The sequence below is a fragment of the Ambystoma mexicanum genome, chromosome 8 (assembly GCF_040938575.1).
Source record: "Ambystoma mexicanum isolate Mex_15411 chromosome 8, UKY_AmexF1_1, whole genome shotgun sequence".
Taxonomy (NCBI): domain Eukaryota; kingdom Metazoa; phylum Chordata; class Amphibia; order Caudata; family Ambystomatidae; genus Ambystoma; species Ambystoma mexicanum.
In genome coordinates, this window is record NC_090929.1 from 552,500,778 (window position 1) to 552,572,866 (window position 72,089).

The following is a 72,089-nucleotide window of genomic DNA, read 5'->3' on the forward strand; positions in this document are numbered from 1 at the left end:
TTAATAACGCTCGCCCTCCTTTACTCCACCACAGGGTCCGATCCAAACGACGAGCTCCAGGACACCCCTACCAGCACACCTGCAAAGAGGGCCAAGACCGACGGCCAAAGACCCTCCACCTCAGCTGCACGATTCAAGACACGGCAGCAGCACATATCAAGTGGCAGCACACAGGAGGGAACATCAACAGGCACCCCAGCAGCCAGCATGCCCACAACAGCACCACCACAGGTCCCCCCAATGGATGCCACAGAAGGTACTGCCTCTGGTGGCAGCAGCACCATAGGTGACACCCCTTTAATGGCAGCATGCTCCGACACAGAAGACGGGGATGTCGAAGTCAGATCCATCCATGACCTGTCCCAATCCCCCTGTCTGTTCCATCCCGTACACCATGAGGATACCACGCAGGGGCACCCACAAGACGACGACTGGCCATCCCCCACAAGCCCTGTGGCAGGGCAACATGAGGCGAACAGCCCCTCTGTGACACCACCGCAAATGGCCATGGCCCAGCAGAGGCAACAGTCCCTCGACCAGTTAATCGTGCAACAGCAGCAACTGGCAAATGTAGGGGAGGACTGGCCGCGAGGCCCTCCTCACCTGCAGCCTTCTCCCCAGGTGAGGACTATGACTCGGTGGCCGTCCCCTCATGCCACCCGGGCCCAGGTGGAGGAGGGGTCACCCGCCGACGACATTGCCCACACATATCCGTTCCCTGCATATACCCAAATTCAGTTAGGCCTAGAAGCCATCTTGTTTAGCAAACATGGCGTGAGTTCAGCACACTGTAACGAGGCCCCCACCTTTGGAGGACCTTTCATGCATCTCTGCCGCCGCAGTAGCCCTGGTAGATCCGCTGCGAGCGCGTTCCCATGAGAAAGTCGGATATGAGCTAACCCGAGATGCTAACACTGTAACATTATTCTCATCCACAATGTAATATCGCACCCTGCATGACCTGGTCCGCGAGGCCGGGGTGACGGGAAAAAAGCTGAAGCATCACTATCTGAAGAAAGTAGAAAATAATTCAAGTATTGGTATTAACGAACTACCTCGGTTTAAACAGATCATGTAAACTGTGAATTAACCATAAAGATGTAACGTTACATGATACCACCCTAGGTCTGGACTAGTGCTGCTACAACCACAGAGAAAGATGTCGACCAAATGTATAGCCTTTACTTACTTATATATGTTTTCTTAATCACCTAAAGCAGCGAGCATCAATTTCTGTAGGCCATAACCTAGAACGACCTCGTGTAACGTTTAATGTACATAAAATAATCACATCATGTAGTAAATATAATGTTAGGTAACGAAAAGGTACTCGGACCGACTGTATTAAAGAAATGTGTAACGAAATGAAAATATATATGTGTGTTTAAATAACATCAAAATAAGGCGGAACGTTATAGAAAGTTCTGCATTTAAAAGTTAGCAACGCACGAGGAAAAAACCTTTGTGAGTATATGCAAGGCCATTCTCCCTCCCACCCTGCCAAGCCTGCCAGATAAGGAAGCTAAGGCCTGTGCCGCACTCCCTCACCTCCCCCAACCAAGCTGGAGCCGCTTCAGAGAGTCAGAGGCCCCGGTACCGCACCCAAGGCCACAGCCCACCACCTGCGTTATTTACAGCACGGTAATAAACCCACGTTTTGAATCCACTGATTTACCAGCACCCTCTCGTAAAGTCCACAACCCTCCCCCCTAGACCACCCCAAGAACGACCCCCATCACTGGGACAAGACACAGAGACCCATTTATACAATAACTTCTAACGCGACAGACAGGCATGTACCAGTCGGCTCAGGCCCCAAAACTCAGCCCCTCGACCTAAAATACCGGTCAATAGGACACAGGTAAATCTCACCCTAACCGACAATCACCGGACCTCTCAAGAGGTGCATTCCTCATGCGTTGCGTTTATTGTATAAGACAAACTGCCGAGCGATTTATTGATGAACTTAGATGTCGTTTCTTGAATAACTGCAGTGTGCATGGCCTAGGGCAAACGAGTCAGGAGAGGTATTCATCTTTGTCACAGGCTGCCCCAGCATACCAACACCGCTCGGATGACCTCAAGCTGGCCTGCCAGGCCCAACCCAACCCACGAGGCTGACCAGTGACGTCCTCACGCCAAGACCAACCACGCTGCAGCAACACCTATAGTTAGTCGACGCCACCCAATCCCAATTAACTTGTGCCCCCTATAGTGTGTAGGTTCTGATGACGTTTTTTGTATTAGAAATACGCCTGTCTTTGCTATTGTCAGACAGAGCGCTCTCGGAGGTTGCAGAGTTCTTTGCATGCCCTATTCTTTGGATAAACTCCCACTTACGCTCACCCGCACTCTGTCTTGGCCTTATTCCCACTACGGGAGAGTCCCTTATTGTCTCTCATTGCGGGGAGGATCGTGCTGAAATTGGGGGCGCTTCCTTTCAGTGGTGACCCCGATAGCGTGATATCTCCAAATTATTTTTCCTAACTCCTTTCTAACGACCCCCTTGTGGCACGAGAATCTCCGGTCGAGAAGGGATACGCACGGTGAGCCGGCTCCGGGAGGCCGCCCGCCAACGGCGACCGGCACAATAAGAAGTGCGCACTCAATGAGAAAGGGTACGGGATCCCGATTGGAAAAAAATCCCCTTTGAGTGCCGCTCGCCGGAGCCAGGGGCTGACCGTTGAGTTACCGGTGACACCGCCTGGACGGACCCAGTTTCGGAGACTATCGGTTCAAGACGGGCACGTGAGTACTGAGTGCGAGCGATCGTAAAGGGGAAGGGAGGGGAAACGGTGAAAAGGAGAACGGGGACAGGCAGAGGAGAAGAATAACGGGGGTCTACTAAAGACGGGTCTTGAAACTTTCTTTATCTTTTCTTTGCATATGGCCATTAGGAGTAAGAAATAAGTGAAGTGGTAGAAGTGACGGAAACCTAGCTCCGAAAGGGGGTGGAAGGCGGCGCCGCATAGTGCTATCTAAACTAGTACTGGGAATATATGAAGAAGTAAGAAATAAGTTATTGGTGTCTGGCAAAAGGAGACACCGGGAATATTTTTTAGTGATTGCTACTCTCTCTATTTCTTTTTTCCATTCCACGGGGCAGGGGAAGAAAGCGAAAAGGATATAAGATAAATATACTTGTAGAAGGACTATAAAATAGGGAGCACATTTTGAGGAGTAGGGACTAAGTAGTGGCACGTACAGACGTGAACATAGCAACCTTAGCAGAAAAATAGGGACAGCTGGCCAGGGAGGAAAGGGAGGAAATAAGAAGAAGTGTGAGTGGAAAGGCATTGTGATGGGTGCGCGCACCGTGTGAGTGTTGGAGACGATCGGTTGACCGCGAGGTGGCGCTAGAGAGTGTTGACCATAACTAGTACTTGATCAGTTGTAAGCGGAATCATATGAGAGTGTATGGGAATGGGAAGGAGATGAGCTATGGTGAGTGCGAAAGGATTTGCGCAGTGAACAAACTTGGGTGATAATATTTGAGACGTCCGCTCTTGTCTGTGCCATAAGGGTATACATACATAGATCTACACCTAACTAAACGTAAAGAAGGTGGACACGGCTGTGAGAGTGATTTAGAGGATGGGGGCCGAAACTCCCTTGTCACATATTTGTAAGAGCTTACCGGGATACGCTGAACGAATAAATAAATATCACGATCAATGGGTAACAGAATTGAAGGGGGAGGGTCTGCCCCAGATTTGGCCCGAGGGAGGGTCTTTTGACAAAAGCGTTCTTGATATGGTACGAACATGTATTAGCCTCAAGTATAAGGGGAAACAATGGCAAAATAGGAAGGAGATATTAGACCTCTGGAGATTGTTTGAGGAGGTACCCCCACCCAAAGCTCCGATGGATGTGGGGGCACTAAGGCAGACATAGAAACATCAACTGAGACACTTAGGGCACAAATGGAGAGTAGCACCGAGAGCCTGAGAGTCCAAATGGAGAGTAGCACCGAGAGCCTGAGAGTCCAAATGGAGAATAGCACCGAGAGCCTGAGAGTCCAAATGGAGAGAAGCACCGAAAGCCTCAGGGGGGAACTGCATGCGACGTCCAAAGACGTATGTGCCGAACTTGCCGCAGTGCGCCGTGTGCTCACTGAGCTCTCACAAACCCTTAGGGACATGCATGGACGTGAGCAGGCAGAGACATCATCCGTTGCAAGTTCCGTCCAGGGCAGCCCCCAACGTAGATCTGGGAGGAACCTGCGCTCCACAGGCAGGGCTGCCCCTGATACCCGCAGAGGGGGCTTGCAATAGCGACTGCCCACTGACAATGAGCATCTTTGGACACTGGTGTTCGGGGGGGAGGTAGGAGGGTGGAGGGGGTGTGTTGGGCTCACTTGGGTGGCGGGTCGATAGGGTGTTCAACATGATATCACATATGCCATAAACAATGCACGATCAAACAATGAGATGTGTGGACAATGATCTTTGTGTACTAGGCCATCATAGGCGTACAGTCCATATTGTGCATGTACCAGACACACACAGTGCCACAAGTCCTGTGTCCATGTATCAGCCACCAGGCGTGAGTGCTAGAAGCATGCATCTATGAGATGCTGACGAATTTCACGGCCCTCCTGTGCCTCGCAGACTCCTTGAGGTGCTGCCACATCCCCACCCTCATCATGACCATCTTCAGGTGCTTGCAGTTCTGCGTCAGGGGGCATGGGCACATTTCTACGTACGCACATGTTGTGTAGCATGACACATGCCATCACCATCTTTGCAACCTTCTCATGGCGGTACAGGAGTGCCCCGCCAGACCTGCTGAGGCACCGGAAACGGGTCTTCAGTAGGCCGAATGCCTGTTCAATGACTACACGGGTACGTGAGTGGGCATGGTTGTAGTCCTCCTCATGCTGGTCCCGTGGGTTCCGGACTGGTGTGAGGAGCCATCTCTTCAGTGGATATCCGGCATCACCTGTATGTGGACGATAAACGAATTATGTGGAATGCCATTGCTACGTACGCACCCCCCCCCTTCCTGCCAGGTCATTGCCGCATCACATACCCCACATCATCATGCATGAAATGAGACTCACCGAGTAGCCAGGATCTGTTCCCTGTGTGTCGCTCCATGTAGCGTGGTATTGTAGAGTTCCTCAAGACCATAGAATCATGGGTTGATCCAGGGAATCGGGCACAACAATGTGTAATGATCCTGTTGGAGTCACACACCATTTGTACATTCAGTGAATGAAATTGTTTTCGGTTGCGGTACTGGGCCTCCATGGCATGTGGGACGACCAATTCCACATGGGTGCAGTCGATGGCACCAATGCAACCCGGTATGCCGGCAAGTGCATGGAATCCCACTTTTGTGTTGGTTATTTCCTGCTCCGAGCGTGGTAGAGAGATGTAGTCGTCTGCGTGCTGCAGGAGGGCATCGAGCACTTGCAATAGTGTCCGTGAGAACAGTGGCTGAGAAATGCCATGCAACTGTCCGACTGTGTGCTGGTAGGTGCCTGTGGCCAGGAAGTGGAGTACAGACACCACCTTCAGTAGGGGTGGGATGGCGGTTGGGCTATCTATCATGCTGACAAGGTCAGCCTGTGTCATGTCCACAATGGCGGCTATGGTGTCCCGGTCCAAACGGTAGAGGGTGTGGATCTGCTCATCAGTGAGGTTGAACGGATGTGCTCGGAGGCGTGGGATTGCGGGCTGCCTGCGTGGTGGTAGTGGCTGTGCTGGCAGCCCTTGCTGGCCCTGCCTTGCCCTCCTCCTCCTCCTGCGTCTCCTCCGTGCGGCCGGTTGTAGTTGGTGTTCGTCTTCTTCTTGGAGTTGGAGTACTTGCAGTGCTATCAGGTCCCCCAGGGCCAACATCGCGAGTCCTGCCGGTAGCATTTCGGAGTGGGTGTGGTTGTGGGAGGAGACTGGGTGTGCAATTAATGTGTTTTCAGGCTGTATGGCCTCCACCTGTGGTGATTCATTCCACCTGTGCAAGCTGCTCTCCCCTTTGGGCAAGCACGTCCCGCACACAACGCTGCAATCCGAGGAATGGCATCTTGCTATTACAATCATGTATTAGTACCCGATGGCCGTGTAACATTGGTTGATATGTTCATTCGGCTATGGTCCCATTGTTTCACATGCATTCTTTGCAGTCGCGAACAGACTTGTGAAGGGTCAGTGGAACGTAGTACTCGAGTAACGGTGGACCCTCATGCATCACTGTACCGAGGTTCACCGACGGGCGGGGCCTCCCATTTGTGAGTGAAGGCAGTTGCCATTTTCACACACAGCCGCACTAGATGGATTAATTTGTGATTTCAAGCGGCCACAGATGCCTTTTCGACGTGATGTTGCAAATGAGGAATTCGAAGGGCGGCGCTTTCGGTCTTCAGCTAGCGGCGAGGAGATGCCCACAGGTCTGACTGCAAATATAACGTTCTATTGTTCAGTGTCCTTGGGACAGGGGCCATGGCGAGGATGCAATGATTGATATGAATAGTTTGGGATGCGCAATAGCGAAGTGGATGATGAGGCCAGACGTTCCCAAATACATGTTACTTCACAACACTGGAATTACGGGCTGGGGCACAGTGGATTATGCAGGCTGCATGACGCACAGACTCAATGGAATTCTCACATGTTATGTGAGTATGGAAACAGGCGTTATCATTACGGGATGAGGGAATGATGAATGGATGCATGGACAGATGATTTGATACGGTGTTTGCCATGTACAGGGCTTCTTGGAATCTGTCCGCCTCCCCTGCGCTATGTGATGCAGGGCTGCCATAGTGGGACCATCGTCTATCTGGCCTTGTTGAGCCCTCCCTGTCTCGACGCGCCTTCAGACACTTGTGTCCATGCACGTTACCAATCCCATCTGATGGATTCTGTTTTCACAGACGCATGCACAGGTACACTCGTTTGTGATGGTGTTTTCACCTCGATATGGATAGTTATGAGTCGCAAGTGGTTTTGGGGTGGTGATGATCCTTTGGAGTGGGATAGCATGCATATGGCTGTGGATCTAGTGTGATCATTGAAGTGAGTTGTTCGAATGTAGTTCTGATGGCCATTCTATTCTTTTTCTTTTCTTTTGGTTGACAGGTATCTCCTCCCCTTTTGCCACTGCCATCTGTATGCCACTCCTGCAGATGGGTTTTACTCCCGACACCTGCTGCTTCGTGTTAATCAGTGGAGCAGCATTACGATCTTATGGGACGATCGCCAATGGGCCACATGCCCTTACGCAGTACTAGTGGCTCGGAGCAACATTTCGGCCTTTCAGCTGGACTAGTGCCTCCCTATTGGGACGGCCCTGCGGTTCTAGGCGCTTCCATGTTGCCTTTTCGTACGAGAATGTAGCCCCTGTGTACCATGAAGGAACAGGGCGTCACACAAGAAGTAGCTGGTCATTTATTGCGGATGCAGCCCACAATGGTGAAATGTGTTTTGGAGTTCATGGCCTAATGGCTGTATGGGCTTGGTGAATTTGTTGTGCATTAAATTTCTATTCTGATATGGGCCGTGTAGCGTTCTTCTTTGCAAGTGATGTGGCATATTCCTATTTGGGGAGCGATGTATTGTGAGGAGATCTGCATTGGGTTCCAGCTTCGGAGTATAGTTGCGTGGTACTGTGCTGGGCGCGTTTGCCTACGAAGCCCAGTGAGGTCAGGGGTGAGGGCTGCCAATATGACTGTTTGAATGATGTCATGCTCAGGGGCGGGGGATTAGGTTTTGTGTAACAGATGCCGGTCAGCCAGGTGGATTGGTGGAATGATGTGATTATCGGAATATTGCTGGTCACAGGTGCCTGTGTTTGCGTGCGTTTCTTGGTGGGAGACTGAGGTCATGTCCATTGGTATAGCTTCTGTATTCGTGCCATCTGTGCCCTGCAGCTCCCATTGGCCCCTCTTGTGATTCTTTTGTTCGTTGGCATGCATGGGTGACTTGTACATTTCACTGGTTGCATTGTGACTTCGTTGCACCTACGGGGAGTTGTACTATGTGGCCAGGGAGCGGTGTACAGGCACTCAGTGGGGCCGTTTACGGTTGATTCGCGATGCCGTACTTCTCACCATGGCGGAATGGTACTTTCCGCCGTGCTTGATGGCGTTAAGTACATGTCCGCTAGGGTCGGAATTTGCGTACCCTTGCGCCATGGTGCTAATTACGGTTTGGCATGGCGCGCGCGCCCGTACTTGGTGCAGTTAGCGTTGGCGTTCACTACGGTGTCGCTAATGGCATCGTACTTTACGGTGACGGGTCATAATCGCACCGAGCGCTATTCGATGGCGGTATTGCATTTCCGCCATCGTTTTTCGATTTCCGCCAGGGTCGTAATGATTGTCTTCTAAGATGTGTGCTAGAGACTGAATCTTGCTAACATTCCATCTGAGACGATTTCTTGCAGTGTTTACTGTTGCTACCTCATGTAAGACTCGACTACTGGGGACATACTCAAAATTCCATGTTATCTGTGCAACCAGCAAACAGTGATCACTATTAGGGTGAGCACACTGCCAAGATGGTGAACATTTTGGAACAGTTTTGGACTCATGTAGATATAATCCAGAGTGCTGGTGCTGGACCCACGGTGCCAAGTATAATTTGATTGAACATCACCCGTAACAGAACCATTTAGCCTGTATAGATTGCGGTCAAACATAATGTTTGTCCATTTTTGGGCCGTCCGAGAGGGATCCGGTATATCTCGACAATCCAGGTTAAGATCTCCTGCAACAATGGTATGGGTGATGGAATGTCTGGAAGTTATGAGGTCTAAGATCTCATTCAGATCATCATAAAATACATCGTCACTAATAATAGAAATGTTGTGGTAGATGTTTACCAGTGCCAGTTCTTGGGAGTGTCCCAGGATAAGAACTAACTGAATCTGGGCACCTACTGAGGCCCAGGGGGTAATGGTAAAGCCACTGGCTCTGTGAACACCCAATAAAAGGCCCGAGGAAGGTCCAACACTGCTCGGAATGGCTGGAAGAAGCGAGATCTCATAACCATCCCAGACCGGACACGTAATGAGCCAAGTTTCCTGTAAGGCTATCAGGTGATAGAGGTTGGCGAATTTGGCAATGGAGGTGTGCAGGTGAGTATGCCCAATTGTGTTCCAACTTAAAAAGAAAATCAAGTCTTTGCACATACTGTTGATGGTTACTGATGATTGAAGGCTTCACTTTGTGCCTCATCGGTCTGCCTCTGCCCACTGAAATAGATGTTGGATTTGCGAATTAGATGTTGAATTTTTGGAGGCGCTTTCTCAGGTTCCTCTGCTATGTGAAAACCCATGCTGAACAATTGCATTCTGCATTGCCAGATAGAATCTCGAACTAGACCAGAAAGGATCCACAATCTAACAATTGAGCATTACAGTTCTGAAATGAATTCAATTTGCTCTATGTCATTGGATGCCAGATTTCTTAAATCAGCAATATCTCTAAATATGTTCAAAACACTTTGCTGATTCAAATCATAACTGGGGAACTTTCCACATCTACATTTTAAAATGAGAGTGAAAAATTGCCCACGTCGTAGATTTAGATGTCGTGAAAAAGCCAGAGTATTAGCTTTCTGTGGAGCCCATTGCAAAAAAGGAGTATCGTTATTAGTTCTGGCTTGAGTATGGTAATCTGCTTCCTGCTCCACTTGCCAAGCGGCAGTTGGTTTCTGAACGAATTGGTCATCAGAGACAACTGCAGCTGAGGCTAGGGAATTTTGTGCTTTTGCTAAGCTGGCAGTCAAATATTCATCAATTTTTTGTCTAAAAGTCTCAAGCTGAGCCATGGTCGAAGGAGCATCAGTGGGGTCTGCCAGGGTCTGCTGGCTTTGTAGACTGGATTTTTTGTCAGGAACCACAGCAACCGGCGATGGAAATTTGTCTGGATAGGCGCCCACTGTTACTCGATTGGCATTGGTATTAGACAGCCCAGGGCCCAGTGATACCGATGTATAATCTTTCGAGAAGAACGTCATGTGTGCAGCATTTTGTGCTTTTAGGGCAGCTAGTTGTTTGTCTACCTCTATATTGCGATCTATAGATAGCACCAGCTGCGACGATGGAGATAAATGAGCACAAGCTTGTGTATCATTAGGCTGTTTGGCTATCCTCGAAGGCATAAAAGGGGGCCCACCAAGTAGCTTTGAGTGGGCTGGATGAGATGAGTCTTGTGTCGACATAGCTCTTGTCATGTCAACCAAGACTGCAGTGGGCAGAGGAAGTGATGTAAAGGCAGGTGGTAAAGAATCTAAACCGGCCTCTGCTGAGGTATGACTAATCAGGGGCACCCCAGCCGAGGCTAATGATGGTAAATATAAAGGTGGTGGGACCTTAGCTTGTCCTGAAGGGATGATTGCTTTCTCTTTTAAGACAGTAGATTTGCCCAAGGCTTTAAAGAAAGAGTTCAAAGTCTTTTTAGTTTGTTTAAGGTTTGCCATATTCTTTGTTTTTTTTAAAGCCAAAGGTTTTTGTGGTGCAACTTTTGGATTACGAACTTTCAGAGCATCTAGATGGCTGAGACCTAGTCCAGCTCTGGTGGTGGGCATGGCACTTCAGGCTCAAGTGTTTGAAATGATTGACCTGTGGATGCGAGCCCTTTCAGAGAAGTTTCCGTGTGGGGTAATTGATCAATTGGTCGAATGATGCCAGTGATCAGGGGTAATGCACAGGCCTTCGAAGTGGATGCGCCAGCAACACTATAAATTGGGCACTTGGCATTGCTGAATTCCATGCCAGCTCCCCCTCAAGTGGCTCGTTTGGCGTCCTAGACCCAGTGGGCGAAGAAACATTTTTGGAGAGAGAGGAATTATAATGGGCCAACAACCATTTCATTAAGTCATCGAATTACCTGCATTGATGTGACACTTTTGTGTCCAGCGATTCAAACAGTTTGCACAGTCTCCTGATGGTTGTATTGATGGTTATCAAAGCTGGTTGAGTCGTAGTAGTTTGTTGTAAAAATAGGTCTGTGGAGGCTTTTCTAGATGTTCTTGGTGTGGGTAAAGCAAATGAATGTAACATAGAATGTTTAGACTTTGATACAGATTTATCGGACATAGTACTTTTACTGCCTAAAGGGTCAACAATAGGGTAAACAGTAGTACTCCATGGAATAGGGGACTCACTTTGACTGGCATGAATGGATAAGCCCGTTTGATCATGCACTAATGAAGGAAAGGTAATCAGAGAGATTGCAATACGGGAAGAGGAGAGATGCGGACAATTACGAGTAGAGGCTAACATTGTGATGTCAGAAAGAGGTCGCGGGTTAGCTCTCACACTTGGAGTTTTCAGTGAAGTAGATATTTCTCGTATGTCAGAATGCTCCAGTTTTTTGATAATCCCTAAGTGGGAAGTTGACATTGAAGAAATAGAGGCTATGGATTCATCTATGTTGTTATCAAAAGTGAACTTTGATTTTATAGATAACGCAGTGCTGGTTGGAATATAAGAGTAGGCAGAATACAAATCTTGTGGTTGAATCCCGACCTCGTCTTGAGTGGCTTGTGTCAAATGACTTGTAGATATGGCATATAAATTTGAAGTGTGTGGCGTCATGTTTGTCGTGAGCCGATAGGCCATATCTATAGTTGGACAAATAATAGTCGCAAAGCGAAAAGCAACAAACTATATTTATGTGCGTAGTAGCTGTCACTAAACTGACTTAAGTGGATGCGAGAATCACACTACTTATGTAAATAGTGAATGCTAATATACCCTTTCCCGGCCAAGGGGACAAGGTATCCAGAAATAATATGGTTGGAATGAGCCAATTCCAATTCCGATTTCGGAAAATCCAAAAAACCTTAGTTGGCAACAGAAGGTTAAAGTCTGACTTGCACCCCGTGCACCATGCACAGCGAACAGCAAACAGTACTCGAGGTACTCGCTCAGGTGCGCAGCGCGGGTGCGCTATGGTCGTTGTTAATAAGGAGGTGGGGAGGGGCGCGGCCAGTAGTGGGAAGGGCACACTGGAGTGTTGAGTGTAGTCCTGTCAAGTAATAAACACAAAATAGGGGGCAAGAAGGACAGTTAGGCACAGTAGAGAATTTTATCCTAGTACGCCCCCTCCACGCTACGTGCAGGAGGCACCAAACGTCCTTTTGTAGCGTCCCTTTGCTATACACCCATTCAGAGCACTATGTGCAGGAGGCACCAAAAGAGTAAACACAATGCACAGCCCAACCCAGTCCAGGCACAACGTGCCATAACAGTCACCTTTGTTGATTTCCTGAGTGTAAGGTCAGGCAGGTAAGGTGGACGTCCCCCAGGCGATTTTCTGCAAACTTTTCAACACGAAGCAACACGAAGCAAGAATGAGCCGGGCAGCAGGTCCAGACAGCAAACAGTACTCGAGGTACTCGCTCAGGTGCGCAGCGCGGGTGCGCAATGTTCGTTGTTAATAAGGAGGCGGGGAGGGGCGCAGCCAGTAGTGGGAAGGGCACACTGGAGTGTTGAGTGTAGTCCTTTGTTGATTTCCTGAGTGTAAGGTCAGGCAGGCAAGGTGTTGCCGCAAGAGACATCCTCCAGGTGATTTTCTGCAAACTTTTCAACATGAAGCAACACGAAGCAAGAATGAGCCGGGCAGCAGGTCCAGACAGCAAACAGTACTCGAGGTACTCGCTCAGGTGCAAGGTTTATTTCATGCACATGGGCTACCAGGGTTTGCATACAGGTTTACTTTGTTTTTTGGGGGTGCCTGAGCTTTGCGTGACCCGCCATTTTTCACCAGGGGTCACAGACAGCCTTGCAGGAGCACAGGTGTGTGTCTACCATCACGTACCCTGCCCCCTTCACTCCAATTGCCCAGGACAATTGTTGTGTGCACCTCCCGTTGGCAATAGTCCATCTGTGACATAGTTGGGAGGCCACCAAAAGGGCAGCAAAGCTGGGCGACCTCCCAAGGCTGGGCGTGGTGGGGTACATGGCCACGGAGGCCAGGGAGTCAGGGGAGTCCAGGGAGTCCAGGGAGGCCCAGGTGGACGCAGAGGGGGACGTTTCCAGGGTGTTCCACAGGGGCAGCATGTCCAGCCACATGCTTGGAAAGCCATTCCACCACCCCCAGCAGTTCAGGGAGATGCTGCTGCTGCAAACAGCTGCAACCACGGGCATGGGCCACCAGGTAATGGAAGCTGCAGGTGCGGCTGCGGCAACCACCACCCATGCTTGTGGTCAGCCAGTGGAGGCTGCCTTGGCACAGGAGGACTCCCAGGCAGATTTTCAGGTCAGGAAGGCCAAGCCACGTGTGTCTAAGGTTTCTGTGACCAAGGCACATGTATCTGGGGCAGTGGTGACATCTGCTACCCCGAGCAGCTAGGTGGTGGGAGCTGCATGGTCAGATGCAGCCAACACCACCCCGGCTGTTAGTCTGCCAGCCAGGGCTGTGTCAGTCACAGCCCTTGGCACTGAGACAGTTGTGCCGTTGGGTCCGGGCAACAGCACTCAGCAGCAAATGTCTCAAGTCAGGCCTGCCTTCCTCATGCCATTGACTACTGCCATTGGCCAGTCCACCAGCACCACTGCCCCTAGTGACCAGGCCGGCATTAGCCACTCAGGGTACACACAACCCACCAAGAGGGGGAAGTGTGTTTCTGCGCAAGAGGCTGGGACCCCAGACATGGCTCCAGCCTCTGGCACTTCCAACCGCGATATGCTGGTGGGCCCAGGGTGTCAAACTACGCCTGCCCAGCGTCAGTTTCACTGGCAATGCATTGCGGAAAGTGTCAGTACCATGGGATTTGAGAGGTGCACAGCTCATGATTGCTACACACGTTGGACTGACCTCTGACGCTGTGCAAAACAAAAGCAGGCCTCTATTTACGCCTTGACTCTGGTGACTGGCAGTGGGCCACCACAAGAGGAGGGTGTACTCACTACGCATGAGGAAATCGCTGCAGAGTTCATATATGAGGGACTAATACAGGGAGTGGAAGAGATGCTGGATTATGATGCAACGTCCGGTGAGTGTTGATGAGTGTGTGTCCTGCCCATGTGTCTTTTGCTTGTGTGATGTGTTGTGATTGACTGCCAGTTCAGGCTATGTATTCATGTGTGCCATGTGTGACACATTCAATGCTTGACTGATGGGTGCTTGTTGTGATGCAGTCTGCATGCAGGCCATGTGCTGCAGACAGGGGCAGTCATCATCACCACACATGCACCCTACTTACATGCAAGTCACTCGGCAGCCTCTTCTGTCGTTGTTCAAGCTCACTGACATGTTTGCATGTAGCCTGTGGTGTTGTTCCACTCAACACTCTGCCTATGTCATCACATGACTGACAGCTATGTGAGGTCACCCTGCAAGCTGCTCTTCTTCACGGTCATGCTTCCTTGCCTCTCTACCACCCTGCAGCTCACTGTCTTCTGTGTACATGCACACTTCCCTCTGCAACCCTGCCAAACCTGTACTGTGGGGTATATCCTTTGTCCTTGATGCAGGGAGTCTCTCTTGGACTGTGCAGATGGCACAGGCTCAGAGTGGACATGAGTGTTCATTTCTGGACCATGTGCATTCCCTGCAAGCCCCTATGGGTCCTCGGCAGGCTACTCGTTGTACTACATTTTATCCATCTCATGGTATTTGGTCATCCATTTCATGCTCTCTCAGGGTGACTTCCTCATCACGCACATGTTTACAATGTCCTTGTCTTTGTCACGCACTGGCCTCCCTCTGTTACAGCCACTCTGCCTCTAGGCAACTAGTGTTGTGGCTTCTGCATGTATGGGTGTACTTCTGATGATTCCTCATCTGTCCTGCTTTCTGTCCCCCTCTTGTCTGCTGTAGTCTCAATTGACTGAGATGGTGCAATTAACACCTGCCAACACTGTCTGCAACTACACAGTACTCTGGTCAGCCATTCAGAGCCATGCACTGCCTCCCCACCATTCCTCGGATGGCGGGGCAGGGGTGGTCACTGTATCCCTACAACCCAGTGCCAACACTTTGCACATGAAGACTGCACTGGCCCTTACACTGCCATCATGTCACTACGTTTTTGTTTATGTTGATAGTTAAGGCTGTACACATGTACTGCACTTCACCCATTCACTTCTGAGCCATGTTTCACCCTTAAACATGCCTATTCACTTGTGTGATGTCAAAGTGACCTGGCATGTATGTATCCGTGTGCCTCCCTTCACTGTATTTCAATGCACTTGCGTTGTTGCATCCTGTGACACGTGTACTTTTTCTGTAATACAGGCATGGCTGCCGCCGGTGTCATTTTTTTTCCGGCGCCCGCGAATGGCCAATTACTGGGTCATTACAGCCATGCCGAACCCAGTAATTGCCCATTTGCGGGCGCCGGAAAAAAGATGCTCCCCTTTCCCATTCGGCCCCATAGGGCTGAATGGAAATGGGGAGGTCGGATCCACGGGCACCGTTTATAACGGTGCCGGTGCATCTGACATGCTGTGCTCACGGGTACCTTGGCAGAAAGGCACCCGCAGGCACAACTCGTAGTTTGCCTTTTCGGGACTATGGTGCCAGCATGCTTATCGGTTCCTTAGTTCCTGGACCGGCAATCTTATAATGAGCCCCATTATAAAATGTTAAAAAGTGTCAATTTACAACGTTGGTATATTCAAACAAATGTCAGTTTTTGTTTTATAACAGCTTCTTTTTTTTATGAAATATTCACGACTCCCCTGCAGTATATTTACTTCTTTAATCTAGTAGCACAACTGTCAGAAACAGCTAGGGTGCCACTTGCAATTATCCACCTGACCACATGACTCTCCTCCACGTAGAGAGATCACAAGATCAACATATGATACACCGGGTGCACCCTGTTTATATATTAAGGATACTTACAGATAAAATACCACTTTCACAGAGTGCAAGCAGAAAGCACACATCGTTTTATACTGCCAGACATGTAAGGGACTTAGGACCTTAACATAATCACATTGTAGAACTGTTTACAACAGATACCATTGTGGGCCAATCGGCGATATGAATACACATTTTAGCAACATGATTTTAAAGAAAATAAAGCTGCGGGTCACACGTATCTGATAATCATGAATCAAATCATCCAAGCAAACACAGATGGCTTAGGCTGTTACTTGAACACTGCTAAATTCTTATGGCAAGAAATAGAAAATATATGGAACTTTTAGTCAGAGCTTTATAATGACGAAGTCTGGGACCCATTATACAGAATTAAAGCCAGTACTGGACAAGCATCTCCTGAATGAAAGGGGGCATGTTGGCATGCATGCTTCTAATATGTGGTGCATGAGGCTCGCAGACAAAGGGCCTCATTATGAGTCTGTCGGTAAAACCGCCTGGTTACCGCCGGACTCGTATTACCATTCAGCGTCTGTGACTCCTGGAATTACCAGGTCATTACAGCCCTGGTGTCCCGGGAATTCCGGAGGCGGAATTCAGTAAATCCCCATTCCCATTGAGTCCAATAGGACACAATGGGAATGGGGAAGTGGAAACACCGGCATCATCTCGTGATGGTGCTGGTGTTTCCACGTCTGCCTGCAGGCGAGAGGTGTTCAACCCGCCAGGTCAGACCTGGCGGGAAGATCACCTCCCGCCTGCAGGACTCGGGATCGGGCGGTCCGGAATTAACAGTGGCGGCGGGTTTACCGCAACTGTTAATTCTGGACTGTCTGACCTGTAATGAGGCCCAAAGAATCCTGAAATGCTGGAGATATTTCCCACTGAGATTCTAAGATGTGGTCAGCAATAATAAAATACAGTGTGCACACCAGAACGAATCGCTCCAACCTGCACCTTGTTCTTCTGTTAGCTCCACTCCTCACCCTACTCCGCCGTTCGCAGTGAGAGTCTGCTCTACCTTGACCTCACCCTGCTTTATTATAAAAAGTAGCAATTTAGCAAGTACAAGCTACAAAGCAGTCATTGGACTGGAATAAGTGAAAGGCCCGAAAAGATAGTGTGATCACTGATGTATACTCAGGCATGCCGAATGTCACTGTATCTCATTGTGAAAAGCCACCTGGGGAGTTCATTCCGTTCAATCAAGCCACAGCCCCAAGCATCTTGATGAGCTACACTCAGGGCCCGATTCTAAGTACCGAAAAGGTTGTAGAAAGTGCTAACAACCTTTTCAGTACTTAAGACCTATTCTGAAGGTGGCTCATTCTTCTGAAGTCGTAGTGAATGCACCACTTCTGGAATATATGTGGCGGTTGCTAGATTGGGTGGGAAACCAACCTAGCAACTGCCACATTTATTACCTGCCATTTAAGATGGGTATTCTTGTGCCACTCCTTCACTTGTTAATGTGCGTTAAAGTGGCGCACATATATGGTACCATTTCGGTGCCACAGGAAGCCGGTCGCTGTGTGCATGTGGGTGGCGAAGATTAATGGTTGTGGGTTTGGGTGGATGGCTAATTATTAATGTAATCATACACGGGATTAATTGGGGGTTCAAAGCATATTTAATGCGCATTTCTATGTATGCATACAGTGATAAATTAAGCTTCAATCATGTACACACACTTATAAGTTACATGTTGTTTTAAATAAAAAAATGATGTTTTGGATTTTTGTCATATGTGTGCATATTATTTTATCTTTATATTCCTTGTGATTGGTTGGTGCCGCCGTGTTGTCAGCAGCACTTTTGTTAAATAACTAATATGTAGTTATTGAAGGAAAGTGCTGCCAAGATTTTTCCATTGCGCCTGTTGCCGCCAGAAACTGGTGCAATGGAGGTGCACTGTTGTGCACTACAAGGACGCCTAGGCCCACTTGAGAATAGTGGTGGAGCCTGGGCATTCAGATTTGGCACAGTGATCAGTGCTCTTTAGCAGGCTCACTCCGCCAACATCAGAATCGGACCCTGAGAAGCACCCAGAAGCTAAGGTCTGGAATATAATAATAGACCATGCCTCCCGGATAATGACTGAGGCCTGCTATTTTTTCACGCGGTCAGGCCAATATATGCGTTTGCCTCTGTTTCTCTTCAGCCAGTACAGTGATTGCTTCGGGTCGTCCTTACTTCGAGAGCAACCAGTGCCAGGTGCAAAAGGTGCACATAGCAGAATATAAACTTGTTCGCTCATTCTCTTGTGAAAACTCAATCCACCAAACCACTATTTTTGTTTCACGACATTTGTCCGTGGCTAAACCACTCACAACCCTTCCTACCTCACACTTACCTTCACAACCGAAGCTCTGGCTCCAAGTGGCTTGGCCACCCATCGGCAACTACATCTCCAGGTTCCGGTTGCATTTCTCTTGTTCATTGACCACGTTCTGCTTGCTCTGTGCGACAGTAGTTCCCACCACTTGTCCATCCAAACTCGTTAGCCGCCTGTACAGGCTCTGGAGGAGGGTGAAGGGATTGGAATTATTGCCAACAGTAAACAGTTCTCCAAAGATCCCACTTTACTTTCTGATTGGCACTACTTCTGGGATGCCTGGACCAGGGGTCACAGAGGCAGTGCCAGAGGTTGCAAATGAGTCACTATCACAGGTGCTAACATTGGCAAGCCACAAATGGCATCCATGGATGTTAAGTCTCAGAATGGGCTATTTTGCACAAGATGGGGGTCTAAGCCCAGTGCCCTCATGGTTAGCAATGGACCAGGTCTCCTAGGCATAACTTGAGCAGAGGCATGCAGTTCTTGGCTCTTCAGATGTTTTGCATTACAACACAAAACAGTCCATCTCATCATAGTCAATGGTGAGGGACCATTTGAGTCATAATCCAAAAAATCTTTAGTGTTACAGGTTGGAGATCTCCGACCCAGTGCCTGTACAGACAGTGACTCTTGCAGAGGCCCACATATAATGGTGGAATCTTTCACAACACAAACGCTTACATTAACATCTGTCAATTCAGGGGCACTGTGTCATCCATTGCAGAGAACTTACCAGTCAAGATTACTGACAGGGTGCATTCTGCACAATGGTTTTAGGCTTCCAGCCACTGCACTGCCAAAATGCCTAATATGCATATACAGGCATTAGGCTCCGTATAGGAGGTTTTCTATGTTAAACAGAACTCACCCATTCATCTTTTCTTTAGCCATTTACTAGCATGAACATAAACGTGTCAGTGTGTGGCTATGGTTGGAATCCTTTGTAAATATTTAAAGTATACATTTGTAAACTCTGTTGCATCGAATTTCCTTTTTCTGGAAGAACTTCAAACTTCATTGTTTCAAAGAGACTTTTCACTAGTTTACAATTGATTGTCCTATCCTGCTCTTATGTTGTAACTGGCAGATTTCTTTAGAACACTAAGTGTTAGCATTAACAAATAAAGGCCTGGATGATGTAAGACATCTACAAGTGATATGACAAAGTATACATCTTTTGTAGCATAACATAAAGAAGAACGAATTTATTTTTGACATTTTGCAAATTGTTCAGTGACTTGAAAAAATAGCAAATTCATATTTCTGACACACAATAACTCGTGACTGTTGTCAGAAAGTATGGTCTGATAACTTGGCCCCTGTTCCTTAAGCACCATACCACAATGGCACATGCCCTACTGCATCAGTCTCCTGATCTGCAGCAACTACTGTCTAATGCCTCAAAGCAGGTTTAACATTCACAGGTGTCACTTTGAAAGCTGTTATAGTAGCCAAGTCACTGCTGTGCATAGGCTGCATTTTTAAATGTACATCTATGTTCCAAAACCACATAATTATGATGAACTATCATCCTGGTGGCAGTTTAATTTTTACCATATGCCAGAACTGAGGTTTGGGAAAGGTGGTTCACATAATTAGTAACACTCACATCTGATCTGCATCATGTGCCAGCCCCATGAGCCAACACCAACCAAACACAGGCTCAGCATGACAATAGCCAGTGGAAGCAGCCTCTCTTTTGATCATTTGTGAGGTCAGGTAACTCCACTCTCCTGCAGGACAGCCCCTCAGCAGGAGCTGTCCTGGAAACAGGATGTACAGGTCACACTCTGAACAAAAAGTTTAGCAATATGTAAGGCAAGTCCCAATCCAAGTGTTAAAAATCAATCCGAAAGAGCTGGAAAATGAATGCACGAGATATGAGAAAAACATAAATGTATAATACATGCCTAGGCAGGGAATCATTGAAACAGACATTCAAAATCTCAATGAAAAATGGACAGTTGTATTGCAAATTACAGAAAGGAAAAGACAACAAATGTTACACATCAATCCCAATTTCTAAGTTTCCTATTGGCTATTGTCATTGTCGCTATAGGTGCTTCCATACATTACCAAGCTTCATTGGTTTATTCTAGCCTTGTGACGGAACTAAAATGTTAAACTATTAAACTATGAACTCTTTGCACTGTGCTCATCTACGTTCACATGTTTTCTGATTGGAGGGAACTCTTTTTAACATGTATCCTTTAAACACAGCTTACTATTGGTTGCTTTAAGAAGAGTAAGTGTGTAGTGAAGATTATGTACATTTCAACCAATCTCTATGTGAAGTGTGACAGTGTGACATTGAGATTGTAACCTAAAATCCTCTCTCATTGACCTAAGCAGTTTGGCACCATCTGACCATTGTCAACATTGTGAACTGTTTATCTCCAGTACACTTTGGTACTCGTCATTGGAAACATTACTTGCATGGCTTCTTTCTCATGATTTCATCTATCCTGCCTTTGAACTTTCCATGCTGGGACTTAGCTGCTTGTGTACTCCATTCTCTTACAGCGACAAGGAGATGGATATGCATATATGCCTACATGTGTGTGTATCGATATAACCTGTTATCTCATGAAGGTGTCTTTATTTCTGTTATGTAAGAAAGGGGAAGGTGTCTGAAAACATGAAATAACTAATGAATGAAGTTAGCCCAAATCAAACTTCGATGCAAAGACTATCATAAGAACTGGTTCTCGTGACACTATAATCACAAAAATGCAATTTTATGAATAGTTCTGTGAAACATCTTAATGAAAAACACATATAAAAACATACACATATACAAAATTGTAGAATAGTTAAAATACAATTCAGAAGGTGCTAACGAGTCACATTCAAGTAAATGACCACTAGTGAATACTCTCATAAATAACTAGTGTGAAAAAAATAAAACCATCTGAATCTCTCATAAATCAAGTCAGTGGTATCAAAAATCCTAATAGGTCAAGTCTACTAGATGAGACAACAGTTATAAAATAGTTGTCTTCAGGTTAGAGCCCGTTGAGGAGGTGTCAATGTAATAACCTCCCATCTGGATTAAAAATTCAGTCTATAATTCCTGTGGTTTTGTCAGGAAATTAAACCTATTGGGCCTCATTACAAAGTCAGCGGTAACCGGCCTGTGCAACCGGCGGGTTTCCGCTAACCTCATTACACTGTTTCTGACACCTAGCTTCCCTATGCCACCGGGACATAACAAGTCCCAGCAGACCCGGAAGCTAGGTGCTGGAAAAAGTTAGTCGCCATTCTCGTGGAGTCCGGTAGGACTCCATGGGAATGGGTTCATGGAAGCACCATTACTAACAGTGCTGGTGTTCCGTGATGAGTCTGCATACCGGGGCCATTGTGCACAACAGGGTCATAACTGCCAGGCACAACGGCTCCGGTAGGCAGATGGATAGTGTGACAGTCCAGAATGAAGGGTTCTTGTAAGCTTACTGGCACCCTTGTTTCAAGCCCACCACACTTGTAATGAGGCCCTTTGTTTCCAATTTGATTAATCTTGTGGGAGTAATTTGCATCAAAAATCTGTGTCATTGATCACAGCTTGTCTCTTCCCATGGGACTTCTGGTCGATAGTCTCAATCACAAATATGTTCCTTCCAGATTCACACTGTCAGAAGTCAGGAGAGAATGCCCTTTGCCTTTATATGATATCCCCTGTGCTATGAGTTTTGTTTTGAATGATTCAAATTGATTTCAAAGTGATGTGTATCCAAAAAGATATCACAATTAGTTAAAGCCTGTATAGATACTGAAAACAATCTGATAAATGAATATTTTATGAATTTATCAATTTTATTAGGAGTAGAAAAATCCAAACATGAAAAGAAAAACTATTTTACAAACATGAGGATCCATACAATATATCATTGAAGCAAGAAAAAGAAAAAGTGCACATTTAATCAACCAAGGCAAATTAATAATGAATTAATCATAACATAGCAAGAATGAATTAAACCTAAAACTAAAACTTAATATTCAAATGTGGCTAAACAGAAAAAAGAGGAATGGCACATCTAATCATGCCACTTTGTTTGTTAATACAGCCACTTGCTTGATTAGACAAACTGTTATTTGCGGAAAATGTCAATTGCAGGTCTGCCGACGTGTTTGTGTCAGAAAAAGTCCAAATGAACTTCAAAATTGTTTAAACAAACATCCATAACACGTTTCGGTGAAAAAGCCACCTGCTGGGCATTACATTCTGGTAGAAGCCTTCATCAGGGTGAAAAGAGAACTGGACCCTCTGTGGAGGCAGACACATAGAAAGAAAAGAGTTTTGAATGATTGTTTTCAGAGTCTTGTAGGTTGAACTAAATATATCTAATTATTTTTGACTGCATTGTAAAATACCCAAAGGGAGAAGTCTTACCCTGGTTAGTAGCAAAAAATGGGCTATCTGCAGTCTGGCTGTGGTATCCCTCTGATTCGAGGTGCACACCACGGTCAAAGAGGCAAACAGGCTCAGGTCTTTAAATGTGCTGCAGACCTGAAAATCCAAACAAGTCATTTATTGCATTGAATGTCCTTGTGGACTACGGTATGTAGGGCAGACTAGTCGGTCTGCCAACATCAGAATTTCAGAGCATTGATCTCGGATTAGGTGCAAAACCACATCTGCAGCTTTAGTGAATCATTTTATTGATGTGGTCAAATAATCCTCAAATATATCATGTTGCCTCCTGCAGAAAGAGGCAAGACGGATTCATAGATTATCGACCAACTCATGGTTTGAATGAAGAATTTTTGCCTCTCACTTGAATACATAATGTGACCAAAATCAACCCCAAACCTCCACCCCCCCCCTTTTTGTGCTTGAGTGACCATATGCAGCCAAAACATAGCTGCTGCATATACATAGTGTAGGGTACTCTTAATCATTTGCATTTTCCTTCAAACCATCTGCATTTTCCTACCTGTGTTTAGCATGTTCGACCAGGCAAGGACAAATAAGACGACAGTGAAAGGAATAGATCTGGTAACACAACATACATCAATGTGTGTTAGATCTTGTCTTTTTTAATTTTAATGCACTCAGTTAGTGCCTGTTGCCGAAAAGTTCCGGCACCATGCATTGAATGTTTTCTCCATACATTCCTACATGCTAGATGGTGCTTCTTGGTTCTTTGAACTTTAAATTTCAATGCTCTCACTAAGTGCCCATTGCCGAACAGAGTCGGCATCACACATTGATGCTTTTGTCACATATTCATGAGCACCAGGTGGTTCTGTTTCTTCCTTTGTTCTTTGTTTTTTGAATGTTAATGCTCTCAGAAAAGTGCCCACTGCCTCTTGGGGCTTTTTCTGTGGGGACTTTTTAACCAACAATACAATTTAATTTGAATTGCAGTAGAAACCCAGAGGCTCGTCACTGCACTAGCCAATCAAATGTTAGTTTCCAAAAATGTTTGACGGCAGTGAGCTTCCCTGGGATTTTTACAATGCATTCAAAAAAAATTGCATATATTCAGTTCAGCCTACAACACTCTGAAAACAATCATTCAAAACTCTTTTCTTTCTCTGTGTCTGCCTCCACAGAGTGTCCAGTTCTCTTTTCGCCTTGATGAAGGCTTCTACCAGAATGTAATGCCCAGCAGGTGGCTTTTTCACCGAAACATGTTATGGATGTTTGTTTTAAACAATTTTGAAGTTCATTTGGACTTTTTCTGACACAAACACGGTCGGCAGACCTGCTTTTGACATTTTCTGCAAATAACAATTTGTCTAATCAAGCAAGTGGCTGTATTACCAAACAAAGTGGCACTTTAAGCCTGATTACATGTGCCATTCTTCTTTTCTTTTAATTAATGATTTTTTTTGTTTAGCCACATTTGAATATTAAGTTTTATTTTTAGGTTTGATTCATTCTTGCTATGTTATGATTGATTCATTAATAATTTTCCTCAGTTGATTAAATTTGCACTTTTTCTTTTTCTTGCTTCAATGAAATTTTGTCTGGTTCCTCATGTTTGTAAAATGGTTTTTCTTTCATGTTTGGATTTTATTTATTTTCAAATCTTTTTTCTACTCCTAAAAAAGTTGATAAATTCATAAAATACGAATTTATAGGATTGCTTTCAGTATCTATACAGACTTTAACTAATTGTGATATCTTTTTGGATACACATCACTTTGAAATCAATTTGAATCATTCAAAACAAAACTCATAGAACAGTGGATATCATTGTTTATTTCTCTTTCCCTATCTACTGTTGCTCTAGGGACTCTCCCTACCCCCTTTTTTTTTAAATGAACTTTGCCTTTATATGCCTTTTGTGGATCTCACATTTCCCCATGCTGATGCTCCTCTGTTGATGGTGCGCCCCTGCAGAAATGTGCTCTGCCCCAGTGGCCCAGCCGCTCAGCTGGATGCCATCCTGGTTATGTGTGTAATACTCAAGGACTTGGTGGTGCAGTCACATGATTGTTACATGTTGTGAGGGTTATGACTATGTGTCTGTAAAGGAAATCAGTGATTCCTAATCAATTCTACTTCATGTGTAATAATGGGCTTTCATGGCTTTTACTTAGCAATTGGTGCTACATTAGTGCAGTTTTTCCTACAGGAGGCAGTGTTGTACCTCCTTCATTCTATCCTGTCAGGCAGTTTTTTCCACTGCTTATTGTTCTGTCCTCTCTAGTTTATAACCTTCATTATAATACATTTTAATATACTACTCAGGAACATAAATTGTCATATCACTTTGAATACTAGCTTGGGAACTCGGCTAAGCCAATGTGCTTTGACCAATCAGTGTACAGTGTTCTGTTCTTTAGCTCTGGGGTCTGCTATCTCACTTTGTTACTCTCTCATGACCTCACTACTGTATCTGAAACCTGGGAACTGGATCACCCCTTTGTCTTAACCAATCACTGCACAGCATTTAGCCTTTTGCTCTGGGAAGTTACAATTAAGATGTGTGTGTGTGCTTTTTTGCAAAGGTCTGACTAATGTTTTCAGCTTTGGTGGGGTGAGGATTTTCCTTCTTGTGAAGTGGTTAACTAGATGTTGAGGAATACATGTACTGTGTGCTCAGTTTAGTGTAAAGGGTTACTGCCATTCATTATTAATATTAATACTCTTATGTTTCCCTAACTAATGTTAAATGCAGCTATTTGCACTAAAGGCGATGGGTTATGAGGTGAAGTCACTGTGGTTCACTAAAGCAGGGCTACTTGTGCTTTGTTAGACTGACATGAAGGAATCTCTTTGAGTGTGCATGTGTGGCTGCTCGCTCATATGCTTCACAGTCCTTTTACAGTGACTTTCACAGCTTGTACTTTCACGCATGTTTAGGGCGCTGGATGTTTTCTCCAGTTTTACTGTCTTCTCGAGTATTCTCATACTTTTTCTCCGTAACTATATTTTATAATCTTCTTCCTCCTCTTGGCAGTGCCAAACATTTCTGGGTTTCACATTTTACATACATCTCTTAAATATCCTCCACATATGGCATAATCCAAGGGGTGCATCTCAAGGAAATGATTGGCCAATCTGATTTGGTGTTCATGTAATATTCTAAAAAGTTATTTGGTTCAGGGGGGTGGTGGCCAAATGGGAAACATCGGGCTGACAGTGTTTATTGGTTGAGTACCTTCTTGTTTCTCCTACCTGTGGTTGCTCATCTGTTTGTCAGCTTTCATATTTCCAATGAAGAGTGGCAGTACCTGTCATAATTGCAAGGAGGTTATTTTTATTTCCATGAGACACACAACAGGCTACCAATATTTGATAAGTAGAGCAGAGTAATATTAAAAGCACAAGTATTGGAAACAAAACTCGGCAGAAGGTGATTATCCATCGGGGCATCCATGATGTAAGAACCATTAACCAGTCATCATCCTTGCAGTTCTTCCTGCTCTCCCCATGTCTATTGTCTATTTGGTCATCTGTTTGATGGCAAGGGTCACTGATCCATTTCCAGCATCATTGGGAGGAATGTATGTGCAGCACATACTCCCTATCTTCTTACAGAGAAGACCACCACCCAATAAGAAACAACCAACAAATTTGAGAAATCGTGAGGAAGACGTAAGTGACCCAAGCAGTGTAGCACCCAATAGTGGGGAGGACACTATAAATACAGAGAATATTCAGACACTTGTCCCAAATCTACACACATCACAAGAGGCAACAACCTCAAATGCTCAACTGACCACTTTTTTTAGACAAAAGACAACGAGAAGAGGCAAAAAGAAACCTAAGGTCGAAAAACAAACCGAACAACTAGTAGTGAATATCTCAAGTAAAACAATATCCAAAGAACAACTTGATACACTAAACTTAGGATTGTCATTCATACTGACCCAAAACACAAACCTACTAGAAGAAAAAGTGAATCTATATAGATTAACTAGGAAGATGCTGCTCAAAGTGTTTTTTGACACACAAACACAAATGAGCGAACCACCAGAAGAACATGGATACTAGGAGATGAAACCTAAGAGTCAGTTCGACCCACAAGTAAATAACATCGGCATAATAATGTTCGAAGAACAAATGCATAAAGAGCTGAACAGGGTGAATTTCACAAAAAAAACCAAACACTACAACATCAGAAGACATCAGAGTCAGTTGATCAAAGAATTGGCGGAGGATCAGAGTCTAACCTGAAACCATCAGATAAAGGAGGGGCAATTGTGATAATGGACTAAACATATTATGACACCAAGATCAAAGAACTATTAGAAAATGAGGGTACCTACATTCAAATTGGACAAGACACAAATCCACAGATAGCGAAAATCATCCAGACTACGTTGGATAAAGCATTTGAAGCAGGATTGATTTCCGAATAAACAAGAAAATACATGACCAAGGAATTTCCAATTACACCAGTATTTTATGGATTACCAAAAATACATAAAAATCTACAAACACCACCATTAAGACCAATTGTCGCAAGCACAGACAGTATCTTTAATCCACTGGCAATTTATGTGGACAAAGCTCTAGAACTGCTAGTACAATCAACCACAACATATCTCAAAGACACAACAGATTTTTTAAATAATTTGACTAATTTACCACAAATCAGGGAAGATGACATTTTGGAGTCTTTTGACGTTCAAGGTCTCTACACATCCATACCTCACCAGGATGGACTAGGAGCATTGGAGTGGACACTCATGAACAATGATAACTGTAAGGCAAACAAAGTACTCATACTGGAATTAACCAAAATTATTCTAATTAACAACTATTTTAGATACGGAAACCAATTCTATTTACAAGCTGCAGGAACCTTCATGGGTTCATCCATGGCTCCAGCATACGCCAATCTATTTTTGTACTATTTGGAAATGACACAGATATTGCCTGAACCAAGATGGAAAACAAATCTGATTATATGGAACAGATTCATAGACAACGTTTTTGTAATTTGTAGAGGAACAAGAAGAGAGGTGGATGAACTTTTGGAATATCTAAATTCAATACATGACATAATCAAATTTACTATGGAAGTAGGCACACCTAGATTACATTTCCAAGAAGTGGAATTGGAGATCGGAGCTACAGGTATAATAACTAAAATATACCACAAGAAGACTGATGTCAATAATTCTCTACATTACTTGAGTCACCACCCGGAACACCTATGAAACAACTTACCGTACAGTCAGTTTTTACGTCTGAAGCGGATTATATCATCGTCAACCGCATTGGAAGATGCAAACCTGACTATGACAGACAAGTATAGAAGGAAGGTGAGGTTATCCGACAAATATCATTGAAGTAGCTAGAGAAAATATAGAAAGATTGACTGGAGATGAATTACTGACCCCTAAAGATAAATCAGAAGGATCACCCTTCATTTACGCCTTACGATGCTCAGGACAAAGTCATTACATCTCAAGGATGATTAAGAAAAAATGGAGAATAATTAGAATGGACCCTTAATTGAAAAAATGATTCATTAAACCCCTGATTATAGCATATAAGAGGGGACGTAACTTCAAGGATGAATTAGTTAAAGCAGAAAGACCCCCAAAGGAGAAACAAACAACCTTAAGGACCAAAAAATGAGCCACATTTGCATGCCTTAACTGTGGTCACTGTAACAATATAATGAAAGGTACCCACGTAAGACATCCATACAATGGAACCAAAATCAAACTAAGAGACTATAGTTGCCCCTGTGGCATTTTTTACGTGGGACAGACCAACAGAAGGGTAAAAGAAAGATTGCATGAACATAAAAGTCACATCAGGACGAAGAACATCAGATCACCAGTGGCACGTCACTTTGATGAAAGGGAACCCAACATAGCACAACTTAAAGTAATAGTCCTAGAAGTGGTTAAAAGAGCACCATGGGGAGGAAATCACACAAAAGGATAAACCAGAGAGAAATGTACTGGGTAGAGAAATTGAGTAGCTTGTCCCCTAAGGGTATGAATGAGGATTATAACTTGGGAGTCTTTTTGTAAAACTATTGTGGTAAAACCCCTTTGTAAAATCGTGTTGTGATATTGCTGAAAAAGAAGGAATGTAGAACACTGTGATGCATAGAATGCAATATTCCAAGGTCTCAGAGATTACGTGAATAGCAGAATGTAAGCATAGTCTTCAACCCATAATTATGTAAGTATCAGACAAGTGATCACAAACTAATAGGGAAATGAGAGTGATTTCATACCCTCCACTATAAATCACTCTAAAAGGCGATTATTGAACTTCCCCAAAACATAACCTTTTTCTAAATGTCCCCACTGCCTTCAATACATTGTTTTCAAAGGCTTGCTTCAATGTTTTAACAATCACACTGCTCATCATTGAGACTTCTCAAAGTTTGTACAAAATGTTTTATCTATACAATGATTCAACATCCTCTGACATTTCAGATTACTGATAATCTTTAGGGCTTTGCATTTTTTGCATTTCTCATTTCCCATGGAACCTTTTACCATATACACTCGATAGTAATATAGTTACTAGTTTTGCCATACACACTCTCTCTAGTAATATATTCACTAGTTTTAGACACTAAATGTAATAAAATTATGAAATCGGGAGCATCATGTTAAACAAAATGACACACAAAATCACGGCACAAATGACTACAATCACGTGTGACGTCATCGCGCATGCACGTGACATCATCACACATCTGCGTCATCATCATGACACTTATAAACATAAGGCGGCATGCGCGTGGCATCATCACCCATCCGCATCATCATGTTGACGCATATAAACACAAGGCGGCCATTTTGCGGCTTTTTTTACCGCGGCCGGGAATCACTAAGTGGGATGAAGAGAGGTAACAACTAGCCTCCAGTGACCCATATATTTCATCTTTTTTAGCTCCAGGAAAATACTAGGTAGCTTTGAATGACTAATATTGTCCCACATTAGCCATTAAATATACTTACCCTTTTCAGATCTCCTTGAAAAGGAAATACTTGGTGACAAAATCTATAGACTAAACCACCTATTAAGGGAATTATCTGACAACTGAGCACTGGTAAGACACCACTCTCGAATTTTCAAATCACTCATAATGCTACTGAAGTTAAACATAGCAGGACCATTAATTTATACACACATATATGTATATCCCTATAGGTGACAAGGAAAGTGATGAGGCCAACATGCGATTCTTTTTGGATACTTGTAAGGTTGAGACTGCCAACAATAGTCTAAACACCAAGCGCCACTCCAAGGGCTACCAAATAGACAGAGATATCCGGGAAATTCTTCACGGTCCAGTGGATGAGAATATCAAACAGGTAAACTGGGATTACTGGGAATTTACCCTTGTGACTTTAAAAACCCATTATCGGGTTATTAATAATGGAACAACTCTGGAAATTAATAAAGTAGTATTTTAATCTTTTATTTTTTGATTTTTACAGGATATATTTTTTAACTCACCAGAAGTGGGCAGAATAGGAAGGAACACAGTTAATTATGAGATGAAAAGTATGACAGACTAAAATATTTATGTAATGTAAACCAAAGAGAAGAGTGTTAATACTCTACTTATTTACCATTGATTGGTCATCTGAATATAAAGAAGAGAATAGACAACTCCTGAAGAAGGGGATAGAATACCCCGAAACGCGTAGAGACATACATCCAATATCGGATATTCAATAAGAAACTACTCTACTATGAATCTGCAATATAGAGTCATTATTGAAAATATGAGAAAAACTATCTGATACCAAAGATATGTATTTGTCTATTCAAATTGTGAAAAATTGAGAAATGGAACATGAAATGTATTTTTGTTGATTGACAGAGTATACTTGAATATAACTGTGTATGTATTCACTATAAATTGGTTCATATAACATAACACAGGTGTGATTTACATTATTTCTTAAAATATTAATTGAACCCAGGAAACAAATAACAGTTGATTGTCTTTACAATTGCTATTGTGGACATCTGTTGTGTTGTAGTCTAGTAATACAATCCAGTGTCAGGGTTGTTTTTCTCCCTGGCACCCCATTACTTAACTTTTAATGAGTTAAAATGTTGAAAATTATCAATTGAAATAGGAGTGCACCAAGACTTTATTGAGACTTTCCAGTCACTGCTACTGCCAATAGGCACACTTCCTCTGCCTCTGAAACAAAACGAAGATCGAGTGAGTTTATGCACTTTTACAGGCTGTTCATGTTGATGCACACTTGTCAACTTATTCACAGGCAATGCCCATACATATCTACAGCTTTCTTCCATTTGCATTACTTCTTCTGCTGTAAATCCCATTAGTACCTCAGCACTGAACACAGCCTTCCCCTTTACCCATTTCTTGTTCTAAAATGTTGCACCTTCTATGACCATCTGTGGTTTTGCTGGTCAGTGTGTTTACTCATGTCTTCCTATCCCTTCACATTCATCTTTAAATCTCTTTTCCAATTTTACTTGGAGTATGCCCCCCTTGAATTGCCCTTTCAGTATGCAAATTATCAAATGTGCTAAGCATTGTGTCCCTAGAGTCAGCACTTCCTGAGGTAAGAATACTCTGGTGGTGCCAACCCCATGTGGGATAAGCCCACATATATAACATGACTCATTTACCTGGGCCCTACTAATGGCTTTCATAGGTTGTACCACACATTTCTACCCTCTGAATGATGTTCATCGAATATGTTATTAACTTCTTCACTCAGCTGTCATTTATGCCTTGTCACTAGGTCAATTCTAAGTGTAAGCACATTCTGTACCTTTGTATCATTATGCTTAGTACCCTTTATACCCACCTTTAATAACTCCATTAGAGAATAGGAAGGAAGAAGAGAGGAAAAATAGATACAATATCCCCACAAGGATATTCTTAACATTGCTACAACTATTTTCTTTAGCTTTTTGTACATCAATTGCTGCACTTGCTCTGTTGTGCCCAAAAGGTTTCATCCTTGTCTGGTACTTGCCCGGAAGGTGTGTTACAGTTCAATACTAATACTCAACTGTTGTTCTTTCTTTATGTCCCAATAAGGTGAATCCAAGTGTGATGATCTGTCAGCTTGGCTGCAGTCGCTGTTGGCTTTTCCACTTAATGGGGACTGGTACATTTAGGCTTATTCAATTTTCTCACATGCTGTTTGACATACACTCGGTCTCTGGGTTACAGCTGAAGAGGTTTTTCTGTTTCTCTGTCTTGCTGATCTGTTGGGGCCATTTTGTGCACTTTCTTGTCTATCTGTGAAGAAAATATTTTTGCACAGATTAACATATTTTTTAAATATACATTGGTTTCTTCTCCCAATAAATCTGAACATGGAGTCCATCTGACACTGTTAGCTGGGGCACAGCTGAGGCACACATTCTCCTTTCTGCCACTACCTCATGGCGTGTAAGGTGGTGGTCCTTTCCAGGTTGATTACACAAACTGAACAGAGCCATGGGCAGGCATTATAGCCAGCTTATTTTGAGAGTATCGCAGAAATTAGCTAACTTTAGTTTTAGCAAACAATTCATCCTTTCCAACACCCCATTTGTTTGTGGGTGTTAGGAAGTGCATGGTTTATACCTTATTCCTAATAGTTGGGTAACCTCTTCTAGAAACTTGCTTACAAATTGGGGCCCATTATTGAATCTAAAAACCTCACATATGCCCCAACTGGGGAATAACTCCCTCACTAATAAGGAGCATTGGATTTAGCTTCTGCATTGAAACAGTGTCTGGCCTCTATCCAGCGGGAGTATAGGCACACCACCATTAGTACATACCTGTAGGTGTTGCATTGATTCACCAAATCAATATAATCGATATGGAGCTCCTTCAACGGCCCTGTGGGTGAGACAATGTTGCCTTCAATGTCTTGAGTGTGTGTCCTGAAACTCAATTATGTGCTCCTTTGATAATGCCTTATAAGCTTCTGGTAGCCTTCTTTGCTGTACTGATTTAATAGACATGTATGCTGCATGCTTTGCAGCTGCATTCACAGCTGTGCTTTTGTGTGAAACAAAGTCTTTCTCTGTGGAGTGTGCTGTGCACTTCACTATGGCTAGCTTCAAATGGCCTTTCAATGTATCAATTAGTCTGTCTAACAAGAATGCTGAATTGGCGACCCATCTCCCTGTCTGTAACCTCCTCTTTTCCACCTTCATAAACCTGAGTGCACGGTAGATGTCACATAGGCTGATTCGGTATACATTGTAAAATCTTCATAAAATGATATTTCTAGGGTTACAAGTTCTGCATTGTGTGCAGAATAATGTGTGTGCAATCTCTGTTGCATCACTATTTGAAAGTCTTCCTCTTGATCCTTTACATATTTCACTACTGCTGTTCCAGTATGTCTCTTGATCACTCTCCTGATTGCTGCCTGATGACCCATCTAAATAATACACTTTTGTTATGTCCAGAGGGTCTTCACTCACTCTGCTGTATTTGTCTGGCTCTCCTTCGTATACTATACAGTCATGGACTTTGTGCTGAGGCTGAACTGGTGTGGCGATGTATGTTTCTGGGTTGACTGTGTTACACCTTACTATGGTAATGGCTGGATTTGTCAAAATTACCTCATACCCACTTTATACACAATATTGATGCAGGGGTTCACATTATCGGATATTCTGTTTCCACAATATAAGTCAGAGGAAAGAGATCCTGTATGAATCTCCATGATGATCACTTTGCTTTCTTCAGAGAATATATATATCTGTGTTGCATGGTGAGTCTGAAGGCACTAAGATGCCTTGGTCAAGCAGTGTTTTGATTGTGTCATAAATTCCCTAATCTACTTCTTTGGACAATGGATATTGCTTTACTCTAGGGAGTATGGCACCTGGCTTGAGTTTAATTTTAACCCCTCCTATGCTGGTCAGTCGCCCTACTGTGTGTGGGTCACTGGTCCATAGTCATCTAGCTACTTATGCTAAGTCCTCTTGTATCTCTTTTGGTGTTGCTGTAGCTGTCAGTATTGTCTGAGGTAATTCCCTATGATGTACTACCATATGACAGGGTATGCTGAGGTACAGCAACACCAAAAGGCCTTTTTTAAAATCTATTTCTTCATCTGTATACATTTTTGCAAATAGTTGCTCATCTGTGACTTCTTTTAGTGGCAGTGTGGGGACCATGCATACTATTGTTCTTCTCTCCATCCCTTCCTCATTTGTGCCTGATATGATGACTGTGTCTTTCCTCATGATCACTGCCTCAATGTGTAATGTGAAGACTGTTCCTGGAGCTTCCTTGTGTGGTACTGCCGGTCTGAATAAAGATTCTTCTGGCAGGCAAAATATTACATTTTGTACACCTGGTAACCAACCAATAAAAATGGTAACTTCATATGTGAAAAGAGCCTCATGTAATGGTAATGTTAAAATTGTGTTTATGCTACACAGTGACTGTATTACTGTGGCTGTACTGTTGAAATGCATGCCTGGTGCGGAGGATATGATTCCTCAGTCAGTGAGGGGAATGGTCATTTTAAGCTTCTGAAGGAGATCCCTCCCTAGTAAGTTCACTGGTATGTCTATATTGTATAATACACGTGTTACTATCTCTTGAGTCCCTGTAGTGAGGTGTGAATCTTCTGTGAAAGGACCCTTACGATTGCCTAAGAACATACTGTTGTTTGTCAATGGAAACCGTCCTTCCCATAAACAAGATCGGGTGGCTCTGTTCTTTACCATAAAGGTGAACATTTTGTTCCCTATCTTCATCCTCACTTCCGTTTCTTTGCCTGGAGTTATTGAGAGAATTGGGTGCATCAGGGCTTGCTGTGGGCTGTCCTATTGTGTGTAGGTGTTGGCTCCTGAAAGTGGGAACGCATTGCTTCCCAAAATGCTAGCTGCAGTGTAGTGTGTTACAGTTCCCAGTGGAAGGGCACTCTGTTCCCATTTTACTGTAGTGGCTTGTGCTGGAGCCTGTTGGGTGACATTCTGCATCATGTGTGGTATTGGGTACTGTATGGACTGTGCCTGTGTGGGCGTGATCATTTGTACTTAGTCTACGTTCTGGGGCTGTGCAGATCCAGAGTCACACATTGGTACTGGGGCTGTGGCTTACTGTGGGATATAAAATCCCTGTGTTGGCCTTTGTGCATAATACAGAACTGGGGGTCCCAGCGTGATATTGCATGAGGGGTCTGCTTCGACAATCCTTAGACATATACCTCATCTTCCCACATGTCTAGCATGCCCAAATCGAGGTTGTAATCCTCCAAAATGCTCCCTCTCACCTCTTCTACGAGTTGCGGCTTGCCCCTTGGACTCTGCCCTTGTCTCTCCTATTGCTGTTATTGTCTTGTATATGGGTCTAATATTGTGTTGATCCTGACTACTGTTGTACATCTGTGGAGTTAGTTACTACCACTCCCTCCATACTGACTTTTGCTAGTTTCTTTTGCACTTGTTTGGCTTTTGCGTGCTGCACCTTTTCTTCTGCTGATCTCTCATTCTCACGCATGCACTTGCAAAAAGGCACTATGTGCGTTTGTATCTCATCCCATCCTTTTGCTTCCATGCCTACAATTCTATCTAATTCCACTTGCAATACTTGGTAGAAGAATGGTATATTGTTTTCCTACGTGCCCCCTGTCTCCTATCACCACATTTAGTGGAGGGACTGAATATATAATGAGGAGTCTTCATCATGTTTCATCATGTGTGCCATTATAGCACCTACATTCGGTCTGTCATGGTATGCCCTTCTTCATGCATCCTATACATAGGCTCTGCAGTTATTAAAAGGAGTCCCATCGTATGCATCACTCTCTAATCATACCCCTGGATGTCCTGCTCATTCCAAAATTGTGTTTGGCTGGTCTCAAATTATGATGGCTAATAGGCTCTTCCTGTCTCCAAATGCTAGAGTAGCCCCTGCTGTATGTTTTTCTACTGCGCTGATTCACTTACCCACCCCTGTTCTAATAGGTGGCAGCCTTTTAATTAAATTATTCTTATACATATGTGGCCATGGTATTGTGATCTGGCCACTTCCTTATCTACCAATAGGAACTGCCTTCCTGTTTTGGGCTATGATGTTTTCTAGTCTTTTTCCTCCCTTTAACCACTGCCATGATTCTGGCGTGAGATCTTATTTGCTTCTCTCCCAAGGATTCCTCTCTTCCGGATCCTCTTCAGTTACCCAGTTCTCTTAACTTTCGTCCCGCTCATCTTCACTTTTAATCACCTCTGATTCATGGTCTACTTCCTAGTGCTCTGGCTCTTCAGTTACTACTTTTACATCTTTATTCACTGCCTTGTTGAATTTCAATAATATATCTCCCGCTGCCTACTTCTCTGCTTCTACCGTAAGGCAAGGCCCCACCCTTTTCCTTGTCACCCTTTGTAATTCTTCTTCTGTCTTGTGTATTGCTGTTTCTAAATCTTTACATGCTTTATTTTCTAATTTCACTATTGCTCGGTCTTGTCTGTCACTTGTTGCAGTTGCTTTCTTCATTGGATTTGTTTCCGAGTATCCTTGGGTTTATATCCGGGGTTTGTATATCCCACAGATGGTTTTAAGGGATAGTGGATATACAATTAGGAGATGGGGTGGTCACTGCTTACATTTCTACTTGTTACTTATTTTGCAGTCAATTGTGGGGGCTCACCCTTGAGCCTAGGCACTAGGTTCTAAACAATATCCATAGAGTAGGGCTGGACAACTTCCAACCCTGGGTGAGCTCGCTGGCGCTTACGGAGAGCAGGAGAGTAGAGAGAACACGCGCTAGAAAAGGATACTGACAACAGAGGTGAACGTACACTCTGGGGACAAAAAGCCAAACAGTGTTGATAGCCCTGAAGATGGACGGAGGTCCGAAATGCATTGGCAATAACTTTGAAACACTGATTGGCCAGGAATAAATAAACAATTGAAATATTTGTAATATCATACCAAGAATGGTGGATTACTTAATGAAAGAAATATAAATTACTGATGAGAGTGAATTGAAACCCGTCGAGGGGAGTGAGAGCGAGCTTACCCAGTGTTGGATGTTTTCCAGCCCTACTGTATGGATATTGTTTAAGGGATAGTGGCCCATTAGGGATGCAGCTGTCAGCTGCACAGGCACGGGAGTTTGTGCTGACTGGATGCCTTTTTCTACACTTGTCAGAGGTACCAGCTGTGCAGGCTTTGAAGCCTGTGTCGTATTTTTGTTATCCGAGAGGGGCGTGGTGCAAGGACCCTCAATTCTTCCCTTTACTTTAGTATTGTTCTTGTCTTCCTTGTATTAATTTCAAAGTTGTAATGATACTCTTGTCATGCTTGGCCTCAGCTGGCCAATTTGTAAACATTTTTCCTTCCGTTCCCACCGCGCATCCATTATTATATTTAACAATCTTTTTTTTAAGAATTTGGTAACTCCTTGCTCATGTGTTCTAATGGAGTACGCATTTTTCATCTATAGAGTAAAGCACAAACACAGCTGATCAGAATAGCTCGAAATCAAAACAATGCCTTCAACAATATCTCATAGAGCAGGCCCTCTATGGTGCCCCCCTAACTTGCTTCAAAATCCTCAAATCAACAATTAAATACAAAAACCAAAACCTGAACACAAAATCACAATGCTCTCATATGCATAAACATACATTTCCAAAGCCACACCCCATCCGAAATGCAATCTCCACCCAAATGATTTCCCCACTCAAAATCTTACCAACATTTGCCTATAATCATTCATCAATATGTAAAAGTATATACAATTCCAAAAGGAAAATCACAGTTTTCCAACTTTTTACTATTCTCTGTCTGGGCTAGTTTTTTTTACTAGTCTCTGGGCAGAGGGTACAGTCCTGGCTACTGCAGGAGCTCCCACTCTTATTTCTAAAGCAGCGCTGCTCCTGCCTCCTTTGCTGACGGATGTGTACACTTCACTTATCAAGTTTTGAAATTACGTGACGTCATTGCTTCTCGCTAGAGAAACCCTCTTCAATTTCTACTACAAATAAAATAAAACAAAGATAAACAACCCACACGGCTCACACCGTCATTCACTCAACTCCCGCATTCATACTCACTTCCCCATTGTAGTCCTCGGATCAGGTGCACTGGCTCACTATGGTCATCCGAATGCTTTCGGGGCCACCTCTCCCCACAATTGCCTGCACTTGGGGGGGGGGCGGGCTGGGGCCTGAAGCTATCAGGCAAGCCTTTGGGTATCCCCAGTGCTTGCGGCCTCCTTATCATTTGTGCAGTCGTCTGCTCTCTCAAGGTGGGCCTCGCTTGTGCCCAAACTGTGGCGAAGGACCTGTAAGGATATTTGGCATGTTACAGCACAGAGTACAGCACTACTGCACAGGTAGCAATTTTTCTTTTGATGCAGCACCACCACATGGGTGTGGTGCATTGCTATATGTGTTGCCAGATTAACATGGACATATAAGTAAAGACAGGCTATTCAGTCAAAAACGATTTTAACATATAAGATGCAAATCTATTTTTACAGTTAAAAGCACACGTGCACATTCAAAAATGCACACTATTTTTCACCTGAAATGCCTATGGTGCAAGAGACACATTTGAAAACTAATAACTAACCTTATTAATAACTAACCTGACTAATAAAACTGCATTTAACATAACCCACTAATAAAAATGTGTCTCCACTGCAGAATTAGGCCTACTCTGAAAGTGAACCTTTAAACGCACATTCATTTTTTTTTCTTTTTCTCTGCTGCTCTGTCCCCATAACTACAGGAAGCAAAGGGCTTGAAGGAACAGGAAATCAGTTGGTTACAAGTGGTTACTGTAGAAATGAGCCATTGTGTAGTGAGGGAGGAGATGGCATTATTGATTCTGATTGGAGCAGCGTCATAGCAAGTATCATGCTAGAGGCAGTGATTAGAGTTTTGCTGGGGGAGCTTGAGGAGAGGGGGAGGACAATCGAGATTTGGCAGAGCTGGGAGAAGGACCTGTTTCCTGGCTGAAACATTCCTGCTGCAAAAGCTGAGAATTCCAGGCAATAACCCCGGTTTGAGAACAAAAGACGCTTGTTTTCCCTGGGGTTAATCTTCAAGGGAGCCAAATTCAGAAAGAGAACAGCTGGAGAAAACTCATGCTGAACAGATAAGGTAATTACAGAAGTGTGGGGGCTGAGTGTGTACGAGAATATTCAGTCAGTGTAGGAAAGGAGATTCCTGTGCTTTACTCACATGTTTAATGTTGCAAATTGAGTTCTTGTCTCCGCCACTCTCTTTTCAGTGTATCACAGACAATGCTGTTACTGTGCTATTTTATTTATTTCTGTAAAGAGTGAGATCATGTTTAAATGCAACTTTTATAATACACAAAAATATTTGAAAGCAGACGGGTGGTGTGTTTTATATTTACCAATACAGTGCTGATTATGTGGGGAGATGTTTAGACAGTGCAATTGTCATTTTCAAGGTAGCTAAACATCAAATTTGGCTGCAGCCGTGTGCACAATGTAGTTCAGTATGAGCAATTGTAACTAACTGTGTGTGTTGTAGTTTGTCTGAGGTCTATGAGTCGGCAAAAAGGGAGGCCCGGGACATAGTTCACTACCGTATATAAGATAGTGAAATTACCACATGATAGCTCGCTGCCGTAGATAAGGCAGAGAGAAATTGCCCATGGTGGCACACTAAAAATGAAAATGTGGTGTTCCTGAAATGCAAGCCTGAGGTCTCTCTAGTGATTACACGAAAAATCTAAACAAACATAAGGGGTTCTGGATATTGGGGCCACAAATAAAACAAGGGAATTATGCTCACCAAAATACCACCAACCACGCATACCAAATACGCATGTCTGTGTGCTGAAATAATGCATGTCCACTGTATTATTGTTGTACATGGCCCAATCTGAATACAAGGAGTGATTGTTGCTAAGTTATTTTTCGGCGGTAAGAAAATACCGTCAGGCCCCAAATCTCCACAAAATACCCTACATATTTATGGTGCGTTGGCCGGGAAACGAACCCGGGTCAACTGCTTGGAAGGCAGCTATGCTCACCACTATACCACCAACGTTGGTGCGTTGCAGGCCGGGAAAGTGATCATAGAGTACCTACTGGGCGTGGCAAGCGTGTCTCACACTGCCATTTGCACATTAAAGGGAACCCATTTTATAATAGCAGTGTGCCACTAAAAACGAATTTCAGAATGTCACAAAGGGAAACCACATTCTCAGACCTAGTGCAATATTTAGAGGCAAAGTTGTTTGCACATGGGACTTGGTCGTCGAATAGCACATTAGAATGGCGTGAACGCATTTATGGTGAGGTGCAGAAAGAAAAACTAGACAATATTTTTGCAGAAGGCAGCATAATTCAGGTCTGCCTTACAAGATTATTGAATGCAGCCGATAAAAGTGCAGAGAAAGACTGTTTAATACGGCTATGCGGCAAAATATGGTTTATTTTGAATAAGTTCCTGCGAATGCAGGAGAATGATACTCAGCTATTTAACAGGTTAAAGACTGAATTAGATGGGGCAAGTAAAAATCAGGAAATGTTAAGAGCAGAATTGGATGTATGCCAAAAAGACATGCAATTAAAATGCAGAGACTTTGATGCTCAGTTATCCAAAAGCAAGAAACAATTTGAGGATAGTGAGCAAGAATTGGTACACTTAAAAGCCTTAGTGGACCACATTAGACAGGATAAAGATGAGGTTGTTTCAGAAATGCAGATTTTACAAAAAGAACATTGTGAAAAAGAATGTGATCTCCAGAGTGCAGAACAAGAAATGATTAAAATGATTGAAGAAAGAGACAAGAGAAATAAAGAGTTCAATGAATGCCAAATGCAAATGTGCGACATGCAGGAGGTGATTAATAAGATGAGTGATGAAAACAACTATTTGCAAAATGAAGCAAACAGACTCCTTAAAAAGTGTAAGGACTTAGAACAGCAAATGTGCATTCCCAGGTCCCAGGAGAGGCGGCAGGGTACCACATTCAATGGAGTGGAGGTGAATTCTAGCTCTGCCCAAAGAGCTAGTGCTCCAGTGACTGGGCCGGTGACTGAACTTGGTTGCAGCGCCCTTGGGGGGTTTGATATTCCCATTGGGGGCAGCCACCAATCTCATACACCTGAAAACAGGATTGAATCACAAAATAGTGCAATTCCATGCATTGCAACAAGTAGCCCCATAAAAATAATGAAATCCATTAAAGCCCTGATCAAACCATTTAAAAAGGGAGGTAAATGCTGCATTGAGGATCACTTAGAAGCGGTGCATGACATTTTTAAAGCACTCCAGATACCTAAGGAACAGTACAGACAATATTTTCATTTAACTTTAGATGCCCCGACGGCCAGCATCATAAGGGGATTAAATGAACAGCAGAATATGACCTGGTTGGAGTTTGAAAAAGAAATTAGGCGTCATTTTTCTCCTTTTCAGTCATTGCAGGAGGCAAAGAAAGTCGCTTACACAATTACTGCTGGACCTAATACATCCCCTCGCCAATTTTTACAAGACTTAAAAAGAGCATTTTCTCGCTTTGATGTATCTTTTGACTCAAATTCCAATGAGTTTAAAACTGCATACTTCTATGGGCTACAGAAAGACATCATATCCCAATTGGTCCGTGAATTTGACCGTGACAAGTCCCTTGAATGGATTGTACATCAAAGCACAAAACTATATGAGGTACTCTATTGTCAGGGTAGAGAAAGTGATAAAATGAAAGATACTAGACCTAAATCTAAAGAACCCTCAGCCACAGTAATGGAAATCAGGTCAGCCAAAATGTCCCTTGAGTCTGCTCAAAGCCACGGTAAAAATAATGTGACACCTGAACAAAGGGGTAATCAACAAAGATCGCCATTTCCTGTACCAATGTTCCAATCACATGATCCTAGTAATAGAGAGAGCTACATCAGCCCTAGGTATTTAGGGGACAGACCCCGGGTAGGATATTGGCCTGATATGGCAGGTATGAACAATAACCAGAGACAAAATCAAGGTCAAAGGTCAAAGAAATGATGGTCCCTACCAGTCATTGAGGATACAGAGCAGATTTGATCTCAACACCATGATATATGGTAATCAGGATAGGCCCCAATATGTGGATCGATTTACTGATAATGGAAATCAATCTAGGGGCCAGTACCCACAATCTGAGGGACTGGACATGAGGCAAAACGTGAACTACAATCCACGTCAGTACAATGATTCCCCACCAGGGGACTATAATCAAAGGATGGGTGCAACCTGCTCCCCTCCACAAATGAATCAAGAGTTCAGAAACCATCCCAACCGACATCAATCACCTGAGAGGTATCAGAATAGATCCAATCAGGGGGAAAACATCAATATCGACTTAGGCCACAGAAAGAGGATCCTAGAGAGATGGAAAGGTTCCAGTGCCTTGAGGCCCAAGTGAAAATGTTAGCTGAGCAAATAGGAAAGCTCTGTACAGCGCAAAAACAACCTTCCAAAGAGGGGGCTGATGGCCATAGCAATGACCGGGGGGCTTCCGAAAAGTGACTAAGTACTTATGATAACTGCAGTGCCAAAATGACAGATTGCTCTGATATAATTTTGCATAACCTAGAGCTAAATAAAACAGTAAAGATTTGTACAAATGAAAAAGAAACATTAGGAATTCCAAAAGAACAAAGGGACAGATTTAAGAAAAATGACTCATGCATGGGGAATACCAGTGGACAGGGAGTAAGTGGGGATGCTATAGCTCCTTCCCTGGGCAAGCAAAACAATGACCAAACACAGACAGAAAAAGGAAATACTCACAAGGAGGGTACAAGTCAATCACCTGAAGAATTCTTTGAGCCACATATTTTTGAAGAGGCTGAAAGGGCTGGTATCACACTTAATGATCACAAATGCACAGAATTAAAAAATGACAAATTGCTGAATGATGTTGTTACACATGTTCAGTTGGAAGGTTGTAATGCGGTCTCTGATGTTACCCAGATGGATGGGCGAACAGTGGCCACACTCCAAAAAACCTCTGATCATGGAGAAATGAATAAACTCTCTCGCGCAGAAATGGGTAAAAAGGAGGGAAAAATGTCTTTCCATTTACCAGTGTGTTTAGCCAAAAGTGAAAAAGACCTGAGAAAGGTGAGCCCTGAAATCAGTAAGAATTCACATTTCTTATGTGTATTAGAGGAAGTTGAGGACAGATATTATGCACCCATCACTGTAGAAGAAAAATGCCACACCTTTGCTATGATTGACACTGGCGCACAGGCCACAATTATGTCCAAGGAGCTGGTAAAGAGTATCAATGAAGGGAGACCCCCACAGAGTCAGATCACAGTGAAGGAAAATCAAGGCCCAGTGCATAACTTTAATGGGGAGGAGGTGCCCATCATAGGTGTAACTGAGGTTGACATAAAAATAGTAATGCACAGAATGAAACAAGAGGTATTGATCACATCTATTTGTGAAATTCCATTTCTGATGGTGACAGATTGCCTGAAAAGATTGTCTCCTCTAATAGATGGGGTGAATGGAGTGCTGTGGTCCTTAACCAAAAAACCATTGAGGCCTAAGAAACTAAAATCACAAAACAGCAATATAAATGAATGTCACACCGTTGCCAAAACAAATGATGCTGTGGAGGTATATCTCCAGAATAGCTGCATACCTAGTGTCACTGTTATATTAATGTGTCAAGACAAAATGCAGAGCGACAATGAAAAACTACCTGTACAAATATACTTGGACCCAAGGAAAAATTGGCAGACTGCCATAGATGAGCACACATTATGTTTTTATTTAAAAGAGAAAACATGCAAACAGAATATTGCTCCTAAAACAGATTCAGAAAAACACATTACCACTCTGGCAGAAATACACATGGAAGATGAGCAACCATGGGTTCATGTTGGTATAAATGACTATTTTAAAACAATAAAAGCCACTTTAGCGCTTGGACATGAAAGGAGTTTCATTAATGAGAAATTGTTGCAAAAAATAATGGAGAGGGAAGAAATCCCGAGATTTAGGATTAAAAACCAATATGTTTCTGGGTTGGACAGTCCAGACTTTGAAAACCGAATTGCAGGCAGATGCATGCTTAAAATTAGCATTGGGCAGAAAACAATTTACCATAATGTATGGATAGTGAGTGGAGCACAAAATGAATTTTACATGGGCAATGACATCATGCACAGAATGTGTATGGTGTTAGATTTCCTTAATCAAAAAATATGGTCACGCCTAGGTGGTCCGGCACCTGAATTTTAAGACAAAAGAAGGGCTTATCATTGTGCACAACTGGTTCCTTATGCAATCGAATTACAAATGAGGAAAGATACTATTATTCCTGCATTTACAAAACAGTTTGCAATAACACTGAAATGCAAAAATGGACAGCAGATGAAAGGCTCTGATGCATTTGTATGCCTGAATGAATTCATAAAACAGCAAGGCCTGGATTATGAATACATTCCATTGGTAGATATTGGTGAAGGATCTGTAAAAATTATGGTAAATAATAAAGATTGTCAGGATATTCATTTAGAGGAAAACTCCCCATTAGGAATGGCCATACAAAAATCACATTATACGGCAGATTTAAATAACATGGTTATTGGAAATATTCCTGAAAAGTATGTAGATGCCAAGGGTGAGTTGCCAGAACACCTGGACTCTCAGCCCAAAGGAATATTTAAAATTCATTCTGTGTATCCTTATGATTCAAATGAGACAGTGTGCTGCCATCAAGAGGATTGCATAATATTTAATTTAAATGAAAATGAAACAGAAAATCAGCCCATTGAAATGGAAGCTCATATGCCAAAATATTTAAAAGTGGCAGCTTTACAAAAAGACACAGCCACACAGTTAGAGGAAAGCGCCGAGATTCCCTTACCAGAAGATTTTCCAGAATTTTCCAAAATGGTAGAAGAGCAGATCTCCTTAGCGGATCGTGTGAAAGCAATGAGGATAGGGACAATCTGAGGGAGATATTTATGGAGTTTAAGGATGTATTTGCAAAAGATGCTTATGATTGTGGTTTAACTGATTTACATGTGGCCACACTACCAGAAGGGTGTAGCAGAAATCCAGTGTTTGTACGCCAGTATAGACTACCGCTGGCATGTTTAGAATCATTGGCAGAGATTATTAAAAATTTGGAATCGCGGGGAATCATCAGGCCCATTCATAGCACATCCAATACACCTATTTTAGGTGTGTTAAAGCCAAATGGTCAATGGCGGCTGTGTGCAGACTTGAGAGAGTTAAATAAAAGAGTACCAGTATCTAGATGGCCACTGCCATTCATTGATCAGGGCCTAGCTCAGGTACATGGTTCAAATGTATTTACCACATTAGATCTCACCTCTGGATATTGGTGCGTGCCATTGGCAGAGGAGATACAACATTTATTTTCCTTTACATTTGACAGGACTCAATATGCCTGGCTTAGAGCTCCGTTCGGGTACATCAATAGTGGGAGTGAATTTGGCATATTTTTGAGAAAGGCCATGCCGGATGCAGCGGAAAGAGAAACAATAGTTTATGTGGACGATGTCCTGATAAAAAATGAAAGCCTGAAAAGCCATTTTGATGAAATAAGACATGTACTTGGCCAATTGCAGAAAGCAGGCGCCAAAGTATCTTTGCAAAAAGCACAATGGTGCAAGAAAAAAGTGAACCTTCTAGGGCATGAAGTGACTGAACATGGGCTAAATCCACAAAAGAAGAAAATAGAGGCCATACAAAGATTAAAAGATCCTAAAAATGTGAAAGGAGTAAAAAGTTTATTAGGGATGACAGGCTATAACAGAAAGTTCATTGAAAATTATGCAGAAATCACTCAACCATTGACTAAACTGCTTAAACTGAATACTCCCTGGAAATGGGAAAAAGAGCAGTCTGATGCAGTGGCTAAATTAAAGGAATGTCTTGTAAAGGCACCATGTTTAGCATACTCCATAAAGGACAGGGATTTCTTTATAGAAATAGGTTTTTCTGAACATTGTATCACAAAACCATTGCATATGCAAGTAAGGCATTTTCCCAAGTTGAAATGAAATGTAATGAATGTGAAAAGGCCCCATTAACCACTGTGTGGGCTCTACAACATTTCCGCCCCATTGTTCAGGGAGAAAAGGTGATTATTGAAACAAATCATCAACCTTTGTAATTTTTAGAGAGTAAAAGTATTAGATCAGGTAATCTAGCGCAATCCAGAATCACTTCATGGACGCTGGCATTACAAGGTTTTCCCGTAGAAGTGAGATATGGACAAAATAAAAAGAACCCAATTGCTCAAGGGTTAGCTGACTTACATGACTGTGCAGCTGAACAAATACCAAATGAAATGGAAGTAGAAACTAGTTTGCAGGAATTTGAACAATCACCACACAAAGCTTTTGATGAAAAAACATGCAAGGATTTGCCAACTGTATATATGGATGGTTGTGCTTTTCACATTGAAAATGACAGTAATAAACAGCTAGTGGCAGGAATAGGAAATGTCTGGTTGAAATGTGAAGGCGTCCCCAGTATAGGGATGAGGATTGGAGATAGGAGCAGTCAGGTGGCGGAATTGGCAGCCATTTATAAAGCAATTGCTACTGCAGTTGATAAAAAGTTCAGTGAAGTTGTCCTGGTGACTGATTCTGACTATGCACGGAATAGCTTTGTGGAGTATTTGCCTGGTTGGAAAGCAAGAGGCATGGTTACATGCAACAAAAAGCCACTTAAACATGGAAAAATGATACAGGCCATAGACAAATTGGTGTCAGAGAATAATTTAACAATATACTGGAGAAAAATTTGTGGGCATTTAAAAACACCAGGAGAGGATAAGGAGGGAAATGATAAGGTAGACCACCTGGCTAAGATTGGGGCTGTGATGGGAGAATTGCTACCTATTGATTATTTAATGGGTGAAATACAAATTGATGCAGTCACACGTTCTAAAGCACCAAAGGAGGTAGATCAACCGGTGGTGCAGTGGAGTCATGACACGCCAGACCAAGATTTGATTGAGGCACAAAAGAATGATCGAATTTTGGGAATCTATTATAATCATTTGATAGATCCCGAACAAAATTCTTTAACAGAAAATGATTGTATGGGAAAAGAAGAGTTGAGGGTGCTATTAAAGAACAAAACACGAATTAGATTACAGGATGGACTCATGATTAGAGAGTCCATAACAGGACAAATACAGTGGGTAGTACCCCTTTCATTCAGAGGGCTAATGCTACACCATGCACATGATGCCATAACTGCAGGCCATAGAGGTTCACAAAAAACATTAGAAATACTAAAAGATTATGCTTACTGGCCACATATGTCCCAAGATGTGGAATTATATACTAGAGGATGTCTAGTATGCGCCCAATTTAAACCTGCTTCACCAATGCATAGAGCACCATTGATGAAAAGAGGCCTAACTCTCCCATGGTCAGATTTGCAAATAGACTATGTAGGTCCTTTAAAAAGGTTGAGCAGGGGAAACCGTTATATTTTGAGTGTGGTATGTTTGATGTCGAAGTGGATTGAATGCATTCCTGCACCAGATTGTAGTGCGCAAACAGCAGCCACATTGCTGGTGAACCATGTGTTCTCAAGGTTTGGGTTGCCACAAAGAATTGAGTCAGACATAGGAAGTCATTTCACAAGTACTCTAATGAGTAAGGTATGGCAAATACTAGGTGTGAAAAGGAAACTACATATCGCATATCGGGCAGCGTCTTCAGGTACAGTTGAAAGAAGCAATAGGTCTGTTGTGGATATTTTAAAGAATTTTGTGGCAGAAGCAGGTTCCAGCTGGGATTTAAGTTTACCGTTGGTTTTGATGGCAATCAGATCAACTCCTGCCAAAGCAACAGGTGTTAGCCCCCATGAGGTCTTGACAGGTAGGAAAATGGTGTTACCACAACACCTACTATACAGAACACATGAGCAGACACTTGTGAGTGCATCCACAGTTCATGAATATATTGATGAACTGAGGAGGCATTTGCAACATGCATTTGCTTTTGTGCAGAGAAATCTGGAAAGAGCTGCTGACAGTGCAAAGTCTTATTATGACAAAAAGACATCAGTAAAGGAATACAGTGTAGGGGATCAGGTGTACAAGTTTCATTTTGGAAAAGGTAAACAGAAAAATTCTAAATTTCTAGCAGCCTGGCAGGGGCCATTTCGAATTATAGGTAAGGTCTCTCCTGTATTTCATAAAATTTTGAAAAATGAAGGTGAAACGGCAATAGAGCAGTTTGTCAATGTAAATCAAATCAAACCATGCCATCCCAGACATGAGATCAGGCAGCTTGAGCATGTAGAAACAGATAAAGACCCTTGAACACAAAAAGAGAAAATAAATGGGTACAATCAGGAGGCGGTGACAAAGAAGTTAAAAAGTTGATTTTTATAATGGCACATAAACACTGTAATATATATAAAAATATATAATATAAAATAAATAAATAAATATATATAATGGAAGCTCATGGTTGGTGTGCAGAGAGAAAAGGTATTAAATATTGAATGCTGTTTTATATGTGCTTGTTTTCTTTTTAACTTGTTTAATTTCAGAAAAAAAAAAAAAAAAACGAAATATTTTTACCAAGCATGTTTTATTTTTGGCAAAAGGGTGAAGTTAGTATTGTGCTATGTACTTAATTTGTTTATTTTCTATTTGATTTAGAAAATTAACATTATTTGGTCGGAGGTTCCGGGATAACGAATTGATTCAAGGACATATCCCCTTGTATTTTGTTTCGCAGGATATTATTCGTCAAATGATAGAAAGATTGACCAGGAGGGAAATTGATAATTGATATAATGCAGGTAAAAATTGCATTCGAAATGGGTAATGCAATGCCGTTATATGTGGACTTGGAAAGACTAGAGATCGGATTTTTGCTATGCATCCCATATGTAGCCCCTGAACTTATTTCCCAAACGAAGTGGGTACACAACGTGGGATTTTGGCAAGAGGACAAATTTATTAAGATTAAGGGGGTAATTCATAGAATTCAGCGCACAAGTGGCGCACGCGGCTGGCGCACAGTGTGCGCGTGTGGATCCCTGCGCCAGCCGCGTGCGCCAAAACCCATTTCCGCGCACAGCGTATTCATGGATTCCAGCCACAAAAACCAGCCGTGGCGCACAGTGGCGTAGCGACCTTGCAGCAGCGCCAGTTACGCCCCCAAGAACGCCTTCCGCGCAGGGAAAAGCCATCAAAATCCCCAATCCAGCGCAAAGGGCTGCGCTAACCCTGTACCAGCACGGCAAGCGGGTATTTCAGGGGTTCGCGTGAACTTTTTCACGCGATCGGGCCTGGGGGAGCGGGCTACGTGTATATCTGGGGTTCGCGTGAACTTTCTCACGCGATCGGGCCTGGGGGAGCGGGCTATGTGTATTTCAGGGGTTCGCGTGAAGTTTCTCACGCGATCGGGCCTGGGGGAGCGTGCTACGTGTATTTCAGGGGTTCGCGTGAACTTTTTCACGCGATCGGGCCTGGGGGAGCGTGCTACGTGTATTTCAGGGGTTTGCGTGAACTTTTTCACGCGATCGGGCCTGGGGGAGCGGGCTACGTGTATTTCAGGGGTTCGCGTGAAGTTTCTCACGCGATCGGGCCTGGGGGAGCGGGCTACGTGTATTTCAGGGGTGCGTGAGAAGATCCACACGCGATTGGCCTGGGCGCGTGTATTTCAGGGGTGCGCGGGAAGTTCCACACGCGATTGGCCTGGGCGCGTGTATTTCAGGGGTGCGTGGGAAGTTCCACACGCTATTGGCCTGGGCGCGTGTATTTCAGGGGTGCGCGGGAAGTTCCACACGCGATTGGGCTGCGTGCGGGTATTAGGGGTGCGCGCAAAGTTTCACACGCGATTGGGCTGCGTGCGGGTATTAGTGCTGCGCGCAAAGTTGTACACGCGATTGGGCTGCGTGCGGGTATTAGGGGTGCGCGCGAAGTTTTACACGCGATTGGGCTGCGTGCGGGTATTACAGGGGTGCGCACAAAGTTTTACACGCGATTTCAGCAGGGTACGTGTATTTCAGGGGTGCCGGGGAGTCCTACATGTGATTTGCCAGTGTGGGTCCTCCCAGGTGTTCCCTGTACACCCTCCACGGCCCCTGCAGGCAGCCCACACCACAGGGGACTACCCTGCTTCCCTGGTCATGTCCCGCAGGCAGCCCACCCAACATGGGCATGCCCCCCAGCAAAGGCACATGTCTCCTTGCACCAATGATCACCAACTCATGTCCCCTTGCACCCCCACCCCCAGCATTGCGGGGCACCTGCCAGCAGGCCCGCACCCATGTCTCCCAGCACCCCCACCCCCCCAGTCACCAGGGGCAGCCTCCACCAGGCCCCCACCCATGTCTCCCAGCACCCCCACCCCCCCAGTCACCAGGGGCAGCCTCCACCAGGCCCCCACCCATGTCTCCCACCACCCCCACCCCCCAGCAGTGCAGGGGCACCCACCACCAGGCCCCCACCCATGTCTCCCACCCCCCCCACCCCCCCAGTCACCAGGGGCAGCCTCCACCAGGCCCCCACCCATGTCTCCCACCACCCCCACCCCCCAGCAGTGCAGGGGCACCCACCACCAGGCCCCCACCCATGTCTCCCACCACCCCCACCCCCCCAGTCACCAGGGGAAGCCTCCACCAGGCCCCCACCCATGTCTCCCAGCACCCCACCCCCCCAGTCACCAGGGGCAGCCTCCACCAGGCCCCCACCCATGTCTCCCAGCACCCCCACCCCCCAGTCACCAGGGGCAGCCTCCACCAGGCCCCCACCCATGTCTCCCACTACCCCCACCCCCCAGCACTGTGGGGCACCTGCCAGCAAGCCCCCACCCATGTCCAACTCATGTCACCCACCACCCCCACCCCCCAGCACTGTGGGGCTCCTGCCAGCAGGCCCCCACCCATGTCCAACTCATGTCTCCCACCACCCCCACCCCCCAGCACTGTGGGGCACCTGCCAGCAGGCCCCCACCCATTTCCAACTCATGTCTCCCACCACCCCCACCCCCCAGCACTGTGGGGCACCTGCCAGCAGGCCCCCACCCATGTCCAACTCATGTCTCCCACCACCCCCACCCCCCAGCACTGCGGGGCACCTGCCAGCAGGCCCCCACCCATGTCCAACTCATGTCTCCCACCACCCCCACCCCCAGCACTGTGGGGCACCTGCCAGCAGGCCCCCACCCATGTCCAACTCATGTTCCCCACCACCCCCACCCCCCAGCACTGTGGGGCACCTGCCAGCAGGCCCCCACCCATGTCCAACTCATGTTCCCCACCACCCCCACCCCCCAGCACTGTGGGGCACCTGCCAGCAGGCCCCCACTCATGTCCCACTCATGTCCCCTTGCACCCCCACCACCCAGCACTGTGGGGCACTGTGGGGCACCTGCCAGCAGGCCCCCACCCATGTCCAACTCATGTTCCCCACCACCCCCACCCCCCAGCACTGTGGGGCACCTGCCAGCAGACCCCCACTCATGTCCCACTCATGTCCCCTTGCACCCCCACCCCCCAGCACTGTGGGGCACCTGCCAGCAGGCCCCCAACCATGTCCCCCTGCCCCCAGGTCCTGACGATACACAATCATGGCAGTAATGGGCAGCATACCCAGCACAAACACCCAGCCAAGGATTGCATCCACCCACATAGTAAATGCAATTACATGATACAACCCCAATGGCAAGTATGTAAATGAACACATGTCCGTCACACACACATACACAATGGGTGCAAGTGAATGTCAAAACCCATATCATGACATGCATGAAACCAATGAGAAAATACCACAAAAGAAAGTTATAAAAACATGTATTCTCGAAGAAAATGAAGTAAACTAATCAAACATACAAAAATGGGGATAACAAAATAAATAGTCCATGTCCGATAAGTAATGTAAAAATCCAAAAAACTAAGGAATCCAAAAACTAATGTTGTCCAAAGCAAAATCATGGTGAAACAAAATAAGGAAAAACCATTGCCTCATGGTGAAAACAAATATGAATCAAAAAAAAATATTTTAAAAAATCCAACTATACACAAGAATATTCCAGGGTCCATGAGCCCAACACTATAAATGAAACCTACTACTACCTAATAAAAATACTATATACAGAAAAGTGGCCATTGTCGGAGCGGTCCAAAAAAATCTCAAAAAATAAAGGAAACCTAACACTAACTAACTAAAGAACTATATACAATGGCAGCGGGCAAGTCCTGCGGCTCACTCTGTAATGTTGCCGGCCAGGGCATCATCGAACTCCATGTCGATGTCCTGGAGGCGGGACTCTGTCCTGGCCCCGAGGTCTCGCAGGGATAACCCCATGTTCACCTCAAAACTCCCTGCGAGCTTCCTCGAGGCACTCAGCCCGCCTCAACGCCCGACGCATGGAGAACTCCGCCCTGACCATGGTGAGCCGCTCCTCTTCCGCCCGCTGCCGCTCCGCACCTATCCGCTGGACCAACTGCTCCCACACGGAAGACACTACCATCCCAGGGTTCTCCTGCCCTCCGGCCGATGCCTGCCCCTCTGATCTTGATGGCCCCGAGCCATGATGCCTCCCACGTCGAGCCTGCTGCTGCCTCCGCCGCCACTGCCTCTGCCAGCACGACGGCATCCAGGATGATGGAAACCACCAACGCCGTCGTGCACGTGCCCTGCCCGATGATGCTGTCACATCCTCCATCTGCTGGGGTCCAGTTGCTGTGTTGTCCACCCCTGCTGGACCTCTGGCTCCTGACTGTGGCAGGGATGGGATCCCCACCGAGCTGGCTGCATTGGTCAGGGCAGGTCCACAGGGGGCCCTGGTGGCATCTGGGCCGGAAGACGGCAAGGAGAACGACTGGCGTATAGTCTCCACAGAGGAGGAGAGGGCCGCCAGATTGGCCGACACATGCAGGAAACCCCCGAACATGGCCGATCCCAATTGGGCCCTGTCGGCACGGTGCTCTTCGTGATGACGTGCGTGCTCCTCCTGGGAAGCACGCACGGCATCACGAATCACAGCCGTGCGCATCGCGACCCCAATCAGGACCTTCTCCACACAGCCAGGGGTCCCCTCGTCCGCAGGTGGAGGGGAGTCAGATGACATGGACATCCCCTCTACCTGCGGACGGGCCTGGGACGGGGCATCCCTGCTGGTGCAAGGTGGTGCACCCACAGGTTCAGGGACAGCGACAAGCACAGGCCCCTCCACGGTGACCTGTGCTGCCTCCTGCCCCTGCCCCTGGACTGCACCACTTGCACCAGCAGGGATGCCCCCACCAGGCCACATGTGCGCCTCAGTGGCGGCCTCCTCCTCCTCTGTGGAAACCACCAACCTGGATGGCTCCTCGCCGTCTACCGCCGTAGCAGGCCCCTGTGGGGTCTCACCCACCCCTTCTGCTGCAGCCGTGGGGGCATCCCCGCCGCCTTGCTCCACAGCGCCGTCTCCGCCCACTCCTTCACTAGCCGCTTCGTAGAGGGAGACATAGAACACAAGCATCAGGGTACTGTACAATGGTCCCCTAGACAGGAAACAATAGCAGATGAGTGCCACTGTCAAAGTACACTTCCATCATGTCACACCACAACACATGTGTCAGTCCAGGCAAAACACACACAGTGACAGTCATGGTGCGTGCCATGGACATTTCAATGCATGTCCAATGGACTCTCGAATCATACAATGTAATGGGACTCACATGCATCATGGGTCATGCCTATCACATGCACACACTTCACCTCAGTCACATCCATCTGGCCCCGTACACCCCAATCACAGTGCATACAAGGATGACTAGGCTGCATCAGTGAATCTGTACAATGTCACAGACATCTGTCATGCATCCATGGCACTCACAAGTCACAGACACGCAGGTCAGGCACACACACATGGATACCACATATGTATCTGGCATCAGCACCCATCCCTCGCCCCCACCCATGTCCAGGAACAGAGACTGCCATGCTCTCATGTGTGCAATCTGCACAGGGCTCCACATGTCGCATTCAAACACATGCAACAACCGTGCGCTTCACACATTACAGGTCGCACATGCATTCCCATGATGTCCCTGCACACATACATGCGTACATGGCCTATGTCACACATGCAGGCAAGTATCAGACAACCAGCACACTGCAACATGCCCTGTCTCACACAGCAATGCTTGGCCACTTACCGCTCAACTCCAGACGGGTCTCCCTCTCAAGGACCTGGGCGTGGAGCGCTGGGTGTGCACGTTCCAGGACCCTCAACTGGATGGAACTCATGCGGACCCGGCCCCCCTCCACGAGGCGCCGGGCCTTCATGAGGGTCCTGGACCTCAAGTGCTCCCAGCGCTTCTTGACCTTCTGGATGGTGCGGGTTGCCACCCCCTCCGCGTTGATGGCAACCACACAGTCGGCCCAGATCCTCTCCCGTCCTTCCCTGTTGGCGCGGGTCGATCCGAAGAGGGCATCATACTGCCCCAGGTCTTGCTCCACCAGGACACCAACTTCGGTGGCAGTGAAGCTGGTGCCCCTCTGCCCCTGTGGCCGGGGGTTGCCACTGGTGCCAGATGTTGATGTGCCCGACATGGCAACCCCAAGGGCAGGAGTGGGTGGGCAACTGGGTCTTGGGGCTGGGCTGTGGAGCAATGTTATCCGAGTCGGGAGTCTTCTGTTCCAGCAGGGGTGGACACAGCAACTGGACACCTGCAGATGGCTGATGTGCAGGCACCAAATTGCAGGGCACGGTGGCAGCAGGCAGGCAGGCAGGCAGGCAGCAGCAGATGGCACGTGGGAGGCTGCTCGGGGCACTGGGGGGCAGTAATTCGGCCTTCTGGGCAGGAGCGTGGTCTTCCGTGTGTTTTCGCGTGGCCAGCTTGATACGGAGTGATTTGGCACGTGAAAAATCTGCACGTCAGCGTGTAATTCGAGGAAAGGCCCTTAGCGGGTAAGCGAGTCTGTTCATTGGACAGAAGGCCCCTCAAGCGCAAGCGCCCCTGTGACGTGACGCGTACAGACGTGCATGCGCATTTCAGCGCGCGTGAAAAACTGCACGTCCGCGTGTAATACGAGGAAAGGGCCTATGCGCTTAAGTGACGTGACGCGCGCAGGGGTTTCCCTCATTGCACGTGATGACAGAACACACGTTGATTTCCACCAATCGCGTGTGAAAGTTCCCGGCACCCCGGAACACACGTACCCAGGCTAATCGCGTGTGGAACTTCCCGGGCACCCCGAAACACACGTACCCAGGTCACTTGCGTGTACGCACACTCCCCTCCGATCACACGCGATGACACTCGGACCGTATCCGAACACGGGAAACACGCACACGGCAAAAGAGGTGCACAGGCGTCAACACGTCTGCCACACGAAGGCAGGCGGAAGCGTCCCCGCGCACAGCATAAAAGTGCGCGCAAACAACAAACGCGTATATACAGCTACGATGAATGCCCCATTTGTCGCTGCACTGATCGTGGGACACCGCAGGAGGAGGAGAATAGCCAGGGCACGCATTTTCGCAACACGGACAAGCCTTTTTGGGATGCCTGACGACCAGGTCTATGGCAGGTATAGGTTTCCACCCCATATCATCCTAGACCTGGTCAGGGAGTGGGAAGATGACCTCACATCCCCCACCCTTTGCTCCCAAGCATTGAGCCCCTTGGAGAAGGTGCTCAATGTCCTGCATTTTTTGGCCACTGGGTCATTTCAGCGTACCACTGCCATAGTGGGGGGGTCTCACAGTCCACGCAGTCACGCTCCCTACACCAGGTACTGGCAATCATGACAGCGCGCCCCTCAGTCCGCAGGCACATATACATGCCCAGAACACCCGCAGAAAGGCAGGCCGTTGTCCTGGATTTTTTCAGGGTGGCACACTTCCCCAAAGTGCTCGGTGCCATAGATTGCACCCATGTGGCCCTACGTCCACCTAGGGCCATTGAGCACATCTACCAAAACCGCAAGCACTGGCATTCCATCAATGTACAGGTGGCATGTGATGCAAAGGGAATCATCACCTCCGTCTATGCAAACTACCCTGGCTCCACCCATGACAGTTTCATATACAGAATGTCCGCCCTGAGCCGGGCCCTGGAAGCTGGGCAGCATGGCGACACATGGCTCCTAGGTCAGTACAAATGCCCTTGCACATGCATGCAAGTCACACACAGACAAATATCCAAACCCTAATTATCTCAACTATTATCATCTCCCCAGGGGACAGTGCCTACCCTCTGAGCAACCACATGATGACGCCAATCCGGAACCCCACCACACCACCCCAGGTAAGATACAACGCCGCCCATATTGCAACCAGGGGCATAGTGGAGCGCACATTCAGAGTGCTCAAGTCACGTTTCCGCTCCCTTGACCGCTCTGGTGGGCAACTACTCTATGCACCACCAGTAGTGTGCAGGATCATTGTGGCAGCATGTGTCCTGCACAATGTTGCAACACGGCAGGGCGTCCCGGTGGACATGGTGGTGCCCCCATATCCCCAACAACAGGCGCTGCCCATGGGAGGGGACAGGGCACGTGGCGAGTTAGCCCGGACCCAGCTTGTGGCCACATTTTTCACCTAAACTCCCACCCCTGCGGAGTGCACACAGGCCTGGCACATACCAGGTGACAATCGATGATGACAAAGAGACAGTCAACTGTCACAACCTTACCACCCTGAGATAGTTGCCATGGAAGTGCCACATCGTCTGCATCCCTAGCTACTTAAACACAAGCTATCCTGTGTGACCAAAAGGCACACATATGACATATGACATGATATGGGCCATACGCAAGTATTCCAAGGCGCAATGAGGCAGGGAGGGGGGAACAAGGGAACACAGAGAACGGTACTACTAGGCCAGGTGTCATTGGGATCGTGCAAGTGCAGGGGTAGGGGGAATGGGAAAAGTGCAAGGGGAAGGGTGGGGGGGGAGTCCAGTACAGGGGAAGTAGCCCCAAAAAATAATACATAGGTCGCCTGGTGGCAACTACAAAGGTGAGTGCAGACAAGTGCTGGGAAGGGAGGGCTGTAGGGATAGAGAGACAGTACTGCAGTGCAGGGGTTGCCAGGGAGGCAGTGCAAGTGGAGAGTGGCTGGGCCAGGGAGCAAGGTTGATGAGAGTGGCCCAGTTGCAGCTCCTGTGCAGTTCCAGTGGAGAATTATGCAAGGGAGAGGCAGACAGTAAGCAGAAGCAAAGAGGAAGGACTTGAGGTGCTTCCAGAACTGGAGATGATTCCCCTCAAGTTCAAGTCAGGCCGGAAGTCTGTTCCAGGGGTAGGGCCCTGCTGCGGAGAGAAATCTACCCCCAGCTAGTTGCTCTGAGAAGCGGATGACACGGACATGCAAGGTGTGCATCACACACACCTGCAAACCAGGCCATGGCCATCACTGTCATGTCACACAAACCCTCCCAAACATCAACATGTCATGGCACGCAATACCCATACACCAATGCAGTAACGATAAGGTACACATTGCCATGTCCTAAATGCACAGTGGCATCGGACACTGCTGCCTGACCCGGAATCAGATGAAATGACAGACCAACAACCTCCCACCCAAAATAAGTCATTTCAAAATGCATTACAACAGTCGTAGACGTAACATCACAATGAATGCCTGTCTACATGCACATCATGCATTGCAAAATCAACACTGCAGCTCATGTGTGCAGTGTCCTACTCCTGCATCACACTGCTCAGCGCACAGCACAGTGAACAGCCATTGTGTGTGATACACACCCTGAGCATCACATCTAAGTGACAGACCACGTCAAACATCAAATCAGGCATGTACTGGATCCATGATCGGTCACAGAACATGTGCTGCCGGGGCACAGTGGGCACCAGAAGGCAAACAGTGTACACGTGTATATGCAAGGGTGGGAGTACATGTAGTGCATCAGAGTGCAAGTGTGTGGTTCTGCAAGGACATGCACTCCACATATGCATGTGCACTCAAGTGACCATCAGTGTTCCCTACACATCACATCATGTGAACATCCACCATGTGTACACCCCAGCATGTCAAACCACAACTATCCCCTCGCACCTGAAAGGAAAACACAACACATGAACAGGCATTGATCAGCAGAACACAACATGTACATGGGATACCACCATACCACCATTACTATGTCAGAGTTCCCATCACACTGCAGGGCAAGGCAACAATCAACAACAACCCCCCCCCTCCCTCACAAATGACCATGACCCACTGAACAACTGCACCTGGGTCATGGAGCCCCCAAACCTCAATTCCACCTGGCCACAGGATCCCCTTTACCCTTCGTCACCATCTCCCACCTTGTGTGTAAAAAGATGCCTGAACCCTCAGAATACACACTCATTTCCGAAACACAAAATCCAAGGCATAAAAACGAACCCAAACACCCTCCAGTAGATGACTTGACGTAGCAGTACCTCACAAAGGCCAAGTACTACCACAATGATGCAACAACCAAGGTAGCACAGCAAAACAATGTCACGACAGGATGTGAGACATGTGTGGTACATGACATAGGATGATGCACCATGAATGGATGTGTACTGTCGGAGGTCCCCTGTACAGGCGCGGGAGTGCCACGAAACAACCACCCCCACCATGTCCCGGGTGCCTGCAAGGTCAAACTCACACAGGCCCCTGAGACCCTGGTGGGAATGGAGGTTCAGGGATATGCAGTCAGGACAGGTGTTGACACACTGGATGACTGGAATGAGCGGCAGGAGAGGGGAGGTGGAATGACACATGAAACTAGGGAATGCAGAAAATGTACAACCTGCATGAACACATACACAATCCAAACAGACTTGGACATCATTGTCATGGCCTTCTGTAGTCCAGGCTCAGGAGTGGTATGAACCAACCACCCCCTCTAGGGTTTTGGTGCCTGCAAGTTCAGGGCTTACACAGGCATCCGCAACCCCAGTGGGGAAAGAGGGTCAGGGAACGTTGCTTGGATAGGCACGGGAAGCAGGAACACCGGGTAGAGGGTACAGGTTTCAAAATTGCATAGGATCACGGGTGATTAGGAAGAAAATAACATACCAAATTGAACCACACATACATCCATGCATCAGTACACTCCCCAGCAAGCCTATGCAGAGCAGTTTGTAAGAAAAACAACAAGACACTTAGCTCTGGTTTTGAGTGCTGGCCTCCTGCCTGCGCACTCTCAGGTCCGGTTACAGGAGCACTGCAATGCTGCAAAGAGAGACAGAGTCAACAACCTGTACGTGCCAATTGCACAAAAACACAACACCAAACATGCCCCATAGCAACAGACTACTCTACAAACAGACAATCTGTGGTTGATGCTTCGTACCCATATATGACATCACCCCTGTGACGGGTCATACACAGTCAATGCAGTAAGGCAGCCACTGCTGGGTGCGTGGCAAATGGAACACCAATGTGTCACAATTCACACAACATGCAATGTTCCCTGGGTAAGCAGACAGACCCATATTGCAAGCCATGACTACAGAGCAAGTTGCGTACCACCATGACCGAAACAAAGTTGGCAGTGCATTTATCATGAAGTACGTGGAAAAGACATGCACTGCACCCGAGTATGTCCCTTGCTGCATGTCCCTGTGAGCTGCCCCTTTCCATGTCTCGGAAGGCTACATGGTTGATACAAGTGCCTCAATGGACCTTGGTGTACCGGAGGGTATGTGCCACTGCCCCTGCATGTGTCCCAGACAACCCTACTATCAGCAGCCATCAGTCCACAAACACATCTGAGCTGCATTGTGTGCTTCAACACCAATATTCGTCTAAGCTCACCCTCAGTGCTGTGACTAAGCCTGCATGTGCAACTCGCCTGGTGCAAGCTTTGCTGTGTCGTGGCCCCCCTCTGATGCTCACCTTGCCTGGAGTTCCTTGGAACATGTCAGCAGTTCTAGGATGTGGGTCTGCAATCACTGTGCCTCTGCTTCTGCACACATGTGCATGTGGGCACCAACAAACGGGTCCAGAATTCCGTCGTCCAATGGGACATGTCTGCTGGCAAAGGTGCTCTGGAGGCTCATCCCCCTGCAGAAAGGGCATGCTTCAAAGTCATCTGTGTGTGTCTCATCAGGCATCTCATTACTTGACCATGTCAGAGAGTCACATCACAAATCACACCATCAGTCCGTCTTTCACCTACAAAGTGTGGAACACTATCTGCAGCATGAATTGCAACAAGCACATGTACAGGAAAGAAATGAAACATACTACACAATGCATAGCAATCAATGTCCACATTAATCATGATACACCCCATCTAGCAAAAGCTGAACAGTGGACAATGACACCTAAATCATCCCCACTAGGGGTGTCAACACAAGTCACACAGCACCAGACATGCCACAGATATGACAGTCCAATGCCCTTGTGTAAAATGCTGTAACACCGAACCATCCTTGCGAGCCCATGGATAAGGGAGGCAGGAGTGGCATATGTGAGTCAAGGAACCCAAGCAGCAAACACATACACAAGACAACCATGAAGGGCCCAGCTGGAACAGACAGTGGATGCCTTCAAAAGCCACAAAGCACCGCACCGTCACATGAAAGCACAATAGACTAGCAATTTTAAACTAAATCAACTATTAACTAATTACACTAACTATGGAAAACCTACATTACCTATTTAAACTAACTATCAAACAGAAACTTAACTAACTAAACTAAAAGAAAAATCAAAAATGGCCACATACGACCCGGGGGGGAGGGGAGGCACCCAGGAGGGGGGAGGTACAGGGTGCTGCTCAACATCCACATGCGATGATGCTGAGCCAAAAAAAAAACCTCCATGGGCTCAACGCCTGCACAGCACGACCTATGTGGGAGATAGATGGTCGTCCGAGTCTGGCTCATCCTGGAAAGGAGGACGTGGCACAGTAGCCTGCCCACGCCTAGCCGCAGCTTGCCCCTCGTCGGCAGCAAGTCTGCCGGACGGGTGAGCCTGGTTCTGTGTGGCGATGTGACGTAGGTCTGCATGCAGAACCTCCTGTGTTACACGTGCTTCCTCTTGCAAGGTAGCACGTGTAACACGGAGTTCCTCCTGCAAGGCCTGGCTGGACAACCGCTGCACCTCTTGGCAAGCCTGTAGCTCAGCCGAGATGGTACACTCAAGCTGTGGAAACCTCTCCTCTGCCCGCTGCCTCTGGGACATCATAAGGACACCCAGAGTGGATTTGAGGGAAGCATACTCCTCCCTCAAGGCATCCATGTGCGCCTCTGCGTGAGCAGCAATTGCTTGACGCAGAGACGACATTTCAGCCTGGCGTGCCCTGTCTGAGGCCGCCATGCCCAGCCTGAGCGAGCGGGCCGTGGACCCTGCCGCCTGCTGCTGGAGAAGCACCTGCCTAGCAGTGGGGAGCACAGATCGGGCCACACGCTCCATGCTCTCAGCGATGTTCTCCATTGCTGCCCCCTGCCGTTCGGAATTGGCAGTCATGTCTTGCTCCCACTCAGTATACAGCGGTTGCGCGCGGCGACCGCGTTGCCGGGCTTGACCCCTGCGGGACCCAAGGACCGGGGGTCCTCGCTGTGTTGGCACCGCCTGCGGCTGCACGACTACATGCCCCCGTCGACGTGATGTCCCAGGCACATCAGTGACTGGTGTGGAGGGTGACCCTGCGTCCCGTTCCACCACGGGCGGAGGAACCAAGACTGTCTGATCCCTCAGTGCAGGTGTCGCAGACAGAGGAGTGTCCACATCAGAATCACTCACCCCTGACACATGGACTTGATGGTCATCCAACTCAACATGGACGTCAGAGTCGTCATCAAGGCTGGACTCATAGGCAGCCAGAGACAAGATGGACTGCAGCACTTGGGGGTTTTCGTGGCCTATCACCCCACGACCCCCACTAGTGCCGGGTTGATGTGGCGTTACCAACCCTGTGTCTGGCATGACAACACCATCCTCTGCCTCCATTGCGTCATCACCTGAAAAATAGAGAGGAAAAGGTCAATACACATGTCAGAAGCACACGACACACACACACACTGACAGCAAAGGCATCAGGCAGACATGTGACACACAACATATGACCTGGCATGCATGCTGGGTCTACTTTGAATAGCTTCTGTGATTAGACCTGTTGAAAGGTGACAGTTTCCATGGAAGTGGGTCTATGCAGTGCAGAAAATGTGTACGCCACTCACTACCTACATGTACAAGCACTACATGGTGTGTACCAGGAAATGTGAAGGCAGTGCAATGTCAAAATCAGACATCACGTGCATTGTGCATTCAATGTGTACCATGTCCAGAAGCCAAGCACCCCTCCACCCCAGTACCAAAGCAGGGATGCCTATCATGGTATCAAAAGGCTGACCATACACCTGTGTATTGACAGGCAGTGTTGACTGGCATCAACAGCTTCATGTGATTCAAATTACAACACTGCAAATGATGCTGGGACAGTGGGCAGGACACATGATGGAAACTCCGGAGGCCGCCCACGTGTGAAGAAGACACAACAAGAGTTGGATAGAGTCATTGGCAATTGAACAGGCTGAGGCCTGTGAGCCACACAGATTGTCAGAGCCTAAACATGTGTGCAACGCAGGACTGAGGCACAGTTGACATGGGAAGGCTGATGAGATGGCAGGCAATGTATGTAACCAAGGACTGATATTACAGTGATCATCCAGTCAAGGACACATAGGGGCATGCGTGCAATGCACATGGAGCATGAATGGGCACTCATGTCCCTGCGGGACATCTGACCCATGCACAGTACAAGTGAGATACCCTGCATCGAGTACTAAGGCTGTACGACATGGCATATGTCTGGCAGATTCTACGCTGGAAGTTAGCATCTACACAGGACACATGGGCCCTCATTACGACCTTGGCGGAGATCCATGGTGCTATTTGCACCATGGTCCATGGCGCTAAGCTGCCAACTCCGCCATGGTGGTTGGCGGACTTACCGCCCCATTCCGACCTTGGCGGGGCGGTAAGTCCCCAATCCCCATTTACCCTTCCCCATTCCCATTTTTGCCCCATAGGGTATAATGGGAGTGGGGAAGGCGTTAATTACGCCACCGTAAATTACGGTGGCGTAATTAACAACAAGGGCCCTTAGCGCCATGGATTTTTCCGCCTGCAAAAAGCAGGCGTAAAAATCACCATGGCGCTACGGGAACTCGTACTCAGGCGGAAAGGGGCGCCATGGTTTACGCCGGCGTAAACCCCTTTCCGCCAGGGTCGTAATGAGGGCCATGGACAAGAAACTACACATTGGCAAGATTGGAGCAGACCAGTGCAAAGGTGAAACTGGGGTGCAGAGTGGCGGAGGAGGGGCAAGGGAGCATGCCTACATGGAGTCCCGCATGCAGACTGAGGAGACATGCATAACAGTAGCATTGCATTACTTACACATCAGAACCATGTACACGTCACATGTAGCAGCAATCATGCACAACACATCCCACAAGTGAAACACACACGTCCTCAACAAACACGCATCAACACTCACTGGACTGGGCATCAAAGTCCAGCTTCACTTCCACTCCTTCGACCAATTCAGGTGGTATGAACTCCGCAACGAGAGCCTCATGCAGAGTGAGTTCTTCCTCCTCTGGTGCAGGCCCACCGCCAGTCACCAGAGTCAAGTTGTAATTTGAGGCACGCTTGGCCTTAGTGCTGCGCTTGATGTCATTCCAACGCTTTTTGCACTCCTGCGCCGTGCGCACCTCATGGCCGAATGAACTGACATGTTCCGCAACATGCTTCCAGTGGGTGTCACGTTGGGCAGCCGTGGTCTGACTATTGGCACCCACTAGCATGTCACGGCTGTGGCCCCGCACGTAGTCCACGAGGAAGTCCAGTTCCTGCTTTCAGAAAGGCTTCTTCCTCGACGTGCAGGAGGTCGTGGCTGTGTGTGGGGTCCCAGCCTGTGCTGCAGGTGCAACCTTCCTCCTCTTGGACTGTGGCGCAGACCCTGGCTGGCTAATGCCACCCTGACCAGCATGGCCAGTGGGTTCGGTGGATTGAGCCAAGGGAGTGGCAGGTGGAGGGATGACCAGAGGCCTGACTTGTGTCAGTGGCAGCTGGGTGCCCACTAATGGACCCTGCGCAGCAACATCAGCTGTGGCAGGGTGGTTGGTCGCAACGGTCCTGGTTGGCAGACTCACAACCGGGGTGCTGTTGGGTGCATCTGCCCCTGCACTTGCCAACACCCGACTGTTCGGGGCAGCAGATGACATGACTGCCCCAGGGACACGTGTCTTGGTCTGAGCAGCCCGGCGTGCCCCTATGGTTTCCCCCCTGGCCTGTTGGAGATCTACCAAGGGCTCTTCAAGTGCCAACGCAGCCTGCGCTGGCAGACCCTGAGCCTGGGTGGCAGTGTCCACAGCTGCACCTGCAGCTACCACCACCCTTGGGCCCGTGGCAGTCGATGGAACGGACTGCCGGGTCATATGGGTGCCAGTGCCAGATGCAGGAACTGCATCCCCCGGAACCACAGGGGGTGGTGGCATGACTGCACCGACACATGGCACAACATTGTGCTCAAGTGGCGCACCCCTGCCTCTTCCCCCTCTGTGGCTGCCCTGGACACCCTGGAGTCCCCCTACTCCCTGGTCACCACGGCCACGTCCCCGACCACGCCCGCCACGAGGAGTACGCCCAGCTGAGGCGCCCCTCACCTTTGGTGGCCTCCCAACCATGGCACAGATGTAGTAGTGCTGGCACAGATGGAGTGGTGCCAATGGGAGGTGTACACCACAATTGACCTGGGCAATTGGGGTGAAGGGGGTGGGAAGCAAGATGTTAACAGCCCCCCTGCACCTGCAAGGCTGTATGTGACCCCGGTGATGTGGTGACGGATCACGTAATGCTCAGGCACCCCAAAACTGCAGTAAAACCGTGCACGCAACCCTGCAGCCTACGTGCGTGGATTGAACCTCCCGCACTACGCGGTGGCACCCAGTAACACGAATAACGCGTACGCGTGGGACACACAGGCTACTATGACATCGAAAATGGGTGCGATACACAGGGGCACCCGCAGTGGGAAAAAGAGCGTGTGTGACTCACCGTCTGACTAGCGCGATGCAGAAAAACACGCGTAGCCAATACCCCTGCCAAAAGAAGAGATACGTCCTTGATAGCTGTGAAGTTGTGATGGCGCGCAAAACAACAGGAAGCAGCAACACACGTCGGTCTCCACGAAAGGCACGTACAGCGAACTGCTGGGCCCGCTCACCTTTAACCCGTGCTGAGGGAAACGCACGCGCGCGTCACGTCACTTACGCGCATAGGCCCTTTCCTCGTATTACACGCGGACATGCAGTTTCCACGCGCACTTACGCGCATGGCCCTTTCCTCGTATTACACGCGGACGTGCAGTTTCCACGCGCGCTTACGCGCATGGCCCTTTCCTCGTATTACACGCGGACGTGCAGTTTCCACGCGCGCTTACGCGCATGGCCCTTTCCTCGTATTACACGCTGACGTGCCGATTTTTCACGTGCCAAATCACTCCGTATCAAGCTGGCCACGCGTATGCACACGGAAGACCACGCTCCTGGCCAGAAGGCCGAACTACTGCCCCCCAGGGCCCCGAGCACGCTCCCACCTGCCATCTGCTGCTGCCTGACTGCCTGCTGCCCACGTGCACTGCCATTTGCTGCCTGCACATCAGCCAGGGGTGCTGTTGCTGTGACCACCCCTGCTGGAACCGAAGACTCCCGACTGGGATTCCATCGCTCCACAGCCCAGCCCCAGGACCCAGTTGCCCACCCACTCCTGCCTCTGGGGTTGTCATGTCGGGGCAAACACCATCTGTGACCACTGACAACCCCCGGCCAGAGAGGCAGAGGGGCACCAGCTTCAGTGCCACCGAAGTTGGTGTCTTGGTGGAGCAAGTCCTGGGGCAGTATGATGCCCTCTTCGGAAGTTCCCGCGCCGACAAGGAAGGACGGACTCGGATCTGGACTGACATCGTGACTGCCATCAACGCGGAGGGGGTGGCAGTCCGTGATTTACAACATGCCAGGAAGCGCTGGGAGGACTTCAGGTCCAGGACCCTGAACAAGGGCCGGCGCCTCTTGAAGGCAGCGGATGCCAAGGGGCGCCAGGGCCACTTGTCGGAAGAACAGATGAGGGTCCTGGAACGCATATCCCCAGCGCTCCACGTCCAGGTCCTAGAGAAGCAGACCCATATGGAGTCGAGCGGTGAGTGTACATGCATCCTGATTGTGAGCAGTGCATGTGGTGATTATTCGGTAGTGTGCAGGTCGCACATCTGTTTGTATTGGTCGAGTATGGGTGGGGGTGTACAGGGCCGTGGGGCTGACACATGCGAGGGCTGTGATGTGTGAGACATGGATGCTGCTTGTGTGCCAAATGCAGTTGTGTGGGCACACATGTTTGGATGAATGTGTATGTGAGTAGACATGTCCGTGATGTCACGCATGTATGTTGTTTTCGGCTGCATGTATCAGCACTGTGTACATGTGCATGTGTGTGTATTTGACAAGGGTGCAACAGTGATGCCACATGGATGCATGTGACAGCGGTATGTGGAAGCCTGATTGGCAGATGTGACATGGATGGCCGTCTGAACAGTGCGACACTTGGCAGGGGTGTACACATGCATGCAAGTGTGGTGGTGTGTGTACATGTGTGGTGCACTTCCTGTGTTGCATGTGATGTCTGGCTCACCTTTGGCTGCTCATGCTGTTGTATGTGTATGGATGGTGGTGGCAGTTGCGATATAGCTGTGGTATGACTCATGTGTGCGAGTTGTAATGACATGTGTGTTGGGGATTGTGAGGACCTGGTGGAGGCTGCCCATGGTGGCTGGGGGGTGGGGGTGATAGGGGACATGAGTGGGGGCCTGGTGGGGGCTGGCCATGGTGGCTGGGGGTGGGGGTGGTGGGAGACATGGGTGGGGGCCTGGTGGAGGCTGCCCCTGCACTGCTGGGGGGTGGGGGTGGTGGGTGACATGGGTGGGGGCCTGATGGTGGGTGCCCCTGCACTGCTGGGGGGTGGGGGTGGTGTGAGGCATGGGTGTGGGCCTGGTGGATGCTGCCCCTGGTGGCTGGGGGGTGGGGGTGGTGGGAGACATGGGTGGGGCCTGCTGGAAGGTGCCCCACAGTGCTGGGGGGTGGGGGTGGTGGGGAACATGAGTTGGACATGGGTGGGGGCCTGCTGGCAGGTGCCCCACAGTGCTGGGGGGGGGAACATGAGTTGGACATGGGTGGGGGCCTGCTGGCAGGTGCCCCTGGTGACTGGGGGGTGGGGGTGGTGTGAGACATGGGTGGGGGCCTGGTGGAGGCTGCCCCTGGTGGCTGGGGGTGCAGGGGGACATGCGTTGGGGGGGAGTAGTGCAAGTTGACATGTGGGTTGGCTGGTGGGCATGGGCATGGTGGGTGGGGTGCCTGCATGACAAGTGCTGGGTAGGCCCCTGTGGTGTGAGCCACCTGCAGGGGCCGTGGAGGGTGTAGAGGGAACACCTGGGAGGACCCACACGTGCAATTCAAGTGTGCTGCTCCCCGCGCACCCCTGTAATACACGTACCCTGTTGATATCGCGCACACCTGTAATACACGTACCCTGATGGAATTGCGTGTGTAACTTCCCGCGCACCCCCGAAAAACACGTACCCCTCTCAATCGCGTGTGTCACTTCCCGCGCGCCCCCGAAATACACGTAGCCCGCTCCCCCAGGCCCGATCGCGTGAGATAGTTCACGCGAACCCCTGAAATACACGTAGCCCGCTCCCCCAGGCCCGATCGCGTGAGAAAGTTCACGCGAACCCCTGAAATACACGTAGCCCGCTCCCCCAGGCCCGATCGCGTGAAAAACTTCACGCGAACCCCTGTAATACACGTAGCCCGCTCCCCCAGCCCCGATCGCGTGAAAAAGTTCACGCGAACCCCTGAAATACACGTAGCCCGCTCCCCCAGGCCCGATCGCGTGAGAAAGTTCACGCGAACCCCTGAAATACAGGTAGCCCGCTCCCCCAGGCCCGATCGCGCGAGAAAGTTCACGCAAACCCCTGAAATACACGTAGCCCGCTCCCCCAGGCCCGATCGCGCGAAAAACTTCACGCGAACCCCTGTAATACACGTAGCCCGCTCCCCCAGGCCCGATCGCGTGAAAAAGTTCACGCGAACCCCTGAAATACACGTAGCCCGCTCCCCCAGGCCCGATCTCGTGAGAAAGTTCACGCGAACCCCTGAAATACACGTAGCCCGCTCCCCCAGGCCCGATCGCGTGAGAAAGTTCACGCGAACCCCTGAAATACACGTAGCCCGCTCCCCCAGGCCCGATCGCGTGAGTAAGTTCACGCGAACCCCCGAAATACACGTGCCCCGCTCGCACAATTGCTGTATGTTGCCACTTTTGTAATGCGCAGGGACGCTACCGCCTGCCTTCGTGTGGCGGACATGTATCGGCTTGTGCGTGTCTTTCGCTGTGCGTGGCTTTGCCCTATTCGGTTCCATGAATACGTGTGGTTCGGGTGCGTGTGGGCGTTCCGTCTGCTTCCCTGCAGTACATCCCCAGTTACGCCCTTGTTTTCGCGAGTTGTTCCCCATTCCGCGCGTTACGCCCCGTGTTCCGCCCACTTTCTGGTGTATGCGCCGAGGTTGTGCGCTTTCACTGTGCGCGTCGCGCACGTCTTTTGGGATGTTGCAGTGACGTGTGCGCTATGCACGGGTTTGGCGCACATCCCGAGGTAAACACGCGCAGGGACTTCCATGAATCGCACGCGTGCGCGTGCGCCTGTTTTTTTCCGCTTGCGCCTGCTTGCGCGTAGATTTTCGGCACACGTTTGTTCCATGAATCGGCCCCTAAGACTCCAGAAGTGGTGGCATTTCAGTCATGGGAACCTGAAGTTTATTTAATACCAAACCTGGAAACATGTGTAAAATTTAAAGAACAAAATTATATGTGTCCAGGTAAACCGTTTGTTCCTGATGCCACAGATGCTATTTGTGGTTTGAAATCTGACCCAAGTATATCAGAAGGATGTGAAGTGATTATTAGCAATATGGGGAGTGAAGAAATGGCACAGGCTAAGATGGTCAGAGGTAAATGGTTGGTCAGCACCTGTTTAAAGAACATGACGGTAGTACATTTAAACCATGGAACATACGTGGTTAAACAGGTGAAATATAATGTTTTTTATTTACAGGTTCCAAAGGATACAATTGTGTCAATTGGGGGGTTAACATTGTTTCATGTAACAAATGATGTTTGGAAAAGCCAAGTGGAAAATATCGATTTTTTTCAAAGGGATACTTTTCCAATAGATCCGTATGTGGAATATTTATTGAATCACAAAGAAAGACATGTTATAAAATTGAATTTGAGAAAAAACAATATTACAATTAGTAATCTGGGGATAATAGAAGTGGAAAGATTTAATTGGGGAACCTGGGGGGAACGCTCAATAGTGGGTTTGGCTGTCCTGGTGCTAATCATGGGTGGATGGTTGATTGTGCTATCAGTAAAAAACTGATTTTACTAGCTATGTCAGGAAGAGAAAGATATCCCAATACACATGCATTTTAAAAGAAAAAAAGAACAAGTTGTTTTTAGGAATTGGCTTGGATCGTAGCCAAGTTCTAAAAACAAAAGGAGGGTATGTAAGGATATTTGGCGTGTTACAGCACAGAGTACAGCACTACTGCACAGGTAGCAATTTTTTTTTTGATGCAGCACCACCACATGGGTGTGGTGCATTGCTATATGTGTTGCCAGATTAACATGGACATATAAGTAAAGACAGGCTATTCAGTCAAAAACGATTTTAACATATAAGATGCAAATCTATTTTTACAGTTAAAAGCACACGTGCACATTCAAAAATGCACACTATTTTTCACCTGAAATGCCTATGGTGCAAGAGACACATTTGAAAATGAATAACTAACCTTGTTAATAACTAACCTGACTAATAAAACTGCATTTAACATAACCCACTAATAAAAATGTGTCTCCACTGCAGAATTAGGCCTACTCTGAAAGTGAACTTTTAAACGCACATTCATTTTTTTTTCTTTTTCTCTGCTGCTCTGTCCACATAACTACAGGAAGCAAAGGGCTCGAAGGAACAGGAAATCAGTTGGTTACAAGTGGTTACTGTAGAAATGAGCCATTGTGTAGTGAGGGAGGAGATGGCATGATTGATTCTGATTGGAGCAGCGTCATAGCAAGTATCATGCTAGAGGCAGTGATTAGAGTTTTGCTGGGGGAGCTTGAGGAGGGGGGGAGGACAATCGAGATTTGGCAGAGCTGGGAGAAGGACCTGTTTCCTGGCTGAAGCATTCCTGCTGCAAAAGCTGAGAATTCCAGGCAATAACCCCGGTTTGAGAACGAAAGACGCTTGTTTTCACTGGGGTTAATCTTCAAGGGAGCCAAATTCAGAAAGAGAACAGCTGGAGAAAACTCATGCTGAACAGATAAGGTAATTACAGAAGTGTGGGGGCTGAGTGTGTACGAGAATATTCAGTCAGTGTAGGAAAGGAGATTCCTGTGCTTTACTCACATGTTTAATGTTGCAAATTGAGTTCTTGTCTCCGCCACTCTCTTTTCAGTGTATCACAGACAATGCTGTTACTGTGCTATTTTATTTATTTCTGTAAAGAGTGAGATCGTGTTTAAATGCAACTTTTATAATACACAAAAATATTTGAAAGCAGACCGGTGGGGTGTTTTATATTTACCAATACAGTGCTGATGATGTGGGGAGATGTTTAGACAGTGCAATTGTCATTTTCAAGGTAGCTAAACATCAAATTTGGCTGCAGCCGTGTGCACAATGTAGTTCACTATGAGCAATTGTAACTAACTGTGTGTGTTGTAGTTTGTCGGAGGTCTATGAGTCGGCAAAAAGGGAGGCCCGGGACATAGTTCACTACCGTATATAAGATAGTGAAAATACCACATGATAGCTTGCTGCCGTAGATAAGACAGAGAGAAATTGCCCATGGTGGCACACTAAAAATGAAAATGTGGTGTTCCTGAAATGCAAGCCTGAGGTCTCTCTAGTGATTACACGAAAAATCTAAACAAAAATAAGGGGTTCTGGATATTGGGGCCACAAATAAAACAAGGGAATTATGCTCACCAAAATACCACCAACCACGCATACCAACCACGCATACCAAATACGCATGTCTGTGTGCTGAAATAATGCATGTCCACTGTATTATTGTTGTACATGGCCCAATCTGAATACAAGGAGTGATTGTTGCTAAGTTATTTTTCGGCGGTAAGAAAATACCGTCAGGCCCCAAATCTCCACAAAATACCCTACAGACCTTACAGTTTTCCTAAAAACCCTGGATCCCTGTACTTGGGCCATTAAATTATTTAAGGCAAGTCCTGATCCAAGCGTCAAAAATCAATCCAAAAGAGCCAAAAAATAAATGCACGCGATATGAGACAAACAAAAATGTATTTTATCTGCGTAGGCAAGGAAACAGCTAAACGGGCATTCAAAACCACAATGAAAAATGGCCGGTTATATACCAAGTAGGAAAGGAAAAGATAACAAATATTACAAATTAATCACAATTTCTAAGTCTCCTATTGGCTATCATCATTGTAACTATAGGTGCTTCCTTACATTGCCTAGCTCCATTCCTTTATTATATCCTTGTGACCAAACTAAAATGTTAAACTATTAACTAATTTGCAATGAGCTCATCTCTGTTCACACGCTTTCTGTTTGAAGGGCACTCTTTAAAACCTATATCTTTAACCTCAGCTTACAATTGACTGCTCTAAGAGGAGTATGTGTGAAGTGAATGATTGCATACATTTCAACCAATCCCTATGTGAGGTAGGACAGTGTGACACTGAGATTGTAATCTAAGATCCTCTCTCATTGCCCTAAGCGGTTTAGCACCATTTTACCATTTTCTTCATTGTGAACTGTTTATCTCCAGTACACTTTGCGACTCGTCATTGGAAACATTACTAGCTCGGCGTCCTTTCTCATGATTAAATCTATCCTGCCTTTGATATTTTCGTGCTGGGACTTAGCTGCTTGTGAACTCCATACTCTTACAATGACAAGGAAATGGGTATATGTGTGTATGCCAATATGTGCATGTATCTATATAACCTGTGATCTCATGAAGGTTTCTTTATATGTGTTATGTACATGTTGTGAGGGTCGGTAAAACAAATCAGGGATTCCTAATCAATTCTACTTTATGTGTAATACAGGTTTTTCTTGGCTTCTAGTTTAGCAACTGGTGCCCCATGAGTGTGGTCTATCCTACAGAGGACAGTGTTGTACATAATTTTTTCCATCCTGTCAGGCAGGTGTTCCTGCTTACGACCTTCATTATAATTAATTTTGATATATTACTCAGGAACATAAATTGCTATATCTCTTTGAATACTGGCCCTGGGAACTCGCTAAACCAATGCCCTTTGTTTAATCATTGTTCTGTTCTTTAGCGCTGGGGTCAGCTATCTCTCTTTGTTACTTGTCCGTGACCTCACTACCACATCTTAATCCTGGGAACTGGTTCACCCCCCTTGTCTTAACCAATCATTGCACAACATTTAGCCTATTGTTCTGGGAAGTTACAATTAAGATGTGTTTGTGTGTGTATGCTTACTTGCAGAGGTTTGGCT